The 59,577-nt window shown below is 44.9% G+C and overlaps 1 protein-coding gene across 1 annotated transcript; it reads left to right on the forward strand.

Moving 5' to 3' along the window:
- Positions 1 to 2,009: 2,009 nt before the first annotated feature.
- IL2RA (interleukin 2 receptor subunit alpha) lies at positions 2,010 to 45,591 on the forward strand. The gene is made up of 8 exons (XM_030836893.2): positions 2,010 to 2,299; positions 31,932 to 32,114; positions 33,712 to 33,825; positions 36,212 to 36,433; positions 37,572 to 37,658; positions 38,001 to 38,072; positions 39,275 to 39,341; positions 44,588 to 45,591. Exons 1-8 carry the CDS (start codon positions 2,236 to 2,238, stop codon positions 44,610 to 44,612), a joined length of 834 nt encoding a protein of 277 aa, XP_030692753.2. The 5' UTR covers positions 2,010 to 2,235; the 3' UTR covers positions 44,613 to 45,591.
- Positions 45,592 to 59,577: the final 13,986 nt, after the last annotated feature.

A 59,577-nucleotide genomic window follows, 5' to 3' on the forward strand; every position in this document is an offset into this window, starting at 1 on the left:
ATGTGTCAAAAGGACACAGAAGCCACCTTGAATGGACTCGCGGTGGACAAACAGGAGACAGTTTGAGCACTGAAATAAATGACAGCGATAGATTATAACCCAGTGAAAAAGATAGAAAATCCTGAGTCTGTACATACAAATAAATGAATAAATTGAAAGTCTGATGTGTAACACGATATTTACTTCTTATCACCAAGTCCTTATTTATTACAAAGAGGGTTAGGGTTAGGGTTATAGTGACTGTAAAGTGGGGGCCCCTGGGAGACACCACCTGGATCAAGGGATCAAAGTGAACATCGTCAATTCTGTATTTGGAACATCACAGTGGCAGCTACTCTTCCATGGTTTGTGGGGGGGAGTTATTTATATTATACTTCCAATTTTTCTGTAAGTTTATTTCAAAACTATACGATGATCACTGTAGCCAGGCAAAGTCTCCAGCTTAATAACAGGGACAGCCCGGCAGATAACAGGAATTGCCGCACTCATCACATGGTTGAAATGTTTCCAGCAATGAGCGTAAGCCTGCTCTGGAATCGTAAAAGATAATCCTGTCACATTTCGATAAAGTATTTCACTCGTGGAAAGAGATCAGTTCATGCTTTTCTCTGCAAACTCTGGTACTTAATCTGGAAACCACTCTTGGTCCATGTGCAGCCTTTCAAAGCCCTTTTCAGAGATCATAATTACCTTTCTTAGAGAATATCAGAATGTTCTTAGAGAATTATCAACAACACATATCGGAACCATGAATTGCTTTGGCTTGCCTGGATGGTTCTTCCTTTTGTCAATATTTTCACTTGCTTTCTAATATCTTTTAAATTGTATTTTACTATAACTACATGATTACATGAATCTCCACTTAGCAAAACATAGTCAACCATTTCGTGAAAATCAGAAGATAGCTCTGATCTCTAACAGGGAAGGGACTTCCCTGGCAGTCCAGTGGCTAAGACTCTGTGCTCCCAATGCAGGGGGCCCAGGTTCGATCCCTAGTCGGGGAATTACATCCCACGGGCCGCAACTAAGAGTTTGAATGCTGCAACTAAAGATCCCACACATGGCAGCAAAAGTCCTGAGTACCCCCAACATCGAAAACCAAAGTCCACATTTTATAATGATCCTTGTTTTGGGGTTTTTTTTCCACAAATTTATTTATTTTTGGCTGCCTTGGGTCTTCATTGATGCGCACGGGCTTTCTCTAGTCGTGGCGAGCAGGGGCTACTCTTCATTGCGGTGCGCGGGCCTCTCATTGTGGTGGCTTCTCTTGTTGCGGAGCACGGGTTGTAGGCACGTGGGCTTCAGTAGTTGTGGCGCATGGACTTACTTGCTCCGCGGCATGTGGGATCTTCCCGGACCAGGGCTCGAACACGTTGTCCCCTGCATTGGCAGGCGGATTCTTAACCACTGCACCACCAGGGAAGTCCCCAGTAATGATCTTTTAAGAGAAAGACACATCTGGTGGCAAAACATCTTATAAAATGACAACTCCCATGCAGGAACCCAGAGCATCGTGGTGAAATAATTATGGCTAGTACTGATTATAAATCTTGGGAGAGTATTCATGAGTTCTGAGTATGGAGACCCCACCCGGATGCCCACTAGACTTTTTAAAGGGATCCGTGGTCAGACAGCCTTAGGAAATTCCCGTCCAGGACCGAGACTGCTCCCCCACACTCCTGGCATGACCTTGCCCCCCATCTTGTGTGGCACCTGCCCACTCCTCCGGGAGCTGCAAGTCTGGGGAAGGACCTCAGTTTCACAGTGACACCAGTTTATGAAACTCTAGCTGAGACCACTGCCAAGAAGTGCTTGCTCACCCTCCTTCAACGGCAGCGGGAATCTCCCTCCCCTTTTCAGGGGGACGCTGAAGAAAGGATTCATACACGAACCCCAATCTTCTCACCAACCCCGGCCCACACCTCCCAGCAACTGAACTTGAAAAAAAAAAAAAAAAAAAAGCTGGTTAAAACCACTTCCTATATTTGAGACTAGAGAAGAGAGTGGTAGGCACGATTTCCTGACTGAACAAACCAGGCTAATACTTATATAGAGCAAGTGCTGACTGTCCTAGAGACGGATGGACCAGAGAGGATGACAACCTGGGCGGATTGATCCTTCCCCAGCCTCCCAGCGCGACGCCAGCAAGAGGCTGAAAGGAAACCCAGCGTTCTGCAGAGAAGTACCTTTTCTTCCCGGCCCTCACATCGGCAGCGGATCCCAGGGGCCCGGACGATGGAGCCAGGCTTGTTGATGTGGGGATTCTTCGTATTCATCGTCGTACCTGGCTGCGTGACAGGTAAGGGGTCACTGGTGTCCTCGGAGTCCTGGGAAGGCTAAGGATGTCGACTCTCCCCAGCCACAGAATCCGAGAGGCACCTAAGTAGAAAGTACGGGGAAGGGGGTTGAATCCTGGGTTCTATCCCTATGTCCACAGCCCACCGGGGGCCCGTTTTATGCCTCAATCATCACCGACCTATAAAGAGAACTTGGAACGGTGGGCTCTCTGTCGCTCAAAGTCTTTGACGGCTGATTCTGGGAAGAATAGGGTGATGTGATATTTGAATGTTAGCATACTAATGAGCAGAGTCCTCAAGAACTTGGATTTTCCACTGAATTCAGTTTTCCACTGCACCCACAAAGCTGTAAGATAATACTAAGAATCTACTAGGAGTCTAAGACCAGGTGAATGTCTGGCAGACATTACTAACTCATATGTGAAACATTGGGATCATTTAAGATCTCGGAAGAGTTAAGCCTCAAGGATGTATACTTTGTTTTTTACTGTCTCGGGAAATAATACCTAGGAAGTTTCTTATATGTGTAACTTTATAGAAGTTTTAAAAAAATAAGCATATCACTTTCAGAACATTAATTCTTATGTTCTTATGTGTATATATGCATGTATGTATGTGTGTGTATATATACATATATATATATATATATATGAAAGTTTTGAATTCCTTTCATCCTTTCAAAAGGGTTTGTCAGTTTTTTTTTTAAGCAATAAGAAACCACCAACTTCTACCTCAAACCTCCTTCTTAATTGAGTGTGAACTTTCTAATAACATCTTCCCTTGCTTATGCAGGAAAACAGGTAAGATATCAGAGTCTATGATTTTATATCCTTCGTTTCTAGATATATAATGATGCTAAGTGGTCACAGAAAGATACGTTAAGAAGTGAAACAGGGTGATGCATAAGGAGTCTTTTTTGCTTGTTTAGGGGAAATGACCAAGTCACTGGGCTGTGAACTGACCCAGGTGTAGGATCTTCTTTACTTTAAAGTGAAAAGTGGGCGTGATTTTAGGAAGGCTCATAATGAGATTTCTACCTCCACAGGGTCTTTGCAAAGTGGGAGGTCAAGCCAAGCCAGAACAGAAAAGTCTTTACAGTTAATCATGCCTCATCTCTGGGAAACACATTTCAAGTAAACGCGTGTTATTGCCAGCCGATGATGACTTATCTGAAGATTTGAATGGTCTTGTAGCAGTGAGGCCTCCTTCATACACTCGCCTCTTCAAAAATCTATCCAATACGTCTTGTTCCCCTTTTCAACACTGTAGGAAATACTAAAATGAACAAGACATAGCCTCACTCCTTAAGAGACATATAACCTAGTAAGGGGAAGAAAGGCATAGATATAATAACAGCAGTATGGGTGGAATGGGATAAGATCTAGGGGAGCAGGGGTATATCAGGGAAAGCTTCCTGAAAGCAGCAGCAAAAAGTGCCCTGAGGGGGCAGTGAATTTCCCTGAGCGGAGATTCCAGATAGAGAGGCCCACAGGGGCAAAGACACAGCAGAGCATCAGGGAACAGCCCCCAGCCTTGGACGGGGATGTGGGGTTGCTGGGAATTGAGACTGGAAAGGTAGGATGGCGTCAAATGAATGACCCAAGGCCTTCGTAACAAGTTTAAAAATGTAAACTTCATTTGGGAGTCAATAAAAGACTACTAGAAAGTAAAAATGACCATTTATAGAGTACCTTCTATGTGCCAGACGTGTAAGTCTTCTTTTCCTCTTCATAGCCCCTTTGCAAGGTGGATGTCACCAACCCATGAGATGAAGAAGACCTCAAAACTCAGAGGTCACACAGGCAGTGACAGAGCCAGGACTCAAGCCCAGTTTTCTCAGCCATGTGCTCTTTCTGGTCCCTGCAGACAGGGTCCAAGCTCTACAGAGATGATTCCGTAGACAGAGTAAGTGCACAGACAGGGCATGAAATGGTCCCATCCAGAGGCAAGTGAGGACTTGGTAGCTAAAGAGAATGATACGGGCTGAGTTTCTGGGATCCACATATGGCTTAGGAACCACTCCAGGGTGAGAAATAATCTCATCTCAGGCTTTTTCCTCCCAGGGGAACCCAGTCTTCAAATAAACAAATCTTTTTATTCCTCAGAAGGGAGAGTTGCTAACGAAATCAATCAGACTGTCAACAGATGCAATTTCTAGCTGATTCATAAGGCAGATTTTCAGTCTGAAAATTTCCAAAGCCACCATTTAAAATTGTGATGGGTGACAGGGGATGTATTAGTCAACGTGAGTGTTTTGAGTCTCTGTATTACTGGGTCCTGGGATGTGGTTGAAAAGAGAATTCTCCTGATGTTGCCAACAGGCACGTTATTGAAGGTGCCTTTCTCAGCATTGTGGAAATTCTGAGAGTTTATCTATGCCTTGATCATCTTTCTTTCATTCTAGGAATTCTGTGATCAAATCTTCATGCCCTAGACTCAAAAAAAAAAAAAACAATGCAGAAAACCATTAAGATGATATTTTTGTCTAATTATCCTTTCTTGTAAAGATGACTGCCCACACTGGAATTTCCATCTTCACATGTATCATTAAAACACAAAATGTTTAACTCTTCATATTTAATCATTCAGTTTCTCTAGATCCCAAGGTGTTATTACCACTGTTTCCTTGCTCATCTTTAAGATGTACTTTGGAGAAGATGTATATATATATATATATGGGGCTTCGGTAAACTTAGGAAGTACCTCATGGAACAGTTGCTACTTTCTTTAAAAACAGCATGTCTTAAATAGGCAGTTCTGTTTATCACCCGTACATCTGCTCCTTTTGAGATCTGAGAGAATTAAGACACCAAAAAGAGTTGACTTCACTGACGGACAGTCAGCTAGAGATGCTATAGAGGACAGCTGATGAGCTCTACAGCTCCTATCCTCAACTTCACTCATCCGAAGAGAAGACTTCTTAGCTTCTTTGGCAAAAGCCCTGAGTAGTCTGGAGGCTTCTGTGTTGTTTCTTGTTGAAGTCATTCCTATCATAGCGACAGTCACCCTTAAGTCAGGCTAGCCCTCAATGTGGTGGTCATTCAAGTTCACTTCCCACTCCCTTCATTTCCAATGATCAGTAGAAACTGTAAAAACAAACAGAGTTCCTTTGGGAAGGGGGGCCATGTTACCTGAGGTCAGTGGATAGAAGAGTCAGGGATACTGAACTTCGCAGGGAACAGAAAGTGGTCCAAGGCACCTCCGAACGACCATCGTTGGAGGAGGTGAAGGGCGTGATTTTTGGCAAATTTCTATACCTCCCTGGGCCTCAGTTTCTCTGCAAAATGAAAAGGTTGATGGAGCTGATCCTGAGACTGACTTCTAGCTCTATCGCTCTATGTCAAGAAATCTGAACAGGAAATAAAATAAGCTCTGTCGAAAGCCCTTTTCAAGCCGGCGTACTTTTGGATGAAAAAGTTTCCAAACCGAAGACATACACAGCAGGGTCTGGGTTAAGAGACCTTTGCGGGCCCAAGTGCCGAGGCTGACGTATCATTGTAGGTTATTTCCAACTCCTGGAAGGTACCGCGCAGCACTCAGGCGAGGTTGTAATCGTCAAGGCAAAAACACTTCTCACTGCTGGGTGAGGCTCCTGCTGTTCGCTTTTCGGGCATTTTTGCCCTCAAATGATTTCCTTGCTTCTCACAGGGGAGGTCTTTCATGAGTGGGAACCTCCTTCTCTTTATCCGAGGCCATTCCCTATGACAAAAGGAAAGAGGACCTTAATTCAATCGATTGTTTCAAAAAGCTATAAGCCCTGCATCCCTGAAAGTGGTCAAGGCTTTCCAGCCACGTCAGGGGAGCCACAGAGGGGCGCGTATGCTGGCTGGGAAGATGGATGGGGCGGAATTCCAGTTGTTCTCTGCTGCCCTCCAATCTCTATGTTTTAACTTCCCCTCCTAGAAAGTGAAATTAGGGATATGTGTCTTTCATACTTTTCAAATGAAAGAGCACCCAGATGGCAAACCAGTAGATTCTTGGCTTTAGGAGAGGATCTTGGCTTTGGTTCATCATCTGCTCCCCTGCCCCAGACTTTAGGCGGCAGTGAGAATCAGAAAAGGAAGGAGACTTGAGTGGAAAGGTGACAGAGGCTGGGTGGGGGATGCCGCTGAAAAGGTAAAACTTTGGGAACTTCCCTGGTGGTGCAGTGGTTAAGACTCTGCACTTCCAATGCAGGGGTCACAGGTTCGATCCCTGGTCAGGGAACTAAGATCCCACATGCTGCGTGGCAAGGCCAAAAAAAAAAGGTAAAACTTTGAACTGTGGGTTTATTCGAGTCTGGTGAATGTCCAACAGCCAAACAGAGTAAAGAGTTCCTCTATCCTTTTCCTCTCCATTAACCCCTGGGCTCCCTTTCTATGCAAGTGTTTAAGCAGAGCCTAAATGAAAATTTGTCAAAAGTGGTGTAGAGATTTCCCAAGCCAGGCAGGAATGGCCTCTGATCCCTTTGGACTTAGAAGCTAGGATTCCTTCTCTCCAGGCTAACAATGTGTGTCACCTTGGTACCAGTCATGGCCCGCCCAGGGGCCCTCTGAAGCCACTGGGGGTATCTAAACTTCCAGACACTCTCCTCTCTTGTTCTTCATCCAGGCAGGTATCAGGGGAAGAGAGATTGGAGACCCTTAACGAGCTCCCTCATCCCCTCTTTGGCCACCCTTTCTAGTAATTTCTTCAGGAAGTTCTGCTTCGGTGGAGTCAGCCGTTGCCCCAAGTATTATCAAGGGGGCAAAAAAAATGGTCCATAGAACCTCACCACATAAAGACAGACCTCATTTGTCACTCCTATACATACATCCTGAATCTCCCAACAGGAAGAACAAAGTGATAGCAAGACTCCATCTGGCTTAATCTTTCTTGAGTGGTGAGTCCTTGAGCAAATTTGATGAGTGCTGTTAACTGTCTCCTTAGAAAACTGCACATATGCACAAAATTTTGAGGATAATATTTAGGGTTGTAGCCTCCCTATCAACCAGGGTCTCCAGGAAGGACCTCCAATGAGGTTCTTTAATATCTGAACAGCTATAGTTGTGAGCACAGAGGATGAGACACAGGAAGTTATGCTCCCTGGTAAGGGAGCTATAGTTGGCTTGGCAAAAGCAGCCTAAAAGGCCTGGGTGCCTAGACAAGATGGTAAGAAAAAGGTACCAAGGACACAAGGCAAGCAGGAAAAGTGAAGAGCCAGGACCAGAATCCAGGCTTCCCAAATTCCAGTCCAATATTCCCCTTAGGTCTTCACGTCGACTCTCAGTGACATCCATCCATCCATCTTTCCATCCATTTCATTGATCCACCCATCTTTCCATCCATCCATCCATCCATCCATCCATCCATCCATCCATCCACGCGTTAGGATTACCAAGATGGAAAAGGTCTTTGCTCTCAAACTGCTTCTGGCCTAAGACTGGAGATAAAACATCTGCTGAGCAACTCCCACCTTGAAGACTTGCCAATGGAGGCAGCAGTGTTTGCCAGCGAGTCAACAGCCATTACTGAATCCCTCCCCCTCTCAGGCTTTCAAATAAGTCACCCATTTAGGGGAAAACAATAATAGAATCATCTCTAGGTATTTTCCACTCTAAGATTACTCAGGAAGTTTTTGGCTGTTTGACTTGTTTGGAGGTTACTCTGGGATTTGCCTCCATCGGGGAGAAAACACAAGTCCAACTGGGAAATGTATTTAGAGCAGTGGTTCCTAGCATGAACTGCACATTAAGTGTGCGTCTGGGAAACTTTAACAAATGACGCCCAAGCCTCACCCAAGACCAATTAAGACCAATTAGGTCAGACTCTCTGGGGATGAGAATCGGACATAAGGATAACATTATTTTTAAGCTCCTCAGATGATTCAAGATGCGGTTAGGATTGAAATCCACAGAATAATGATTCCATGGTTGGTCCAATTCCATTGTTTTATTTCTATTCACTAGGAATAGGTGCCCTAGCACAGTATTTCCCAAAGTTTAATCTATTATAGATCACCTAGGGGCTTGTTGTGAGGCAGATTCTAACTCAGGATGTCAGGGATGGGGGCTGAGCTTCTGGTTCAGGCTCCCTGTGAGGCCCATGTTGCTAATGCCCTAACCCCATTTTGAGTAGCAAGGCTGTCACAGGAGACAAGAAACGTGTGCTGTGTCCACCCCACACAGAACTTGCAAGTAAAATGGGAAAACCAGTCTGGGAAAGACACAAGATCAAATATTACAAAGTGGTATGCAGCCAAGTTGACACATGCCACAGCGACCAAAGCAGGGGAAGGTGCTTCGCAGAGCGTTCAGAAAGGCTTCTTGGAGAAGGTGGCTCTAAGCTTGTGCTTGTGAATGTCAGAAGAGGCTGGAGGGTGGTGTTTCCTAATGATGTTGCTACAGTTGTATACGTGGGTCATGCTCCTTGAGTAACAACTGAAAATTGAGGTGTTAATGAGAGCAACAAAACAAATGACGCATATTTCAAATATTGGGTTGGCCAAAATGTTTGTTTGGGGTTTTCCGTAAGATGGTACGGAAAAACCCGAACGAACTCTTTCATATTTTGTGTTGGCTGCATGCAAGATGAGGCTCAAATGGCTAATGATGATCTGATAAAAACTAGTACCTTTGCTCCGACAAGAAGCACCTGTGTTCTCCTCCTCTCATGTTGATCCTCTAGTGTCTACACACCTTGTTGGGGTCTCGTAGACTTCATTCCCACAATGGGTCACTGAATCAGCATCACCAGGACCACATGACACCTCTGGGTAACAGTCAAGAAGTCCGGGGTCTTATTCCCCTACATCCAAATTGTGCCCCGACCTAGCCCTGGCCAACGGCACACCACAAGGCCAGAGCTCTGGGACCTCCATCCTGACCGTCCACGTGACACTTTGCCCCCACCCACCCTGGCCACGCGGCTTTCCATCAGCCACGGTGCCTGCACTCTGAACCCAGCGTCAGGTACCCAGGAGGATTTCAGGCAGCAGAAACACTAAGGCACCTAAGTGTGGATGCCAAGGGTGGGGGGTGACCAGAAGCTCACAAGGGACCAAGTAAGGTGAATAGCCTGGGTCAGACTAGTCAGACCTGCTTCCTGGGTTGCTTTCCCCCCTTTTCCAATCATTCTGGATGCAGTGAAAGGCCAGGCTGGCATCAGGAGGCTAGGAACAGTTAAATAATTTTTCCCAAAAGGAGAAGAAAGAGAAGTAGGTTTCTAAAGAATAAAAAGTAAGTGCTAAGAAGGCGATTGGTTCCTTTAAAAGAAAGAGCGTGGAAAGCCCGCTGGTCTTCAGGAGGCCCTCTTGAGAGAGAAAGCTGAGTGGTGGGCGAAGCTGTGAACTGGAGAACAGACGGCTATCTGGGGCAGGCCTGGCACAAACCCTGATCCCAGTACCCACTTTTTCCTTTGAGGCTTATTTGCCTTCAGCCTTGTTGCAGGAAACTTTTTTTTTTTTTTTGGCTATGCCGCGTGGCTTGTGGAACCTTCGTTCCCCGACCCGGGACTGAGCCCGGGGCCACGGCAGCGAAGGCTCCGAGTCCTAACCACTGGACCACCAGGGAACTCCCCAAGAAACATTTTAAACACGAATGATAATAACAAGAGCTAATATTCACAGCCTACATGCTCTCTTACAGGCATTATGTGAAAACGTAGTGTTCCTTCCAATAATCCTGAAAATCAGGTCGGCCTTGCTCTCACCCCCATTTTGCACCTGGTAAACTGAGGCTCACAGAAGTGAGTAAGTTAGCCCATGGAACACAACCGGGCTGGGGAGCAAGGATGTGAACCAGGCTGCAGTGGTGCAGAGGCCTCGTTCTTGATGATTCTCCTGAACCCATGTTAGTAAACAAGTTTAATTTCACTTTTTTAAAAGTGGAGTCCGCTCTGAAGAGGTCCGCTGCTCCTTTGGTTGTGCGTAAGTGAACGAGTCTGTTCCTACAGACTCCGACCCCAGATGCCCAGCAGCGATCCCTCCATCTCCTCTAGGAGGTGACCTCTTCAGGCACACAGAGCCCCTGCAGACTTAAGTTCTCTGAATCCCGCTCTCCCCCTCCTTCTACGCCCCAAACAGCAGCTAGGGGTGTCTTTCCTGCATTTGACTGTGCTTGAAAGAAAGCACTCGAGTCGAGCCACGTCTGCCCCAGACGCCCACGAAACAGAGGAAATTCTGAGCACCTCCGGGCATGAGTCAACCCCACCACGTTCAGGAATCTCTGCCCACAGAATCACCCACTCTTTTCTGTTTGGGCCCAAAATAGATACCTCCTTCAGAAGTCTTGCTGCTTTTTGTATCCTCAGCAATAAGAAAACAAAGGTGAGGACAGGTGTGCCTCTGAGGCATGATGGTGGGAATCTTCTCTGCTGTGAAGTTTTTCAGAGTGAAAACACTGCTGCCAAGGTAGACAGACAGGATGGGTGTGACAGGTGGAGGAGGGACACAGGAGGGTGGAGGGGGACAGTCTCGCCTGTGGCATCACATTCAGGCACTGCTTCATTCCTTTGTTGATTCATTCATTCGGCAAATATTTATTGAGCAACTACTATGTGTCAGATACAGGGTTAGGAGATGAATGTAACCCAGTCCTTGGCCTCCAGGAACACACCATCCAGCAGGAGAGAAATATATCACACAGATAATGCCAACACAAGCTGAGATCTAAAATGCAAATACAAAGAAAGAGTGGATGGAACACACAGACAAATGTTTGTTCTTATACGAGTCCCCGTACCTCTTTATTTATTTATTTATTTATTTATTTATTTATTTATTTATTTATTTTCGGCTGTGTTGGGTCTTCGTTTCTGTGCGAGGGCTTTCTCTAGTTGCGACGAGCGGGGGCCACTCTTCATCGCGGTGCGCGGGCCTCTCACTATCGTGGCCTCTCTTGCTGCAGAGCACAGGCTCCAGACGCGCAGGCTCAGTAGCTGTGGCGCACGGGCTTAGTTGCTCCGCGGCACGTGGGATCTTCCCAGACCAGGGCTCGAACCCGTGTCCCCTGCATTGGCAGGCAGATTCTCAACCACTGCGCCACCAGGGAAGCCCTCCCCGTACCTACTGAATCAAGAACTGCCTCACCTTTACACTAACATCTGGGACAGAAAGGAGGGCTGAGAGCATTACTTGGTCATTATCAACTACTGAAGTTATTAAAATCAAACACCACAGATTTTGAATTTATAACAACATAGAGGATGTGCAGAAGCTTTCTTTTGCTTGAGAAAGTCCCTGACCAAGAAAGTGGGAACATTTCAGGTGGGAGTAGTTACATTCCTTGAAGAAGAAACTAATGGCTCCCACAGCCCCCAGGTATTGCAGAAGTACCATTTATACACAGTGCTGACCGATGGCATGTCCTCAGCGGAGTGTGAACCACTCCCCAATTCTAAACGCCCAGGAAGGACCTTCCTCTCCAAGGAAGAGATGAAGGGAACCTAGTCAGTCCAGTTACCTTATATACTTAAAAGCAAAGCAACAGTGTTTCTTTAAAACATATATATATATAGTATGTGTATATATGTATACATGTTTGTGTATGTATACACATACATATATATACTATGTGTATATATGTACATGTGTGTATATATATACACACACGTGTATATAATATGTGTATATATGTGTGTGTATAACTACATATACATAGTTTCATGAAATGAGGTCCTTGGAGCAAATTGGCTCATCTCCTCAGAGAAAGATCATGATACCAAATAAAGGGCAGAGGAATCATTTCTAAGAGTTTTGCTTGAAATCCCCGAAGGCTAAGTTGACGTCAGCTTCTTCCTGCCTCGGGGCTCTGTGAGTTTCCCGGGAGTTTCGGGGGAGGCTGCGCATCTGGCATCTTTCCTGGCTGCGGCCGGGGCTGTCACGGCGTCCCCGGCTGATGAAACCCGCCAGAGCCTGCACACCCAGCTGAATGTGGTATCCGTTTCCGGTCCCTGTGGTAGTGACACCTCTGTTCAGAGCCTGATTTAGAATAAAAGGATCTTTGTGAAGAGAAAACTCCTTATTTTAAGTGGAAAGCAAAACAAACAACTACAAAAAAAATTACAAACCCCAAAACCTTTTAAAAATAAAAGGGCAGGGTACCGCAAAGGGTGAGCATTTCGGCTCTGATGTGCAAACGGGTCGTTGTTTATCTCACTTTTGGCTTTCAACGCCTTTCACTGGCCATCAAGTTTCACTTTCCCTCTTCCCAGGGCTTCGTTAACCTCACTCCTCCAGCCTGAGTTTGCAGTGGGCTTGTGCAGAGGGTCTGCGAGCAGAGCTGTCAGGACACCTCAGCCTCCCTCCCTCCTCCTCCTGGGAGAGTAAGTGTGTGCACTGCACCTGTTACCTCACAGAAGCCTCACAATGACCCTGTGAGTCAGGTACCACCATGATCATTCCCATTTTACAGATGAGGAGACTGAAGTTGTGAAGCAGTCATTCCCGCGCCCAAGAAAGTGATGGAGGCGAGCTACCGGCTCCATCCCTGTACAAAGGAAGCACACAGTCGACAGGTCTCATTAACTCCCCTGGGCTTCTTAGGTAAGCCTTCCAGGTCTCATTTTAAGTCACTCTTTGATCCATCCCCAAATTAATCCTCCTGAAAACAACTTTCGTGATGCCTTTCCCCAGATCAAAGAGCTCAAATCATTCCCCGCTGCCTGTGGGGCACACTTCCTCTGCCTGGCATCCCATATTCTTTCTGACCTGGACCATCTGCATGTCTTCTGCACATCAGGCCCCCCAGCTCCAGGCACCCCAGCCCGCAGGTCTCCTATTCTGCAACCGTAGCTTCCTCGCCTATGATTTCAAAGCCTAGGGGCATCCTCGCCTCTTATAATCTTCCGCGTCTCGTCGGCCTATTTGGAATTCTTCCCAACTGGAAAGCACCTTGGGAGAGCAGAAAGGGCTCATGAATTTGGGATTCTGCAGGCTTGGATTCAGATCCTGGTTTGGACTTGTGTGACTCTCCTTTCCTTTAAAACAATCGCTGGGTACCATTCTCTGCAGGCTCCAGCAGGGTGGAGGCATCTGATGGACACGGTGTGGCAAGCACTGTGTAAAGAAATGGCGGGTAGCTTGGAGTGCAGCGGAATGCCCAAAACCAAAGAGACAGGTCCAGGAGGCTTCCCAGAGAAATGTGACAGCAAGGGAGGCCTGCAGGACAAGCAGAAGTAGAGAAGGTGGAAGCGAAGTCATGAGCAAGGTTAACGACAAAAGACAGAGCATAGTCCACCAGGCTGGAGAGCTCAGGTGGGGGGGCAGAGGTGGAGGCTGTTGAGGCTGCGCTGTGAGCTATGTCATGGAGCCTTGCCAAGTACAGGGGCTTCGACTGTATCCTGGGAGGAATGGGTACCACAGAGCGGCGTGGGCAAGGGAAGGACGCAGTCTGGGCTTTAGAGCGTTGGCTCTGGCATCCGTGCGTATGACGGCAGGTGGGACAGGGGGAGGGGGTGCAGCCCCGGAGGGCGCTGAGTGACCTAGTGGGGAGCTGGTCATGGGCAGGTTCTTCTAACCTCCATGGGCTTCAGTTGCTGTGGGTATAAAGTGGGACGCGACGGCCTGCCTACAGTAACCAGGATATAGTGGGTGCTCAGTAAACATGGCTTGCTGGGCTTCCAATCTGCACAGCCAAGGCCCAGAGCACCTCTCCACAGGGCTGTCTCACAGACTTCTCAAACTCAGTACAGCCAGAGCTGTGGCCCCAGGCCTGGTCTTCCTCCTCTATTTCCCATTTTAGTGAAAGACACTACTATCCACCCAGCTGCCCAGGAACCCTGGGCAAAATCCTTATTCCTTTCCCTTGGCTGGCACTCCCTATGAAGCCCCAGTCCCTGTAGAGTCCAGCCCGAATGATCTCTGCACGTTAGCACCCAGCATCTGCTCTTCAAGCTCCAGCACCCACCCCACCCCAAGATGCCCACAATGGCCTTCCCACCATGCGGGACACATGTGGGACGGGGCGGGGGACGGTCAGAGCATACAGTGGCCACATGAACAGGATGCAGCTGAGACACAGGGAGGAAACTGTGGGTGAACGGGGTCACGAGCACCTCCATCTGTGAGGCTGCGGATCCAAACGCTGGCCTCACACCGACCAGCTGTGCGACTCCGCGAAGGTCACTGACCCTGTCGGGGCCTCACTGCCATCGCGTATGACACAGAGCCAGTAAGAATGACTATGTAATAATTAATCATATTTAAATGTTTCTTATTTATAACTATATTAATCATACTGTAGTACTTTGTATATCAATTTATTATACATTTAATATTTTAATTATAATAATGTACTATATAATAATCATTGTATTAATTGTCATGAATATTCCTAACAGCCTACTTCATGGGGGCTGTGAGGACCAGAGAGGTCCATATATGTACCCCGATCAGTGCCCGGTGTGCAATGTCTCACACACCTTGGACAGAGTGGGCACTGTCTAAGCATGCGAGCAGATGGATAGGGAGGGTCTCTAAGCCCCTTTCTGTCCCCACATTCTACGGCTTAATAAACACCCTATAGCGGAGTGAAAAGTCATCCCTTCAGCCCTGTGCTGACCGAGCCATTCAGCCCCCCAGCGGCCGGCAAGCTCCCCTACCTGCATCCGGTCCATTTGTAAGCAGGACTGAAGGTATCAGTTCACACTACGGAAGGAAGTCTATCTAGTTCACGCTACAATTACCACATCCTTGGCGAGTCCCATCTGTCCTTTTCAGCGCAAAGCAATTCCCAGTGAATCATGGTAACAGGTCTTAAGTTCCCATGCCCTGGGAAAGCGCTGCCACCTGGGGTTTAAATTCTATAAGAAGCCCGACACAAATGCCCCTTGCAGGACCATCACCTGTGGTCGTCAAGCCTGAGGTGTCTGTTGAAAGGAACAGCACCCACCTACGGCACTGAGCAGAGGGCCGGGTTTCGGTGCTACCTAAGAATTTAGGGAAGGCAGGAATGGTGCAGAGCTGGCCCTTTAAAGGGCGCTCTGGGGAACACGGAGCCTGTTTCCTTCAGTGCCGGCTGAGGGAGGACAGCCCAGGCTGAGTCCACAGGCTGAATTCATCAAAAGCCTTTCAGCTGGGGCTGCTTCTCTGAGGCCAGTCCCTGGAGTACCGGGAGGGCTTTGGGTCTCATTTAATCGACGATCCTAACATAACCTCCTCCCGACCCTGTGTCACCCACCCCATCATGCGCCCACTCTGACACATCCTCATCCTTCTTCTGTTTATGGGGCAGTGCCTGCCGACATGCAGATTTGGGAAATACGTTCAGGCTGCTGTTTGTCTACCCTGAACCCGACTTAAGCGAGTCACAGTGGACAAGCAGATCAGGGCTGCTCCCAAAGCACCGAGAACCCCAGAACCTAAATCAGCACCTTCCCCTCCGGGCAGTCTGTGGCCTCCATTTCCATGTCTGGATTGACATTCTCCACGCAAGGGTCTGATCCCCATCCAAAACGCACGGTGATGTCTGTGCAGGCTGCTCTAACAGAATACCAAAGCCTGGGGGGCTCAGAACAACAGAACTTCATTCCTCACTTATTCCTGGAGGCTGGGATCTGAGATCAGGGGGCCTGCGTGGTGGGGTTTGGGGGAGGGCCGTTGTGTCCCCACATGGCTGGAAGCAGAGAGGATGCCGGCTCTCTCATGACTCCTACAGGGGCACAAACTCACCCCTGAGGCTCCACCCTCATGGCCTCATCTCACCTCAAGGCCCCACCTTCTAACACCATCACGCTGGACAGTAAGGATTCGGCATACGAATTTGGGGGGGCCGGGGGGCCTCAAACATTGAATCCAAACGGCACACACGTGTGTCTTGTTTAAAACTGAGTGTGATTCTTGAGGCGTGAAGAAGAGTGTCCCGGAGTTAGGGGGATGGCAGCCATCCCCGGGAGGTGGAGTGGAGGCGGCAGGTGTGGGTTCCTGCTGGCAACACCTGACCCGGGTCCCCCCAGGCTCTGTACACGTGGATTTGGGGTGCCTGCCACACTTAGGGTCCGTGTCAGCGTGGCCAGCTGCTGTTAGAGACCCGAATGGGTGGGACAGTGGGTGGGATTCACCAACGTAGCACATTTCTACTAAAAACATTATTTCGTCCCAAGAAATGGGTTTCAAAGATTTGAAGGAAAACTGCTTTTCGATTTCAGAGAAAAAACACAGGTCTATTTCTATCCCCCTTGTTTTTCTTATCTGACAACCTTTAATTTTCATCAGGTTGACATTCTGCAGTAAACTTGTGGTTAACCCTTTCAAGTACAGAAGTTTGTTATCAGCTAAGGCTCCCAGGGGCAAAACACAACCACCCCCAAAATTTCATTCACAGAAGCATTTGAGACCCCGAAACACGAGAGCTTTGATTCAGGGACAGCTTCTGGGAGGAATATTGTCGGTTCTCAGTCTCCTTTTTTCCCTTCCAAGGGAAAGAGAAAATAACTGGATTCCCACCCATCTCCCCCACCTTCTTTTTTCTTGGTAACAAGTGTTGATTAAGGAAGAAGATGTTCTCCAGAAGGATCTTACCCCATGAGTCACTCATTCTTGGGTAGTGGAAATTCTGACTCTTTGGCCTGGGAGGCCCAGTCGGGTCTCAGAAACTGTGGGTCAGACACACACAGAACTCACAGATGAAGGATGCTAATTACTGCAGAATGAGCCCAGTTGCACTGAGATCTTCCCCTTCAGAGTACACAGCCTCCCCTCTTATTCTTACCCAGGGAATCAGACACCTTTTCTTTGATGCCATTAAATTGCCTTAACCCGTCCCCCCAGCCCTGAGCACAAACAAACTTGGCTCTGCCACGTTCCCCTCAGCATTTATGCTGAACAAAGATGGATATGTGTCTGAATTAACTGATTAACAGACCATAATATCGACGCAATTGCCAATACACTCAAGCATCCATTCAGTGCCTACGGCTGCCCACGTTGAAGAAACAGTTTAAATGAATAGTAGGTGGCATGGACAGCCAACAACAACCAGAAACGACTGGAAGTTTTCAAATTAAACCATGGGGAGCTAGTCGGCAGTGATCAGGAAGTTGACCATGTTTTATTAGATGTGAAGGCCATTGTGAATATAGGTGAGAGGAAGGAAACGAATGCAGAATTCTCATAAATAGTCCTTAGAAGATGACGTCAAAAGAAACTCCATTTCCTTGCTCTGACACAATCAAGCTTTAAGTAATTAACATTTTAGATAATTTTTTTTCCAACTCACGAAGGAACCTTACATATTTTATCATTTGGTCCTAAAAACAACACTGCTCGAGAGATAATAATAGCAACAATCAAGACTTGTGGGACATTTTACAGATATCAAGGTCCTTTCACTTACATTATTTCCACAGATACATTTCTGTCATTCACACCCTTGCCATTCACACTCCAGCAAACATTCCACTTATAGTCCCCTGAACCTGGCATTCCCCCTGCCAGGGTGACATATTCTGCCGAACCTGCCAGGTGAACCCTGTTCACCCTTCAAACGAGGTACAGCCAGGAGCAGCCTTCCTCCTTACCTGGCTCACAGGCCAGGAGGGATTCCACCCCCCCCATCAGGGGCACCACGCCAGGAGGCCCAGAAAACCAATCAGCATGGCAAAGGCAGTGACCTGGAGTATCTAAGAAGCTCCTATGGTCACAAGCTCCTTAATGGCTCTGAGGAATCTGCCATCTGCTATTTGATCGGCAGACTCAGTCCCCAAAGCAAAGCAAGGAAATGCTGTCAATCCCTCCCGACAGGAGGGAGTCCAGTGTTTGACAAACCCACTTCCCAGATTAAAGGAAAAAGAGGGAGGGGCAGTTGTGGTACCCAGCGGTGAATCACGGAGGCAGAGAATACCTCACCTGCAGGCATTTACCGTGACACTAGCGCATCAGCTCTGTGCTCTGGGACCCTAGGATGCTTGGCTTGACGATATTTTAAAAGACATATCGGAGGCGGGGAGACACGGGAGGTGGAGGGAAATGATAAGATGCTACTGCTCTGGCGGGTCTGCAGCTGGGAGGGCTGCAGGAGAGTGGTGAACGTTACAGAAGAGAGGGGGCGTGTGCGAGGCTCCCGCCGAGGTCTAAGCAAGGACTCTTGAGAAGGGTTTGGACCTGACGGCAAAGGAAAGTGGAATTTAAGGGAGATGCTGAAGTGTCACATCACAGGAATGTCAGGGTCACCAAGAGAAACAAGGACAAGAAGAGGAACAGAGGATTGTTTGTGTGTGTGTTTGTTTTTAACTTTTTTTTATGTATAAAGTTTTTATTTTGTGATTTTCTCAGGATACATTTCCAGATATAGGATGCATGGGTAAAAGATTATGTAGATTTTGATAACTATGTATTGAAGCTCTGTATTGTAATGGTTAAGATGTTGGGCTTTGGAGTTTAGAATGAGCTGGGTTCAAATTCTAGTTCTGCTTGATCTTGGACCAGCTATTGTAAATCTATGTTTTTAACTTTTTATTTTGAGATAATTATAGACTCACATGCAGTTGTAAATAATAATATCGAGAGATCCAATATAGCCTTCATTCAATTTACCTCCAAATTATAGCATGATATCACAACCAGGAAATTGACCTTGCTACAATCCATCAGTCTTACTCAGATCTCACCAATTTTATATGCTCTCATCCGTGCATGTGTGTCTTTGGTTCTACACAACTGTTCCACATGTGTAGATTCATGTGACCATCACCAGAGCCAAGATACACAGCAGTTCTCTTCACAAGGATCCTTCCCGCTGCCCTATCATGGCCACAGCCACAGGCCTCCTTCCTCCCTAATCCCTGGCAGACACTAAGCTGCTCTCCATCTCTATAATTTTGTCATTTTTAAGACTGCAAAATAAATGGAATCACACAATATGTAACCTTTGAAACTGGCTTTTTTCACTCAACCTAATTCCCTTTCTGCACCTAATTCTCTTACGACCCATCTTTCTGCACATAATTCCCTTGAGATCCACCTTTCTGCACACAATTCCCTTGTGATCCATCTTTCTGCATTCCTTAGCTGGCATTATCCTGTAAAAAAAAGTGTTTCTTCCCTACCCACCCCATGCCACACTTCTTTAGTATCACTCTTGATTGCTCTCTTTTAAAATTATTTCATTATTTTATTACTCCCACCATTGATTCTCTTGGGTTTACTAGACACACTACCGTATAATCTGCAAGCAGAGATAGCTTTATTTCTTTTCTTTCCAGTTTTTATGCCCCTACATTCTTTCATCTGATTGAATTGACTAAAACCCCAATGGCAATGTTAAGTAGAAGAAGAAATAGTATCTTCACCTAGAAGTTTTGAACAGAGTTGAAGTACCAGAGAATGGCCAGATGGAAAGGTGGAAGGCATTCCGTCTAGACTAGAGCTCAGGGCTAGAGGTAGGAATTTAGAAGAGGCAGCACAGCATCCTGTCAAGACCACGGCTCGGAAGCCTAGATGAGCCTCCAGCTCCATCCCTGTGGGTCCTCTAGCTGGGCGACCTCGCTGGGTGACCTCAGGCAATTCTCCAAACCTCATTGTGCCTTGATGTCTCATTTGTAAAATGGCAGTAATCATGATAATGTCCACTTCATAGTACAGTTGTCAGGATCAGATTAGTTCATATGTGTGAGGGCTTGTTACTGTTACTTAAAAATGAACTAATAGAAATTGAGCTATTTGTAATGAGGTGGATGGACCTAGAGTCTGTCATACAGAGTGAAGTAAGTCAGAAAGAGAAAAACAAATACCGTATGCTAACACATATATATGGAATTTAAGAAAAAAAATGTCATGAAGAACCTAGGGGTAAGACAGGAATAAAGACGCAGACCTACTAGAGAACGGACTTGAGGATATGGGGAGGGGGAAGGGTAAGCTGTGACAAAGCGAGAGAGTGGCATGGACATATATACACTACCAAACGTAAGGTAGATAGCTAGTGGGAAGCAGCCGCATAGCACAGGGAGATCAGCTCAGTGCTTTGTGACCACCTAGAGGGGTGGGATAGGGAGGGTGGGAGGGACGGAGACACAAGAGGGAAGAGATATGGGAACATATGTATATGTATAACTGATTCACTTTGTTATAAAGCAGAAACTAACACACCATTGTAAAGCAGTTATACTCCAATAAAGATGTAAAAAAAAAGAATTAATAAACATGTACTCAAACTTTCTCAGTTTTAATTTCTAATATGGCAAACAATGATGGACATAACCCACAAAAACAAAAGCTTTGCGGGGGGGTCCTCAGTAATTTTTGAGAGTATAAAGGGGTCCTGATACCAAAAGGTTTGAGAATCACTGCCTTCGTCATACTGGTTGTTAAAATTTGAGATACTTCCAAGCTTGTTGGTAAACACCTGCTGCTTTGAACCTGTCAAATGACCCTCCCTACTCATTCCCCTGGCTCCTCCCACATATCGGCACTGAAGGGTTACTGTGTGGCAGACAGGGCTCCAGGACCCTCGGCTTCATCCTCATTGGCATCCTTGGTTCCTGACCCTGCTATCCTGCTTGTTCAACATTTTGAATCTCACTCCTACAGAGAAACCAACTGCATCACCCGCTGAACTTTTACGGCGACCTGAGGTCCATGCAAACCTTTTCTCCACACTCTGATCTCTTCTTCCTTGCTTCTTCCTGAGACATTTATGTTTGCTATTTGAAAGAATTTCCTGGAAGTAAAAGTGAGATTTTTTTTTTAAAGGTAGACATAAGGGCAGCAATAGTGGGCTTTCTTGTGATTCTGATCCCATTACCTTGAGCTGTGTGACCTGGGCGATTGACTGAATCTCTCTGAAACTCAATCTCCTGCTGTACAGAGTGGGGTGACAATATGTCCCTTTGAGGGTTGTAGTGAGCATGGAAGGTGATCTCCACAAGTGAGCAGCACACAGGCAGGGCTCAGATGTGAGTTACTATTACATAAATAGCCCCAAATGGAGGACCTGAGCTCTCTGACTTCAAAGATAATGATCTGAATTAAACCACAACATCTCACAAACACTTCCCAGTAACCCAGATACTTTAGACATAGCTCTAACTCCTAGCTAGAGAGAACCTTCCATAGCAGGGTGAGAAGCATACTCGTTCCTGAAGATAATGATGAGAAAGCACTGAACTGGGAGTCAGGGCTCCGTTCTACTCCCAGGTTTGCCACAATTGGAGGAACGGCACTCAGCCTGTTTCCTTATCAACAAAAGGGGAGATTAACCTAAATCATCTTTGGGGTTTCTCCCAGCTCTCAGATCCTGAGATCCATATTGAGAGGAATAGTCAACATGTCCTATAATATTTTATTTTGAACCCAAAACACCCGCTTTCTATAAGGCTCAGACTGCTGGGTGGATTTCCCAAGGAATTTGGAGACTGTCTTTGACATTAGGTATATCTTGGGCTTCTTCTCAGATCTGACACAGAAGATGAATGTCTTTAGGTCAAGAACTACACAATTTCTTTATCCAGTGCCCCAAACTCTTGATGGACTCCTATGTCCCTTGCATAAAGCTTAGTAAATCATCATCTAGAAGTTTCTGTGCTTAGTGAGTTATTCTAATGTTCATCCCCGATCCCTATTGTATAGACGGCCAAGCAGAAGGACACAAAGATGAAGCCATGCACTCAGTGCTGGCTGGGCTGTACGGGTAAACAAAACTTGACCTTGATTCATCCACAGAGCAAAGAATCTTATCTCAGACCCTGTCCACATCCTTTTGAAGCCCCTTCCTTTTCCTTATCTTTCACGTTACACAGGCCACAAGGGCCAGATGAGTGCTCTCTCATTTTGAACAACATCAGAAAAGAATTTTTTTAAAAAATCACCTTGCCCACAGCCATTTTCACCCACCCACCTTTCCTCCAGCCAGGGGAGCTCTCACTGCACCCTTTTAGATGCTTTGCCTGGGAACGAAGTGTTCTGTAAGCAGATTCAGCCCCGCCTGAGGGCCCCGCTCTCGGTCCCCTTGGGGAGGCGGGCCCTCCGGAGGGGGCAGAAGAGGGGGGAAGACGGGGCAGCCACTGCTGGGTGCTGAGTGCGGCTACAGCCCCTGCAGCATTGGGGCGCTCGAGAGAAATAGTTTCAGCCTCCACACTCACCCCACTGTGCCCAGATGTGCATTTAACAAGCCCCCCAAGCCACGTGTACACACATTAAAGTTTGAGAAGCTCTGCTGTGAACAAGTGAAGCAGAGAGTCCTACCAGCTGTAGGAAACCAACTTCCCAGCTCAAAGGACCGACTGCCTTCCAGGTGTTGATATTTCTGGTTAACTCGAGGAACACAAAAATATATAGGCACAAAATTTACCTTAGTTCTGTTCCCTTCTAAAAACAAAACAGCAAGACACCAAGGGGTAGCTTTATTTAGGGGAGTGGAGTTGAGGTCATATGCTAAATGAGAGAAAGGGTGTCAGCATTCCAGATCCAATCAGGAAGCCCTGGTCTGCATCTCTTGTCTCTCTTAGTGAGTGACAGGCCACTTAGAGGAAGAGAAGGGAGTGCCTCGTTTCACCAAGTTTCTCATCTTTTATTGGAAACCCAAGCAGTAGAAGCTGTACGACTGTCCTTCTGGGAACAGTGGCGGAAAGGAGAGAGCAGACGCCTGGGAGACACAAAAGCTGGTCTGAATCCCTAAATCTGTTGCTGTGTAACCTACGAATGCCTAATCTTTCCCTCCCTAGCATGGGCGTGGTGAGATGGAGGAGATGAGCCTCTAGCAATTCAGTGGAGGGAAAACAAAAGGCAAAACAACACAGAAAAAAAGGCGAAGCGTGTCCCAGGGTCCGTCAACCTCAGCCACCTTCCTCCCAGACCTGTGCGGTGACACAGCCCAGAGCAAGGTGGCTCTCAATTACCGTCACTAATGTCGGCTGAAGAAGTCAAAGGCAGCCATGAATTCCTGCATTTCAGTTGAGCCGGGAATTCCTGGAGGCAACAAGCCTACAAATATCCCAAGGGAGGATGCACCTGGGACAGTGTTTCAGGGACAGGGATGGAGGCTGGGTGGGCGCAGGGGGTGGGACATATGGGGTCCTGCCTGTGTCTTTCCAGGTACCATTCTTAGCAAAAATTTGAAATAAGATGTGAAACACTTTCAACATCGGAAGAGCTCAGTTTAACTGTCAATGCAAGGCCTTCGGGAAAATCCCTTGGGATTTTTCAGGATGAATGATAATTACTGGCTCTCTTTCCCCTCTGCCTACATAAAAGGTAGGAGGCAAGACCACATCAATGTTCCTCCGAGCCCATGGTAGGACCCCTCCAGGGGCCCCAGTGTCCCAGCTCTGAGCATTCACCCCAAGTCCCAACACGAGGCTAGTAGTCTCAACTTTTTCCTCCAATCTGCAGGCAGCACACACTTTCAAAGCTCTCAGAAAAGAAAATGACATCCAATCTGGAAATGCACCAATACTTAAAAATGACAGAGAGAAAAACATTTCCCTTCCCACCTTCCAAAAAAAATTCTGCATTTGCCTCCTGGGCTGGGAGAATGGGCCAGAGCTGAGCGCAGAGAATAATTTCTGTTAGAAAGTCAGAGCCTCTGGTGGAAGCAAGAAATAGATCTGGAAAGGTGGGTGCAAGAGTAAAGGCAGAAACAGCCCCTGTTTGCTGAATTTCAAGAAATTTTAGAGCTTTTGGAGTAAAACTAGAGAATGAGGCAGCTGCCATGCTGTGTGAAAATTTGTAAGTGATAATATGGGGAAGGAGGCTGTAAAGACATTTTGCTGAGTCACATAAACAGAACTGCCCTTCAATGTTCCTCTGCAAGATTTCAGGAGAGATAAAGTGTTTTCATCCTTTTTTTTAAGATGTTGTACTGCTGTTTCTTTTACGACACCGCCCTGAGAAGGGCTTTTAAAAATCCCAGATTCATTCCTGTTAAAAGAAACACCGCCGGCACCCCAGGTCTACCTTTCCTGCACACTCCCCTGCCCCCAACACACATACTTTCTTCAGGTGGTACTTGGAACACTCTTCACGTGGTTCCAGGGAAAAGGGTTATAGTCAAGTTCTTTACTAGTTCTTAGCTATAGACCAGGGAAGTTTCAGTGCTTCTAGATTCCAGGAAAGATGCTTTTATAAAAGGCAAGTCTGTGGGAGTAAGAAGTTCTGGAAATTTCTCTTGTCCCCGCATGACCACCTCAGATGCTCAGGCTAATTTATGATGATCCTGGAAATTCCCATGGCCTAATTTGGAAAAGCACATCATCATGTAAATAGTTTTTAAGGACACAAAGTTGCCCCGAAGGCAATCTGTCTGCCTTCGTTTCAAATTTCTGTGTTTAGAAACTCTCTTGGTTTGTGGTTGAGTTGTCAGATTCCAAATGCGGCTGAGGTCAATCCTTGATTATTTGTGCTAGTGGATAATCACGAGAATTGCTCAATATACTTCTTCATGATTTTTTTGAAGTAAAATTACGTGTGGTGAAATGCACAGATCTGAAGTGTACAATTTGACGAGTCTGGGCTGTTAACCAAAATTTCAGAAACGGAGACCTGATTGAAATAAAAAGGTGTTATTGGGGTTTGTTAGGAATGCCCCAGTGACACAGATTCAAGAAGACCTTGAATTGTTTCCCCAGCTACAAAATAGGGGACACTTATACAGGCAAACCCCCACAAGGTTACAGTTAGTGACATGAGTTGTCTATCAAGAATTATAATTGGAGCTGGCAAGCAGTAAGGGTGCTTATTGAGTAAGAATTGGTTGGGGCTTATTGAGTAAGAATTGGTTGGGGTCTGAAATGGTTGCATAATTTCAAGGGGAGACCTTGAGACCATGAGGTTGCAGCTGCTGGCTGATATTGTTTTGAAAATGGCTGGTGGTGTCCTTAAGTTTGATGCAGTTCAGAGAAAATTCAAGTTCTCAGTGGTGCAGGGACATGTCTGAGACCGGGTCCTCAATGGCCCCCTGACTTGAACTGTGACAAGTCCATTATAATTTCAATTTGTCAGCAGGGCAAAGATGTACACTCATGTTTCCATCCCCCTACTGTCTCCTTCCAGTCAATCCCCACCCACCACAAGCAACCACTACTTTGACTTCTTTCTGCATACTAGTTTTGTCTTTTCGTAAACTTCATAATATAAATGGAATCAAACAGTGTGTGTATTTTGTGTCTGTCTTCTTTTGTTCAACATAATGTTTTTGAGATTATTCAAAGCTACTATAAATGTTTTGCTTAAGTCTTTTTGTAGATATGTGCTTTCACTCCTCCTAGATAAATACCAAGGAGTGGAACCGCTGGATCATAGGGCAGGTATATATTTAACTTCATTTTAAAAACTTTGAGTTTTGGCATTATTTTACACTCCCAACAGTAATGGAAGTGAGTTCCAGTAGCTCCTTGCCAACATTTGGTGTTGTCAGTCTTTTATCCATTTTACCCATTCTAATGGACTATTTCATGGTGGTTTCCAATTTGCTTTTTCTTGGTATCTAATGATGTCTTCAGCACATTGTCAAGTGCTTATTGATAATCAGATATCTTCTTTGGAGAAGTGACCGTTCAAGTCTTTGCCCATTTACTTATTGGGTTGTTTGACTTTTAGTATTGATTTGTAGTTCTTTGCATAATGTGGACACAAGTCTTTTTGTCAGATATATGTGTTGCAAAGATTTTTCTCCCAGTCTACCTGTAGCATTCATTTCTTCATGTTCTTAATGCCTTAGGAAGAGCAGAAGTTTTAAATTTACTATTATTTTATGGTTAGTGCTTTCTAAATCAGAAGCTCTGAGGATGGGGCCAATAATCTAGTTTAACAAGCCCTCCAGTGATTTTAGGAAATCTTTGCCTATCCCTAGCTTGCAAAGCTATTCGCCTTTATGTTCTTTTAGAAACGTAATAGTTTTATCTTTTATGTTTACATCTATAATGTATGGATTTGGTGTATGGATGGATATTTTATGTTTAAATATACAATAAAATTAATTTTTGTAGGTGGAGTAAAGTTCTTTTTTCCCTATACAATTATCACTTGTTCCAGAAGCATTTGTTGAGATTTTCCCTTCCCTCATTGAATTGCCATGGTGTGTTTGCAAAAAATCACCTGAATATACCTATGTCAGTCTATTTCTGGATTTTCTATTCTGTTCCATTATTCTATTTGTCTATCTTTTATCAATATGTACTGTCTTGGTCACTGAAGCTTTATAGAAAGTCTTGATATCAGATGATGTGAATCCTCCAAATTTGTACATCATTTTAAGATTGTCTTAAAATTCTAGGTCTGTGTCTTGCCAAATTTCTGCCAAACAGTGTGTTGGATTTTTTTTTATTGTAATTGCATTAAGTTTATTGATCAATTTAAGATAAGTTGACATCTTTTAAAAAAAAAAGAAACTCCCAATCCATAAATATTGTGCATTTCTCCAGTTATATAATACTTTATGTTAGCAGTGTTTCAGAACTTTCAGTTTAAAGGCCTTGTGAGTTTTCAGTAAATTTATTCCTGAGTATGTTATGTCTTTTCATACTATTGTAAATGGGATTGTTTTAAAATTTTTAATTTTCTAATTGGTTGCTCACAGTATAACCACAAGTGATTTTTGTATATTGAGATCGCTAAATTTGATAAGTTCTCATAGTTATTTTGGAGATTTCTCGGTAATTTCATGTAACCAACAAGTCATCTGTGACTAATGTTTCTTACTTTGAAATCTACTCTCTGATATAAATATAGCCACAACTGGCAACAGGCAACAGATGCCTGTTTTTGTAAATAAAATTTGGTATAACTATTCTTCTCTCAGTCTCCACAGCAGGGAGTTGGTTCTAAGTCACAGGGTCCTGCCCTGTTTATATTCAGCCCAGCTGCTGGATTAAAAACCCGAAGAGTATCCTCACACACACTTCTGCCCCCCTCCTCTCTAGAGCCCCATCCCACAAATTCCACCCATGCCAGCAGCCTAGGGCTCTGATTTTTTCCCCCTTCAGGTCAGTGAGGCCACCACTCTGCTGGCTCCACTTTGGTGCTACCTGGCAGGAAAGTGCCCCAGGAGGAAAGCCATGGCAATGATGGGCTCATTTCATGTGCTTCCTTCCTCTCAAATAATGCTGTGCTGCACTGCCCGTTGCTAAATGCCTGCAAACTCTTGTTCACATATTTTGTCTGGTTTTAAAGTTGCTTTCAGCAGGAAGATAAATTTTGTCATGGTCGGAAGCAGAAGTCCTCATGGGCTGTTTTTCTTTTCCCCTTCAATTATTTTGTCTAGCTCAGGAAATGTCCATTGTGTGCTTGTAAGTTGTTCTTTTTTAATAGGCTTTACTTTTTAGAACAGCTTTAGGTTCACAGTAAAATTGAGCAGAAGGTACAGAGATTTCCCATATACTCCTGACATCACACATGCACAGCCTCCCCCATTGTCACATTATCAACATCCCCCACCAGATTGTACGTTTGTCACCATTGATAAACCTACACTGATGCATCATCATTCCCTAAAGTCCATAGTTTACATTAGGGTTCACTCTTGGTGGTGTATATTCTGTGGGTTTGGACTAATAGGTATCCATCATTATGGTGTCCTACAGAGTAATTTCACTGCCCTAAAAATCCTCTGTGCTACACATATTCATCCCTTCCTCCTCCCTACCCCCTGGCAACCAACCAATTCTTTTTACGACCTTCATAGTTTTTCCTTTTCTAGAATGTCATATAGTTGGACTCATACAGTGTATAGCCTTTTAAGATTGTCTTCTTTCACTTAGTAATATGCATTAAAGTTTCCTCTATGTCTTTTCATGGCTTGAGAATTCATTTCTTTTTAGCATTGGGTAACATCCCATTGTCTGAATGTACCGCAGTTTATTTATCCACTCATTTACTGAGGGACATCTAAGATTGCTTCCAAATTTTGACAATTATTAATAAAGCTGCTAGAAACATCTGTGTGCAGGTTTTTTTGTGGACTCAGTTTCTCAACTCCTTTGGGTGAATACCAAGAAGCATGATGGCGGGATGGTACATTAAGAGTATGTTTCGTTTTGTCAGAAACTGCCAAAACTGTCTTCCAAAGTGTCTGTACCATTTTGCTTTCCCATCCACAACGTATGAGGGATTCTGTTGCACCACACCCTCACCAGCATTAGGTGTTCTGAATTTTGGTCATTCTAAAGATGTGCAGTGGCATCTTATTGTTGCTATAATTTGCATTTCCCTGATGACATGATGTGGAACATCTTTTCATATACTTATTTGCCATCTGTATATCTTCTTTGGTGAGGTGTCTGTTCAGGACTTTGGCCCATTTTTTTCAATCAGGGTTCTTACTGTTGAGTTCTTTGTATATTTTGGATACCAGCCCTTTATCATATAAATATTTTCTCCCAGTCTGTGGCTTGTCTTTCCATTCTCGTGACAGTGTCTCTTAAGAGCAGAATTTTTTTTTTCCGTTAAATCAGAATTTATTTTTTTTAAAGCATATGGTAACAAGAAAATAACACAAAAACAAACACCCTACTCCTTTTTTTTGTTTGTTTTCTTTTACTTTTTTTTTTTTTTTTTTTTTACTGAAGTATAGTTTATTTACAATGTTGTGCCAATCTCTGGAAATTTTTTTATTTTAATGAGGTCCAGATTCTCAATTCTTTTCTTCATGGACCATGCCTTTGGTGTTGCATCTAAAAAGTTGTCACCAAACCCAAGGTCATCTAGATTTTCTCCTATATTATCTTCAAGGAGTTTTATAGTTTTATGTTTTACTTTTAGGTCTGTGATACATTTTGAGTTAATTTTTGTGAGGGACATAAGATGTGTGTTTAGATTTTTTTTTTGCATGTGGAATGTCCAGTTGTTCTAGCACCATTTGTTGAAAAGACTATCTTTGCTCCATTGTATTGCCTTTGCCCCTTTGTCAAAGATCAGTTGGTCTATTTCTGGACCCTCTATTCTGTTCCACTTATCTATCTGTCTATCCTTTCACCAATACCACACTGTCTTGATTAATGTAACTTTATAGTAAGTCTTGAAGTCAGGTAGTATGTCCTCCAACTTTGCTCCTTTCAGTCAATATTGTGTTAGCTATTCTGAGTCTTTTGTCTCTTCATATAAACTTAGATTCAGTTTGTTGTCATCCACCAATTAAGTTGCTGGGCGTTTTATTGGGATTGCCTTCAATCTATAGATCAAGTTGGGAAGAACTAACATACTGACAATATTGAATCTTCCTATCCATGAACATGGAATATCTCTCCATTTATTTAGCTCTTCATTGATTTATTTCATCAGACTTTTATAGTTTTTCCTCATGTAGATCTTGTACATATATATATATATTTTTTTACTTATACCCAAGTACTTCCTTTTTTGGGTGCTAATGTAAATGGTATTGTGCTTCTAATTTCAATTTCCTCTTGGTCATTGCTGGTATTTAGCAAAGTGGTTGACTTTTGTATATTAGCTTTGTATCTTGTAACCCTGCTGTAATCACTTATTAGTATGAGGTTTTATTTTTGGTCTATTCTTTCAGATTTTCTACATAGATAATATGTCTTCTACAAACAAAGACAGTTTTGTTTCTTCCATCCCAATCTGGATACCTTTTGTTTCCTTTTCTTTTCTAACTGTATTAGCTAGGACTTCCAATATGATGCTGAAAAGCAGTGGTAACAGGGAACATCCTTGCCTCGTTCCTTCATTTGGCTTTTCTGATTATTACACACATCTTGTTTTAGCAACAGATTTACCTTCCGATACTTAAATTGTTGGTTGGTATTGACGTATGATAAGTGCCAGTGAATGGTACTGATGACATGGGCTGTAGGGAGAGATGAACTTTTGCAGGAGTTAAGGGTTAAGGTAAAACTCAGCCGAGTCTCTATCTGGACATTTTCTTTTTCTGGACAGGAAAAAAAGGGAGCGGAACTAGTACCTATTCTTTTTTTTTTTCTTTTTAAATTAATTTTATTGAAGTACAGTTGATTGACAGTGTTGTGATCATTGCTGCTGTATAGCAAAGTGATTCAGCTATACATACATATATACATTCTTTTTCATGTTCTTTTCCATTATGGTTTATCACAGGATATTGAATATAGTTCCCTGTGTCATACAGTAGGATCTTGTTGTTTATCCATTCTATATATGATAGTTTGCAACTGACTAGCATCTATTCTATGCCTATTATGTGCCAGGTGCTCTGCAAGTTACCTTAATATGTTATTTCATGTAATATTTAAAAGAAATCAGTAAAATAATTATTATACCCATTTTACAAAAAAGGAAGCCAAGTCTTAGATACGTAAAAACAATAAAGCTGCATAGCTAGTAAGCTGGTAGAACTACAATTTAGAAACCTATCCTTCTCCTCTTTCCACCATGCTGTGTTTCTTGCCTTATGATTATTATAATTCCTGGAATTTACATTATTTTACATGTTCCTCTACAACTGCTGGCCCAGTGAGCTATTCAAACTGCTTTTGTGTAGTCCCTTCTTGGTTAGAGGTGGGACAAGCTGTCCAGGTTCACCTCACCTTCTTTTTTTTTTTTTTTTTGGCGATACACGGGCCTCTCACTGTTGTGGCCTCTCCCATTGCAGAGCACAGGCTCTGGACACGCAGGCTCAGCAGCCATGGCTCACGGGCCCAGCCGCTACGCGGCATGTGGGATCTTCCCGGACAGGGGTACAAACCTGTGACCCCTACATCAGCAGGCGGACTCTCAACAACTGCGCCACTAGGGAAGCCCCTCACCTCACCTTCTTAAGGGTGTCAGGAGGGTCCCACATCTTGGTTGGGGGTGGTCTCCAGGATGACAAGATGCTGGGTGGACTGTGAGGGCTCAGAGAAGCTCCACTCCACCCTGAGTGATTAACAGACGATCGGCAGATGGTCCTCTGCCAGGAGCAAGCGCAGCAACCTGCCTGGACCCTGTGCCCGTTTGCTGGGTGGCAAGGCCAGATGTGGGAGCCCTGGCTGCCTCCCTTTTTTCTGTTTCCTGTGGTCCTTCCTCTCCGCTTCCTTTATCCAGCCTGTGACCTTTTTCCTGAAAAATCTCATCTCTTGAAGCAGGAGAATTTGTCGCGAGATATACAATGGAATCATTGCTCTGATGAGACCAGCACCTTTTCCTCCCATAAGAGTTGGGTGTTCAACTATTCAAGTGTCTTTAGTGGGAAGCCAGTGACTATTGTGGGGGGCGAGGGAGGGTCAGGTCTTCGTGGTGTGAGAAGGAATTTGGTAAACTTAGAGGTGGGTAGGTGGGTGAGAAACATACACTTCCTACTCACCAGACATTGAGTGAAGCACTTTACAAATATTTCTTCAAAAATAAACAACCTTACAGAATCATTAATTACAGAAAGTCGGACAATCTTTATTTCCTTCAAAGTATTTCTCACAGACACATCTCATCCCTCAATGAAATCAATGTGGTCCGTCCCTCCCTTTGCTCATGTCCCTTGTGCCCCCTCATTCTATACTTGCTCAGCAGGAGGCATATTCAGAATAAAACCTCATTCGTTTCTATTCATTTCGTTTGAAAGACACTGTAGTTTGGAGATGAACTTGGCTGAAGTTAAATTTTGAACCATCTCTGATATGAAGGTTTCTAAAGAAACGTCAACAGCCTTAGTTTCTCTCCAGGAAACAGCGGGGTACATACAAAACCCCTTAAATTGAGCGAAGGAACGTGTGATTCAATCATATGCCCATGTTTGGAAGCTCCTGGACTCCTAAGGCGCCTTTTTGTCTTGGCAGATGCTTGTCTTGAAGACCCACCGAGTCTCAGAAACGCCATGTTCAAGGTCCTCAGGTATGAGGTGGGCACCATGATAAACTGCGACTGCAAGAAAGGCTTCCGCAGAAGGTCGCCCTTCATGCGCTGCACAGGAAACTCCAGCCACTCTGCCTGGGAAAACAGATGCCACTGCGACAGCACCTGTAAGTGTTTACATTTGTAACCCCGGAGGGAAGGAGAAAAACTGGAGCAAAGAGGGAGACAGGGCTTCAACTATTATTCGCACGGCCCTACAGACAAAAACTGGCCGCCCCATCTACGTGGAAACTAATGTTGGTGGTTCCCAGAATAGTCATTCACTGAACAGATATTGAATGAGTGTCTCCTAGTTCCAAGGCCTGTTCCAGATACTTGGGGATATGACAGACCCAGCCCTCAAGGAACCTATACTTCGGGGGGAGGGAGGGAGGACAGACATTACACTAATAATTACTAAACAACTAAAAATAATTCTAGTTCACAATGACGTGAATGTAGCTCATGCCACTGAACTGTACACTTAAAAATGGTTACTATGGTACATTTTATGTTATGCACATTTTATCACAATTTTTAAATTGAAGTATAGTTGATTTACAATGTTGTGTTAGTTTCAGGTGTACAGTAAAGTGATTCCGTTTTGTGTATACGCACACACTTTTTCAGATGTTTTTCCATTATAGATTATTACAAGGTATTGAATATAGTTCCCTGTGCTTTACAGTAAAGTCTTGTTATTCACCTATTTTATATACAGTAGTGTGTATCTGTTAATCCCATACTCCTAATATATCCCTCCCACACTTTTTCCCTTTGGTAACCATAAGTTTGTTTTCTATGTCTGTGAGTCTGTTTCTGTCTTGTAAATAAGTTTATTAGCACTGTTGATTAGATTCCACACATAAAAGATATCATATGATATTTGTCTTTCTCTGACTGACTTATTTCACTTAGTATGATAATCTGTAGATCCATCCATGTTGCTGCAAATGGCATTATTTCATTCTTTTTTATGAATGAGTAGTATTCCACTATACACACACACACACACACACACACACACACACACTACATCTTCTTTATCCATTCATCTGTTGGTGACATGTTGCTTCCATGTCTTGGCTATTGTAAATAGTGCTGCTATGAACATTGGGGTGTATGTATCTTTTTGAATTAGAGTTTTCGTCTTTTCTGGATATATACCCAGGAGTGGGATTGCTGCATCATATGGTAGCTCTATTTTTAGTTCTTTAAGGACATCCGTACTGTTCTCCATAGTGGCTGCACCATTGTCATTGCTTTAGGAGGGCCTCTCTCTAACTTTTAAATGAACTGCCTTGGGAAACAGAGGAGTGGGCGGGCTGTTGAATTAATAGCTCCTCTCGCTACCACACTCATCCCCACGTACAGTGTTGATGGGGTTGATGGCCAGAATGGCGTCCCTTTTGGAGAGACACACAGACACAAACAATTCCACCAGAAAAATCTCAGCTCCTTCAGAAACACGTTGTAGGCCACTGACATCATGTACAGGAAACCTGCCTGACAGGCCAGTGCTGCACTGGCCAGGAACAGGCCCCCTGAGAGCCCCCCAAGGGCAGGGTGTGTGGGGATCATCTTTATAATCCCAGTATCCCCTGATATTGCCTGGCACATCACAGACCCTAGAAAGACTCTTTTTGAGCAAATGAATACATGAAGAGTGTGTTCTCTTTTAAACTTTTGTGAAGCTATCTTCTTCATTCCATCCATACTCTCTAGCCTCCCCTAAGACTCCAGGAAAACAAGTTACTCCTGGACTCAAAGAACAGAATGAAGAAACGACCACAGAAATGCAGAGCCAAATGCAGCCCACAGGCCAAGCTAACCTTCCAGGTAAGAGGGGACCCATTCTCTTGCAGGTACAGGATGTGTGCCCCAGAGAAGGAGGATCTGTCCTGCTGTCCTCTTTCCTAAGGATGTCATGTGGACGAGAACTATTGTGTAGTGTTTGCAGGCTGTTTGCTCAGCATTTCAAGCCACTCTTACAGCAGCCAACCTGGGCTCTGGGTTGCCTCCGGGTTTGGGAACTGGCCAAATAGAACTCAATTCAATTCACTTCATTTTAATTCAATTCAAAAAGCATGTTTGGGGACAAACTGTGCCAGGCACTGCGGCCAGACAATACAAACCTGAGCAGACGGTCACCCCTGCCCTCAAAGAGATGCTGTGTTTTCCCCTTAAGTACAAGGCAGTGAACTCCAAGCAAAGCAATTTACTTCCAGACATTCCTTACAGGACAGGGTTGTGAAGTGGGCGGTGCCACACTGGTGCCTCTGGAAGCTGCGGACAAACACCTCCTAGCTAATAGGCTGTGGCCTAGTGAGTTGCTGCCCCAACTTCCCAAAATTAATAATGTTGGGGCTTCCCTGGTGGCACAGCGGTTGAGAGTCCACCTGCCGATGCAGGGGACGCGGGTTCGTGCCCCGGTCCGGGAAGATCCCACATGCTGCGAAGCGGCTGGGCCCGTGAGCCATGGCCACTAAGCCTGCGTGTCCAGAGCCTGTGCTCTGCAACGGGAGAGGCCACAACAGTGAGAGGCCCCGCGTACCGCAAAAAAAAAAAAAAAAAAAAAAAAAATGTTGAAGTCAAGCCATAACATCAGGAAGAAAGAGAGTCCATTAGGAAAACCTGAGCCTTCTGGGGGACCAGCTGACCTTACAAGACCCCATGGTCCAATGCTAATTTTATAACCTTACGAAGAACTTTACAACATTGTATATAATCTCATTTGAACCTCAGAAGCCAGTGAGTCAGGGAGCAGGAAATATTACTTCAATTCACTGAATAAATTGAGACACAGAGACATTTAAAGACTTGGCTAAACTCACATAATAGGACTGAAATAAGGCCTTGGGTCTCCTGAATTAGAACAGGGATCTTGCTACTGATTATTTAAACTAGTCTGAATTTATTTTCAGCTTCTATTAATTAAAAAAACTAAAACCCAATGACTAATCCAAGGACTACTCTGCAACATGCTGTTTCCAGCCCTTTTCACTCTGACTTTGTGCTGGAACAAGGCTTCCGAACACATTTAATTATTTGTTTCTCTCTGTTTCTCCCGCATCACCTTCCACAATTACTGAAAGTTTTCTCAAGAGGTCAAAGTTTACTGTCCTTACTCAAGAGATAACCAGCTGGCTCTGGCTAAGGGATACTTCACAGATTGTCTTAACGTGGAGGTTTTCACTTGAAAGAAGCAAACCCAATTCAAATGGGTTCAGATGGTTATGAATTTTACTGACTGTAAAGGCAATTTGATTCTGAGACGGAAACACACGTTCAGTCATGATTTGCAAGGTGCTGCACTGAGCAGACCACCCTGGACGGGACCACTCGGCCTCCTGCTGCAGAGGGTTACAGAGGGCACAGGGGAAGGTTATATGGGTCCTTGGGGTTGTGGAAGGTCAGAGCATATATGCAGTTTCACACTTCTGGGCTTAGAGGGACCTGTGGTCCATATGTCCAGATTTGGCGGGGGCAGGGGTTGGATTCTGGGATTAAATCAGAGCAGGACATGATCTCTGAGGTTAAAGGTCAGCCAGGCTTGGGTTTTAGTTGGGTAAGTGGAAAGTTACTGGGCATGGGAGTTTTCAGAGCCCTTAAAAGGGCCCACCTGGGTCAAGCTTCAGGCATGGCTTGATCAGGGATCAGGCTCCATTTCTCTAAGACCATCTTAGTGTTCCCCTCCTCCTGGCTTTGGATTTGTCCCCAGTCCTTCCGCCGTGGCCCCAAGATGACCACCAGCTGCAACGCACTTAGCAGTAGGGATCCAGACAGTCTCCACACTTCATTGGCCCAGATTGGCTTGAGCCTGCCTTTAGCCCTAAACTGAGACCACCATTCGCACGCCTGTCTACTTATCAAATCTCTCACCATCAGCAGAAGTAATTGCTCATCTCTCTGCATTCCGAGAGCAAGCGTCTGTCTCTTGGCTGTCATCCTCACCACGTTCTGCCTGTATGTGCTTTCTTACCAGATCCACTGTCTGCTCCTTGCAGGGGGACTGGGTCTTTATGCCTTTTCACAACATGTCTAGCAAAGGTCCTAACACATAGATGTTATCAATACTTACTGGAAGGAAGGGAGGAAGGGAGGGAGGGAGGGAGGAAGGGGACAAAGAAAAGAGTAAGAACCATGGTCCAGTCTCTAGGAAGAGGCAACCTGGACTCACAATGTCTCCCCAGCTTGCCTTTGGAATTTCCTTTCCCTCTTCCAGGTCACTGCAAGGAGCCTCCACCATGGGAATATGAACGTGAACCTTTGAAGAGAATTTACCATTTCACGGCGGGGCAGACAGTTTACTACCAGTGCATTCAGGGATTCAGGCCCCTACGGGGAGGCCCTACCAAGAGCACCTGCAAGATGATCTATGGGAACATGAGGTGGACCCAGCCCAAGCTTGAGTGCATAAGTGAAGGGGAGAACAGTCAGTTTCCAGGTATGGAGATGCCTCCCGCCAGGTCCACCACCTTGCTGCTTCTGTCGGGCGGACCAGCCTGGAATCCCTGACCCACCCGCTACGTGACCTTGGGCAAGTCTCTTCCTCTCTTGGGGCCTCTGTTTTTTCTCATTCTAGAAAACAGACTAGATAAACTCCAAGGTCTTCATCACCTGAGGTCCCCTGTACCCTGATGGGGATAAACAGCAGGAGATGGAAGAGGAAGAAAGGTCTTCCGAAGCCCCCTGGGTGCTACCTCACTGGTGATCCTGCTGCCCCCTTTTCTAGCTGATCCTGAAATTTTCCTTCTGACTCTAAGCTACCAAAACTTCCTCATTCAAAAAGGAAAGTCCACATGCCATGCACACATTTCCAACTTGCTGATACATAATGTAAATCCATTATTTGTGCCATGCCACACCATTAGCATGCCCCCTCCTCTTGTGTGAGTCCCACCTGAGCTTTGCCAAAGTGCAGATGTGCAGGGAAGGGACTTTTCAAGCACAAACACACATGCACACAGATGCACGCTCATTCACACATGCAGACAAGCCACCTATGTTGAGGTCTTCTGCTATTTTCATTCTGAAATAGCCTTACTATTTCTACAGTCAAAAGTCACTTCCATTTGACCCTGTTAGTGGTTTCTTTGCTCACCCCCACTTCCCAGACCCCACATCTCTCTCTTGGATCTTCTAGGGAGGCTTCTGTGTTTCTTTCCCACAGCCTGACCCCCATGAGCCACACTGCACGCCAGGCATCTCCACGAGCAACGGGGAACCTGTCACAGAGAAAAGCTCTCCTTTTGTGCATTTCTACTTCGTTTAATGGTTTGATGGTATTTGTATTATGATGACCCGTTTCCAAGCCACAGAAGGAAACCAGAGCTGAGTAGGCAGCGTGGGGAGAAAGTTGCTGAGTTCTGTAGAAAGCCAGGGTCAGGGTCACAAAATTCCCTCCCTCCTGCTCTGCTGTGGCCACTGAGCCACTTCGCTGTGACCCTAATGGGGAACCGAGAACTGAGACTCACACCTCAGCTAGTGCATCTGGAGTCAGCTGAGGAGGACAGGGAGGGGGTGGACATGAGACCTCCACGCCCCACCTTCTGTTCCACAAGCATCCTTACTCTCTCCTCCAGGTAATGAAGAGCCTCAGGAGAGCACGGATGCTCCCCCTGGCAGTGAAACTGATTTTCCCTTAACAACGAGGATGGCAGGTACCACAGGTACAGCTGCAGTTTCTTGGAAGATAAAAGGTTGGCTATTAAACCATGATGCAGGATAAGGGGAGGAGTTGGCCTGGAGCTGCCCGTAGGTACTAGAGATGATCACACACCTGCGGGCAACCTCCCAGTCCTCAAACACCGCCAGTGTCACAGGAGAAACAAGATGAGGGCGGCGCCTCGAGGCAGAAGAACGAAATGTTCAGATGTTGGCCCCAGGCTCCCCTGGTCTCTCCTAGCTCTCCAGTGGCTTCCGAGCCCCCAGCCCCGAGAAGCCTGGACTCTCCCAGCCCGTGCAGCCCCACGACCAGCAGTGACTAGCACCCTTCTCTCTCTTTTCCACAGATTTCCAAACACCCACAGAAGTGGCCGCGACCATGGATACATTCATATTTACAACCGAGTATCAGATCGCAGGTGGGTAGTGACAAACGTGCCCCAGACAGAGACCAGGGGACGTTTGCTTGGTGGGTTGGTGAGTTGCTTGGTTAGTTACTATAAACTAGCTCTTTACACTATATAATGTTTATAAAAGTCAAAGACGAATCCAGATAGTAACATGACTCGGAATCACAGGCACCGGTTGTAGTGAGTTAGGAGTGAGGTCTCAAACCAGCCTCAACCAGTGCCTCCCGACCCGATCCTAGAGGACAAAATACCCGGCACCTGCATGTGAGGGGAGGCCAGGGTGCGGGGATGTGGTGGAGCCAGCGGAAGAGAGAAGCATGCCACCAACACTCCAGGTGTTTCCTGGTGGGCGGCAAAAACGGGCTTTGAGAAAAAAACAAAACAGAGACCAAAACCGAGCTCTTAGAAACAGAGCAGAATGCTGGTGACCAGGGGCTGGGGGTAGGGTCAATGGGGAGGCGGGCGTCAGAGGGCACAGACTTCCAGTGAGAAGTGGAGCAAGTATGGAGATTGAACGTAGAGCGTGGTGATCACAGCTAACAATGCCGTATTGTAGACTTGAAAGTTGCTAAGAGTAAATCTGAAATGTTCTTGGCCCAAAAAAGAAATGGTAATTACAATACATTTTGCAATGTATAAGTGTATCAAAGCAACACATTGCACACCTTAAACTTAGACAATGTTACATGTCAATTATATCTCATAAGGGGAGGGGGTGAGTGGAGCAAAACAGGCTTTGAGGCACGTCTAAGACACATAGACAGATGGACGTATGGATAACTTGACAGCTTCAGGACCACAGGAAAGAAGCATCTGGGAAACAACACTTCCAGGAGATGCTAAGTGTTTATCATGCATCTTTATATTTCAACATTTCTTTTACCCATCGCGGGCCTCACTCACGGCCTCTTTAACTGAGGCCGGGGACTCTGAACCTTTCTGAAGGGGGTGCCTGTCAGCTGCTCCCCACAGAAAGAGTGGAGCCCCCTGAGGAAAGGTTTGTGCCCTTCCAGTCCACACCCCCAGGCCCTGGTCCTGGAGCCTCCAGGGAAACTCTGCCGGGAGGGAGCCGCGTTCTGAAAAGGGGTGGCAAAAACCGCAGCGCTCGCCTCTCAGCGAGCCCTTTGCTGGGGGTGGGGACGGATACAAGGGGACGGGCTCGCTCTCTCAGCCCCGGGGCCCCCTCCCCTGACCTTCCTCTCCGTCCACAGTGGCCGGCTGCATCCTGCTGCTCATCAGCATCTTCCTCCTGACTGGCCTCACCTGGCAGCAGAAATGGTGAGTCCCGGGTGGGCAAGGAAGCCCCGCCCACGCTGGGGGGAGGGAGAGCGCCGCGCAGGAAAGCACTGGGGCAGGGACCCCTTCCCCGCAAGCCCACCCCCTTCCTCCCTGACCACCAGGGGTTTGGGGAGCAGCAGAGAGAGAACTGGCCAGTGCACGCCTTCCCAGAGTCGACAGAATTACAGCCGCGGGGAAATGGGAAAGCCAAGGAAGCGAACATCCACTAGCGCCTACTGTATGCCAGGGTCCATGCTTATCTTGCGAACATTATGGCAACCTGAAACCTTTGCTACAAGCTCTGGCAGGTTAAGCAACATGGACAAGGTTGCACAGCAGAGGCCCAAACTGCAACCTCTGTCTAGTGCCCAGGACCTCTTTGCCCCAGTCACCTGGCAGCGGAGAACCAAGGGCAGCGTCAGCCCTGGTCCTCTCCTGCGCTCCTCACCCCCCCAATGCAGCCGCTCACACCAGAGCCCCCTAGGCCGGGAACCTGACCCACGCGACCCCACGTGTGGACTTATTTGCATTAACTCTCCCGGCTGCAGAGGAGAACAACCCGGTGAGATTTAAAAAATACCAATGCTTGGGTGGGCCCCAGACATCAGTACTTTAATTTTTAATTGAGATAAAATTCTTCATTTTAACCATTTTAAAGTGTGTAATTCAGTGGTTTTCAGCACTGTTGCGTATACACCACCAGTATCTAATTCCAGAACATTCCATCACCCCAAAAAGAAACACCATATTTCCCAATTCTCCATCCCCCCACCCCATTCCCTGGCCACCACTGATCTACGTTCCATCTCTATGGGTTTGCCTGTTTTGGACATTTCATGTGAATGGGACCACAATGTACGTACTGTGTGCCCTGTTGTTACTGGGATGTTAGTACTTTTTAAAAGCTCCTCAGTCGCATCTAATACATACACATCCAGTTTAGACAACCCCAAGCTGGACCCGTGGTTCTGAAACGAGTGCATCAGAATCTCCCAGGGGGGCTTGTTTTTTTTAATTGAAGTACAGTTGATTTACAGTGTTTCAGGTTTACAGCAAAGTGACTCAGATATATATAAATACACATATATATACTTTTTCAGATTCTTTTCCATTATAGGTTATCACAAGATACTGAATATAATTCTCTGTGCTATACAGTAGGTTTTCATTGTTTATCTATTCTCTATATAGTATCTGTTAATCCCAAATTCCTAATTCCCTGTGGGCTTCTTAAAGCAGAGCCTGCCAAGCCTACCCCCAAAGTCCCTGATTCAGCAGGTCTGGGGTAGGGCCTGAAAATTTACGTCTAACAAATGCCCAGGTGATGCCAATGTTGCTGGTCCAGGGACCAAACTTTGAGACCCACTGCACTAACAGTGTTAAGAATCAAGAGAGTGAAATCATTTCTCTCTCTCTCTCTCTCTCTCTCTCTCTCTCTCTCACACACACACACACACACACACACACACACACACACACACACACACACACACAGAGTCAGTCTCTCCCTCCCTTTAGACAGAGGACTATGGAGACCTAGCTTGTCACTCTCCCCACTCCCAGGGCATCCCCTACCCCCTCCTCACCGGGTGCACTCTGCCAACCCTGATATAAACCCTCCAGAAGACCCTGAGAAGACAGAGAGTCACCCTCCCACCCCCCGCCAAGAACCAAAGCCCTCCGACCACCCAGCCTGCCTAGCCAGATAGAAATCATCAGATTCCTTCCATTCTTATCTTGATCGTCAGGCCCACGATAAACTCCTGGTTTTCCTTCTGTCAGTTAAAAAGCACAAATGATTGCAACGCAAAGGAGAAGCCCTCTAGGGTTGCCGTGTTAGGAATTATTCGCATACCCGGCAACCTACCAATCCCTCTACGTGTTAGCCAATTCCTGAGGCGTTTTTATAGGATTCTGTGAGATGATGCGGGTAAATTGCCCAAGACGCTATTTTTACTGCACAGACAGATCCTCTCCTTCCCTCACTGACAGGATCTAATACCTATCAAGGATCTTTGTATTTGGTAGCTTAAAGACCCAAACCTTCGGACACAAAGGGATGAAGCTATTTGGGAGTGGGAAAGGTTTGGACTTGATGTTGTGAAACCAAGAACTGCCTGAAACTATATGAGTTTCCAAGATCTCCCAGAATTGCAATCTTCCAGGAGACCTAAACAGACACCTCAAACTGACCCAGAGAGCTGGTCCAAAAGCCTTCCTAGAATTGAATTTCATCTGATGGTGCCCTCTTGTGGCCAAACAGAAATACTACATTTGATTTTTTTAATTTTTTAAAGCAATTACCGGGAGCTGACTTACCCCAGCTCCTGAGAGCCAAAAGCTAGATGTTCTGGAATTTTGAGAACTGCTTTTAAGCATAGCCATTATTAAAAATTAAATTATATAAACTTACAGTTAAATAAATTATATTAAAAACAAAGTCAGGGACTTCCCTGGTGGCACAGTGGCTAAGAATCCACCTGCCAATGCAGGGGACACGGGTTTGATCCCTGGTCCGAGAAAATCCCACATGCCGCGGGGCAACTAAGCCTGTGCGCCACAACTACTGAGCCTGCGCTCTACAGCCCGCGAGCCACACCTACTGAAGCCCACATGCCACAACTACTGAAGCCCACGAGCCACAGCTACTGAACCCGCGAGCCTAGAGCCTGTACTCCACAGCAAGAGAAGCCACCGCAATGAGAAGCCCGCGCAGAGCAACGAGGACCCAATGCAGCCAAAAATGAATAAATAAATAAATTTATTAAAAGAGAAAGTTAATAAGTACTCAAAATTAATCACTTTCTAATTGTTTTACTGCATTTTACTACTTTATTCTCAGGGTTATTTGCATCTGTATCGAGGAAATACTATCTATATGATGGTTTTATACTGCACGTCTCTCCCCAACTCTGTATTCAAGGTAGCTTGAAACTGGGAGTGGTGGGAGTTTTTACACCATGGAAACAGGCAGCCTTTTTCAGACAGCTGGTTGTTAAACATTTGCCAACACACCAGTTCTTGGAGCCTTGCCCCATGGGAGCTCTGAGCAAATTAGGAAGTAACCAGATGTTCCCATGGGCTGAGGAAGGGCTGGGGAAGTCTAGGATTGTACTGTCTGATAGGGTCGCCACTAGCCACGTGTGGATATTTAAGTTTAAACTTAAATAAATTAAATGCAATTAAAAATTCGGTCTACGCGTTGCACCAGCCACATTTCAGGTGTTTGATAGCCACGCGTGGCCACATTATTGGACAACATAGATACAAAACATTCCCGTCACCACAGAAAGTTCTTATGGTACAGCGCAAGCTAGAAAACCAGTTTTCAATTCATGAAAACCCCTTAGCACAGCTAGTTGGTTTTATTATTCCTTTTAGGCAGCTGTTGTCTTCTGTATACTTCCAAAAAATTTTGATAGGGTATCTCCTACGTAGATGCTGGTCAAAGGGTACAAACTTGCAGTTAGAAGATGAATAAGTTCTGGGGAATCTAATGCACAGCAGAGGTGATTATAATCAACAACATTGTATTATATACTTAAAAGTTGCTAAGAGACTAGATCTTAAATGTTCTCACCACCAAGAAGAAATGACAGTTATGTGATATGATGGAAGTGTTAGCTTTAACACCACGGTGTTCATTACATCTCAATATATAAATGTATCAAATCAACACATGGTACACCTTAAACTTCCACGACGTTCTATGTCAATTATATCTCAATTTTAAAATGACTATGAGAATATCTCCTATGTACCAGGCACTTGCCAGGGGCCTAAGGATGAATACGAATGGCCCCTGCTCTCAGGAGCTTACAGATCAGTGGAGGAGAAGGGGAAAAGAATTGAGACTTTAAATGTAATTTGTTAAAGCCTAAGGTTGAGGTGTTACAGGAACGAAGAGAAAGGAACCTAATCCTATATGGGGACACCCAGAAGTCTTTCAGAGCTGATACCAGCGGCCAGATAAAGAACGGCAGGAGAAGCTGCAAGTCAGAGGGGCAGGAGGAGACGTAAGGCAGCCTGAAGGGCACGAGGACGTCTGGGAGGATCTAACAGTTCTGAACACTGGGGTGTAAAGTGCACAGGGCAGTGGTGACAGTGGTGCTGTGGGAATGGCCAGGGACCAAGGCCTGGAAGATCAGGCCAGACTGAGGAGCTCGGGCCCGATCCTGAGGACGACAGCGAGCCACAGAAGCTCGATTATGCGATAAATGGTAGCACTGGCCCTCTGAAGAGTCTGGCCACAATAAGGCTGGAGTTACGGTGGGTAATGGTGGTGGCAGTTTGATTATGTTACGATGGAATAAATCCACACAGGGGACGAGGAGAGCATGAACTAGGTCAGTGGACGTAAGTTAAAAAGGAGGAAAAGGACTTCCCTGGTGGCGCAATGGTTAAGAATCCTGCCAATGCAGGGGACATGGGTTCAAGCCCTGGTCTGAGAAGATCCCACATGCTGCAGAGCAACTAAGCCCGTGCGCCACAACTACTGAGCCTGCACTCTACAGCCTGCGAGCCACAACTACTGAAGCCCACGCGCCTAGAGCCCGCGCTCCACAGCAAGAGAAGCCACTGCAATGAGAAGCCCGTGCACCACAATGAAGAGTAGCCCCCGCTCACCGCAACTAGAGAAAGCCCACGTTCGCTGCAACTAGAGAAAGCCCACGCACAGCAACGAAGACCCAACACAGCCAAAAATAAATAAATTAAAAATAAATTTTTTGAAAAAAGGAGAAAAAAATCGAGAAATACGTGAGTCAAGTTCACGTGGCTGATCAGAAGTGAGGGTTAAGGAAGAGGGTTGACTTGGGGATGACACCAGATGTTAGAGTGTTACGGGGGACTGTTGTCACTACACACGAGGATGACGTGTAACGTGAGGGTCATGTACCCCGTGGGGAGTAGCCCTGGAGCAGACCCCCTCCTGTAGCCCCTTCCCTAAGACCCACCCAGCCTCCACACCTGTAATGGTCTGGGTCTCAGGCTCTTTCTCAGCCCCACTCACCGCACAATGATTGGACCATCACGCTGTGAGGACCTCAGGGCTGCCAGTCTCTAGACTGATCTCTAGAGGGGTGGTCAGCATGTGGGAAGGTCACAATATCCCGGGGTGGGATTTAAAGTTAGCGGGTCAATGGGGGCTTCTGTTGAATGCTCCACCCACATCCGTTTAGGGCGCAGACCACATTCTTCTTGGTGTGGCATTACACCCATGACTATGACTTGTTATATCACTACAGGAAGAAGAATAGAAGGACAATCTAGAAAACCAAGGGCAAGAAGAACCCGCAGATGTCATGGACCACCATCAAAATCAAGGCAGCTGAACACTCATCCAAGAGGCATCTCCTGATCCCATGGGTTCTGGAAAGCTCTGAAGTCACATCACAGGACACCAGGCACCTGCAACCCCATCGTGAAGCCAGCTCTGTAGTATCAACGAGCGAGCTTGACCTGCACGTAGGCAGCAAGTCCAAGGTCACTGGAGGAACAGGGAGGAAAAACCAGAACTCTTGGTCCCATTTTCATGTGTATGTGTTCATTAAAGCATGACCGGCATGGAACTCTCTCCATGCCATGTATAATACAAAGAAGAGTAGCTTCATGCTAAGTTCATCCCAACTTCCCAGTTTAGAAATCCCAAGGAAAACCCTAGCACTAATGTAAATAGACACACACGCTCTCTACCCTATGTAACTGGACCTTGTTCCTCGGTCCACGTAGGTCTTTTCCCAGCCTCTGGTTGACTAGCCCATTCTCCTGATCACATCCTTTAATGAATGCCCCCTAAGAACTCTGGACTGGTAACTAGGAATGCTTTGGACCTTAGCTCAGTGCTCTAAACTAGCCCCCCTCCACTGAACCTTCAATTCTGAGTTTCTAAAGAACAGAGTCCATGGGGGAATAGTCTTTGGGTAATACCAAAAGAGGACAACCAAGCCCTTGGAACTGTGGAGCTTCAATATTTGAAAAGATTTCACTGGAGTTAATGTCAGGAGAAGGGAGATAAGCTAGATCCTAGGTAATGGATTATTCCGGTCAAAAAGCTTCAGCTGTACATGACTAATGGGCCACTTCAAGAGTTAGTTTCTCTTGGATTGCTATAAATGATACTCTGTGTTTGGCCAGCACGAATTTGATGTTTACAGACAGACACACAATGTGCAAATGTGTACATTTTCAAAGAAGTGTCATAAAAACACTGATACGGGAGCAATACGTTCAATGTTTATGGAAGGAAAGAAAGAAGGAAGTCGGGGTGGAGTGGGGTGGGAGAGCATGTGATTATGGACAAGGTCACACCAGTGATCCTCAAACTGTTTGCACAACGTTGAGCAAATCAAAATCACCTGGAGGCCTTGTTAAAACATAGAAGGGGGGACTTCTCTGTGTGCCAGTGGTTAAGAATCCGCCTGCCAATGTAGGAGACATGGGTTTGATTCCTGGTCCGGGATGATCCCACATGCTGTGGAGCAACTAAGCCCGTGCACCACAACTACCAAGCCTGCGCTCTAGAGCCCGCAAGTCACAACTACGGAGGCAGCGTGCCACAACTACTGAAGCCCACGCACCTAGAGCCTGTGCTCCACAACAAGAGAAGCCACCACAATGAGAAGCCCACGCACCACAAGGAAGAGTAGCCCCGCTCTCTGAAACTAGAGAAAGCCCACGTGCAGCAACGAAGACCCAACGCAGCCAAAAATAAAAAACAAAACAAAAAACACAGAAGGCTGGGCCCACCTCCAGAGTGTCTGAGTTAGCAGGTCCGGGGTGGGGCCTGAGACTTTACATTTCTAACAGGTTACAACTGATGCTGATGATGCTGGTCCAGGGCCACACTTTGAGAACCATGGGGTTTATGCCTCCCACCCTCAACTCTCACTGGAAAAATCAGCCTCAGGGGCTGAGATTTCAGTGCAGATTCAGACTTTTGCCAAAAATCTCAATTCTCAATCAGTTGACTTAGATGTCCAGGTTAAACAGAATCACATAATGAAGATTAATGAAAAATTTAAATCAGCAGCCAGTTTTCATTTCTGAAAGGGCAGGAAAATGTTATGAAAAAAATGGGCAGGAGTCAGCAGGTCCATATCTAGATTAAAGAACCATTTTCTGTCCTTTCTGTGACCAACCAAGTACCATCAGATTCCATCATCAACATCCCCCAAGTATATGTTTTCTGGGGAAACTAATGTTAAGACGAATATAAGACCAGAAAAAAAATTTTTTTTAATCTTATTTATCTTACTTGAATAAAACTGGATTATCATTACTCATTTTGGGGGAGGGAGGTCCATGAGATCAAAATTTTTTTCATAATACAGTTGACCCTTGAACAACACAGGTTTGAACTGCATGAGTCCACTTACATGTGGATTTTTTTTTTTTTTTTTTGCGGTACGTGGGCCTCTCACTGTTGTGGCCTCTCCCGTTGCGGAGCACAGGCTCCGGACGTGCAGGCTCAGCGGCCATGGCTCACGGGCCCAGCCGCTCCGTGGCATGTGGGATATTCCCAGACCAGGGCACGAACCCGTGTCCCCTGCATTGGCAGGTGGACTCTCAACCACTGTGCCACCAGGGAAGCCCTATGTGGATTTTTTTTAAAGTAAATTCTACAGTGCTACACAATCCCTGGTTGGTTGAATCCGCAGATGCAGAATCGGGGATATAGAGGAACCACAGATACATAAGAACCATGGATACGGAAGGCCGACTATAACTCACACGTGGATTTTTTACTGCACAGAGGGTCATTGCTCCCAACTCCAGTGTTGTTCAAGGGTCAGCTGTGATTAAGATGTTATTTACCTTTTTCACTCTCATTCTCTTACAAATGTATGGTGGAGTTTTCCAGAAGCTACATGATATGTGATGATGTCATCGCTCTGGTGGTAACACATAATGAGTTTACTACTGCTGTTTATAGAAGAATTAATAACTAATATTTTTTAAATTTCCTGGTTTTAGTGTCTAAGTATGATAAGTATCACTAGATGTAACTACATAACAAAAAGTTTTGAGGAGCCTCAATACTTTTTAATAATATGAAGAGGTCCTGACAGATGGCTAACAAGCACATCATCATTGGTCATTTCAGAAATGCAAATCAGATATATATGTATATATATATATATATGTGTATATATATATATATATATATGTATGTATAATGGAATATTACCCAGCCATAGAAAAGAATAAAATAATGCCCTTTGCAGCAACATGGATGAACCTAGAGATTATAATACTGAGTGAAGTAAGCCAGACAGAGAAAGACAAATATCATATGATATCTCTTATATGTGGAATCTAAAAAAAAAAATATGATACAAATGAATTTATTTACAAAACAGAAACAGACTCACAGACATAGAAAACAAACTGATGGTTACCAAAATGGGGTGGGGGGAGGAATAAATTAGGAGCTTGGGATTAAAATATACACACTACTATATATAAAATAGATAACCAACAAGGACCTACTGTATAGAACAGGAAACTATAGTCAATATCTTGTAATAACCTATAATGGAAGAGAATGTAAAAAAAGAATATATATATATATATATATATAAAAAACTGAATCACTTTGCTGTACACCTGAAATTCACACAACACTGTATATCAACTACATTTCAATAAAAATTTTTAAAAAAAGAAATGCAAATCAAAACCATGGTGAGACACCACTTCATAACTGTTAAGATGACTTTAAGGGAAAAAAAAAGAGGAGATAACAAATGTTGACAAGGATGTGGAGAAATAGGAACCCTCATACATTGCTGGAGGGAATGTAAAATGGTGCAGCCATTGTGGTGGTTGTTCCTCAAAAAGTTAAAGAATTACCAGATGGCCCTGCACTTCCACTCCTGGGCATGTTCTATAGGAAGGAAGAAAACCCTTGTCCGCACAGAAGCTTGTATAGAACTGCTTATAACAGCATCACAGCCAAACAGTCAAGAGATGGAAACAACCCAAAAGGCCTACCAACGGAGGAATGGATAAGCAAACCATGGTCTCTCCACACACTGCAATGTGACTCTGCCATAGAAAGGAATCAAGTCCTGATAAAGGCTACAGCATAGATGAGCCTAAAGAACATTGTACCAAGTGAAAGAAGCCAGACACAAAAGGTCACATGTTGTATGATTCCTTTTATGTGAAATGTCCAGAATAGGCAGCTCCAAAGAGACAGAAAGCAAATGAGCAGTTTCCAGGCCTGGGGTAAGAAGAAAAGCCTGAACAAACTGAACACCAGTGACTCGTCTCAGATCGTCAGTCACAGGGCAAAGCTCTGCCCCCAAAGTGAAGGGACAGACAGGTGGATGCAAAGAATCAACGGCCTCCTGGAGCAGACACTGGGGCAGGGAAACCTAAACCCATGACTGCTGGAGGCTCGGTGTGCACAAGTCTGGGAGGTATAAACTCCAGGGGTCCAGTCATAGGAGGCCCTACGTCTCCATGAGTTTTACCTCCCGGGGGTGAACCAGGTCCTCATGGTGACGGTCAGAGAAACCCCCCTCATGCTTGCAGCAGGGGGAGGGGGCAAAGGAACCAATTTTGAAATATACCAGACACTCTGCTCTCCTTAAGGAGGGCTGTCCCTGGGAGAAACTACTTCCCTAACTATCTGGGGTTTTATCTAAGCCTAACACACCAGAGGGAAGGGAAATGCCCAATTCTGACCTGCTCTACCTTGCACACGGGAAAAGGGAAATATCAACTCCAGACTCCTGGATTCCTATCCAGGCTTTCTATCCCACCTGAGGGGTTGGGGGAGAAGCACAGCCCCAGGCTCACTAAGGAGACTTAACCCCTAATTGTAAGACAATTGTAAGATAATTGTAAAACAATCCCTCCCCCACACCTCACCATCACATCAGTATGGCTCCTGTATGATAACGGGGAAACACAGCCCAAAGACCCACACATCTTAGACATTATTTAAGAAAAAGTCTCTAGGGAAATGCAGAGAAAACCCAGGGAAAGCCAGGGAGATAAAAACAATGACACCATAGGCAATTTCAGCCTCCACAGGTATAGTAAACGCTAAACACAGCCTAATTCCTAGGCAGACAGACACAAAGCCTCACACCATAAGGCCTACTTACCTCAGTTCCCTTTACCTAGTACATCACGTCCAGCTTTCAATAAAAAATTACAAGGCATGCTAGGGAGTTCCCTGGTGGTCCAGTGGTTAGGACTCGGCGATTTCATTGCCAAGGGCCTGGGCTCAATCCCTGGTCAGGGAACTAAGATACTGCAAGCCGCGCAGCCCAGCCAAAAAAAAAAGAAAGAAAGAAATTACAAGGTATGCTAAAAGGCATAAAATGCAGCCTGAAGAGACAGAGCCAGCATCAGAACCAAATTCAGTTATGGCAGAGATGTCAGACTGGGAATTTAAAACAACTATGGAAAATAAATATTCTGACAGAGATTGCTATGACCCCTAAATCCAGTCTTTCCTTGGTAATGAAAGCCCAGGTTTTAGTGGAACACAGCCCTCCCCCAGCTGAGGATTACGTTTGCCAGCCTCCCCATCAGCTAAATGGGCCACGTGACTAAGTTCTGACTCGTGAGACATGAGTGCGGTAAAGTGAGCAGTTTCTAAGGTGCCCTTGAAGAGAACAGGTGTGCCTTGCCCTTCCTCCCCTCTTCCACTGGCTGGCAGGTGGTCTTGGTAGTGGGAGCTAGAACAAGCAGTGGAATTAAAAACTACACATTAAGTTTAACAGGGAAATAAAACCAAAGGAGCCTGGATGTCTGACATGGAGGGGCCCCGCCACAGCTGTTTACTCTTGCACTGGACATGAGTCAGAAATACCCTCCCCTAGGGGTAGATTGGGAGTTTGGGATTGACATGTACACACACTACTATATTAAAATAGATAACCAATAAGGACCTGCTGTACAGCACAGGGAACTCTGCTCAATATTCTGTAACAACCCAAATGGGAAAAGAATTTGAAAAAAAATAGATATATGTGTATGTATAACTGAATCACTTTGCTGTACGCCTGAAACTAACACGACACTGTTAATCAACTATACTCCAATATAAAATAAAAAGTTTTTTAAAAAAATAAAATGCAGATGTGATATTTATAACAGTTGTAACTACCAAAAAAAAAAAAGAAAGAAATACCCTTCCCTTTAGGCCACTGTGACCTTTGCCCTCATTAGAGCAGCTGTATCAACATCCCATAACAATCATCCACCCTACATGCACTTCCCCCAAATTTGGCTTATACAGTCATAATGGTATCAAAATATTTTCAGTGGAAAATGGGACAAGAATTAGCATAGGACATTTTTTTTTAATATTCCCCTTTTATTTTTTAACATCTTTATTGGAGTATAATTGCTTTACAATGGTGTGTTGGTTTCTGCTGTTATCACAAAGTGAATCAGCTATACATATACATAAGCATATGACATTTAAGCAGACTTTCAAGTAAGTACATGTTTTCTGTTCCACAAATGTTATCTAAAAAAATTCTCCCTCCAGGAGGTGAACAAGTATATCAGAGAAAATGGCATCAATTTTCTGCACTAATTTGACTACTCTCTTACTCATCTTCAGAGAATGACTGTAGTTAATTTAAGGTGTCCCTGAAGGCTTTCCAAAAATATGGGCTCACATGGGGATGTTCCTAGCAGACGGTGCTTTCCAGCTAGTCAGGAATCAGAAAGAGACAGCTGCTGAGATTTTCAAAGCCAATCCCTTTGTAATTCCATTCCTCCTCTGAAGGAGTGCCATGCAAAACCCATGACCTCTTCTTCTACAATAAGTTATCCTAGTTATATGATGTTATCCTACTGATACGAGGGTAGGTTAAGAGAATATTCCATCTGGAAAAAAAAAAAAAAGGCTAATAACTACCTTCAAGCAGTCACGCAAGGTGGGTGGCTATGTGTTTTCCATTAGCAGACTCGGAAGAGAAAATCTGGCTTAAGTTCTTCAGATTACCTTGATAGAATAGACCCTAATAAGAGAAGGTATAAAGTGTTTGAAATCTTCAGTGGAGTAAATGCTTTAGAGCGAAGTGATTAATTGTGCAGGTAAATACCATTAATCAGCAAAGAAGTAAAAGATGCAGCAGCAGATATGTGATAACTTCCTGTCCTTCCACACCCTGTTCTCGACTGTCAGGGGCTGGGTCTTTGCAAATTACACTTCCCAGATGCTCTTGCCCCAGCCATGGGCTAGGTGGCCAGTGGGAAGTCCTAAGAAGAGTTTGGAAGGCAGATGAAAAAAGAAAAGCCATAAACCTTCCTTTCTGCTTTTAGCAGCATCTGCATCAGCGAGAGATGGCTGTAGGCTCCAGCAGCCTTTGGCAGCCTTGGTAAAGAGAACAGTGGTTGACTGCCACTATAGGCTCCAAAATTTTTTGCAGTTACAACAGCATTGATTTCTATGGCAGCAACAGTTTCCTCCAGAATCAGCCATAAGTATATTCCCAGATATTCAACATCCCTTATCTTAGGGAAATGCAAATTAACACTACAGTGGGATGCCACCTCACACCCATCAGGATGGCTATTATCAAAAAAAACAGAAAAATGGGACTTCCCTGGTGATGCAGTGGTTACGAATCCACCTGCCACTGCAAGGGACATGGGTTCATGGGTTCCCTGGTCTGGGGAGATCCCACATGCCGCGGAGCAACGAAGCCCGTGCGCCACAACTATGGAGCCTGCGCTCTAGAGCCTGTGAGCCACAACTACTGAGCATGCACGCCACAACTACTGAAGTCCGTGTGCGCCCTAGAGCCCATGCTCCACAACAAGAGAAGCCATGGCAATGAGAGGCTCACGCACCGCAACGAAGAGTAGTCCCAGCTTGACGCAACTAGAGAAAGCCCGTGTGCAGCGACAAAGACCCAACGCAGGCAAAAAATTTTTTAAATTAAAAAAAAAAAAAGAACAAGTGGTGGCAAAAATGTGGAGAAATTGTGCACTGTTGGTGGAATGTGAAACGGTGCGGCCACTACAGAAAACAGTATGGAGTTTCAAAAAACTAAAAAATAGAACTACATATGATCCAGTAATCCCACTTCTGGGTATAAACCCAAAGAACTGAAAGCAGGGTCTCAAGAAGATATTTGTACACCCGTGTTCATGGCAGCGTTATTCATAATAGCTAAATCATGGAAGCAACCTAAGTGTCCATCAACAGATGAATGGATAAATAAGGTGTGGTCTATATACACGATGGAATATTATGCAGCCTTAAAAAACGAAGAAAATTTTGCAATATGCAACAACATGGATGAATCTTGAGGGCATTGTGCTAATGAAATAAGCCAATCACAAAACACAAATACTGTCTGATTCCACTAATATGAGGTACTTAGAGTAGTCAGAATCAGAGACATGAAGTAGAATGGGGGTTGTCAGGGCTGCAGGGAGTAGGGAACGGTGAGTTACTGTTCAACGGGTACAAAATTTCAATTTTGCAAGATGAAAAGAGTTCTGAAGATGGATGGTGGTGATGGTCGCAGAACATTCTGAATGTCCTTAATGCTACAAACCGTACACTTAAAAATGGGTAAAAGGGTGCATTTTGTGTTATATGTTTTTAACCCCAATTTTTAAAGAGTATTTATTGCTTGATTCCATTTGTTTTATATAAATTTCTGTAAAATGCAAACTAATATACAGTGACAGAAAGCAGGTTGTCAGGGGAGGGGCGGGGGGGGCAGAGTGAGGATTACAAAGGGGCATTTGTGTGATTGTGGTTTTACAGGTGCAGACATGTCAAAACATATCAAATCGTACGCTTCATATATGTGCAGTTTCAATTAACCCCCCAATAAAGTGCTTTCTAAAGAATTCACCTCTGTCTGAAATTCCTGGCAGGGTTCTGGGTTTTTGGGGTGTTGGGGTAGGGGACTGGTCTCTGACTGAAATGTCTTCTGGGCTCACGAGCCAGTAGGTTCAGACCAAGCCAGGCTGTTGGTGATAACCCAGAGTTCCTTGCTCTTGCTCTACCTGCTAGTGTAGGACTTTAGCCCTGCACACACCCATGGGCACACACGTAACACTCACAGTCTCATACACACACACGCACACACACACCCCGTCTCACTCAGACACCTTTGGGATCTGGTTGTCAGGACTGTATTTGCTCTAAAACAAGTTCCATGTGCCCTGGAGTCTCACCAAGTCCTCCGTGAATCCTGTACCCTCAGCTCATGCCTATAGCTTTTCCTGCCATCAGGTTCTCACTCACGGCCAAGGGGCCAGACCAACGGGACAGTCTCAGACAGACACAAGGATGTCCTCCCTTCCTTCCTCGCTATGCTTGTCCCCTGGGCTCACTTCTCCAAAACTGCAAATAGATGCCTGCATCCTGTCCCTATAGGTTCACCAGACACACCCAGAGACATGTGAATTTCAGTGAGCGGGACATCCAGTCCACGTAGATCAAGACGACAGTGTTGAAACCTCTGTTAGGGCCCTTGGACTTTGAGTTTTCCATATATTTGTTTTACAAATACGTAGCACCACTCTCTAGGGAAAACCTGCAGACAGACGGCTCCATAGACATTGTGATAGGGTGATATGTAAAGTATGATGTTTGGGCAGAGCTAGAGACTAAGGCACCAAACTCTCCTCTGTGCCCCTGCAACCACCTACACTCGTACTCATGAAAACAAAGTCACCAGACGTTAATCTGCTGTTCAAAGAACACTCCATCAGGTGTGGGACAAAACAGGTGCGGGATTGCGGGACAACCGGGAGAACTGGTTTCCTTCCCTACGCACACTCTCCCCGGTCCTCCTCGAGGTGAAGGAAGAGAAGGGGTGCGGTCTAGCTCAGCGCCTCTACCTTCCCTTGCTCCGCGCTCTGCGGAGGGGGGTAGGTTCTGATACAGGCACCCCATTAAATTGGGACACCCACGAACCTAGGGGCAACCGTAGAGTGACAAGAGACGTTTATTAGCGTGATCCTGGTGATATTTTCTTAATGTATACTTGTATCAAACATCAAGTTGTACATCCTAAGTGTATATAATTTCTATATGTCAAAGATATCTCAATAAAGCTGTTTAAAAAAAAAAAAAGAGCCTAGGGAAGGCTGGCTGTTTTGAGAGTAGGCAGGAACACAAATACTGCACCGTTAGAAGTGGGAAAAGCCAGAGAGAGCTTCCAGAGGTGGTCTAAGCTCTGAGCTCCCCTCGGGGCGAACGTGGCTGAACAGAATCCAAATGTCTCCAGGTGCCCATATGGGGACCAGAGGGGACTGCGGGCAAGGACCGCACACTCACCAGGCCTCAGCGAGGAAGGAGCCTGGGTGCAGGGAGGGAGTTGAGGCCAAGAATGTCAGCGGATCTCCTGCCAGGACCTGATGGCACCCAAGGACCTGCAGGATGTCAGCCTCAGGGCCTGGAACAGGACACCTTCACTTACCACTTGGAGACATCGGGGTAGAAATGGAAGAGAGAACGTCCCCCCTCTGTAGAAGCGGGTAATGGAATCCTGGGGTAGAATTTAAAACAAAACTATGAGTTAATAATTGACCTGAGAGCTTACGGAAGTGGACAGAGGGAAAGCATGGAGTGGGCGAGACAGGATGGAATGTACCTGGCAGGTCAGAGGTTTAGAATCAGAAATTATTGTCTCTACTCTAAAATGCTGCTGCCACCCGGGTCCTGTGAGGGCAGCTGTCTGCTCACTCTACCTGGAGGAATCAGATGGCATCTTTGCTCCCCAAAAGTACATCTGTGGGGTTTGTGGGCTTTTCCTTTCCTCTTCTCCTGTAGTTCCCTCCCTAGAGATGTCTCAGTCATTTTAAATGGACAAACCATGTGCTGGGACCCTTAGAGAAAAAAATATTAGAAAATAAATAAACTGCAAGTACAGTGGGTCACACTGTGCCCCTAATGGGTACAAGTGCTCACAAATATTCAGCGCTCCACCATGCAGGAGGTTCCCTCGACCACCCTCTTAAACTCAGGCACGGCTCTGTGACTTGCTTTGGCCAATAAATAAGAGAGGAGTTGTGGACTGAAGTTTTAAGAGACAGCTGTGTTATCTGAAGACTATTCAAAAATATGTAATTTGTTGTGTTTTATTTTCTCGTTATTTCATTTTTATACCTGAAGAAAGAGATAAAGGCTATGGCCCAATCTGCTCTCAATGACCCTTAAAACCAAATCTCCCCATGAAGTCATGTAGGATCTGATGCAAGTACAAACCCAAGCATGCTTTCTTTCATAAACTCAGGAGTCCCATAGTAACTAGCATGAAACTACCTTAAAATATGGCTCTGACCTTCCAGATTAGGTCCAGGCTCAAGAAATCAGAGGTTAACGGCATGTTGCTGTGGATTAAAATGAAGGAAATAAGCATGAACCCTAACTGGGCACAGAAAATGTCCTATTTATAAGCTTTGCCCATGAAAACCCAAGTCAGCTAGACATCATTAAAATGCCGAATAATAATTACTACTATTATTACTAAGAGTAATAATGAGACTAATAGTAATAATAATGAGCTGCTGAAAGAGGTCAGACCCTAGGCTAGGACCCTACCTGGAATCTCACTGTACCCCAAACAACCCCACTCTGTTCCCACCTTGCAGATGAGAAAAGGGAGGCAGAGGGAGGTTCGTGTGCAGGAAAACTCAAACTCCAGCAGCCTGACTTCAAGCCCTATAGGCTCCGCAGAGCACCATAGCACTAGGGCATCTCAATACGACACCCAGCACTTCCCCTGGAGCAGAGCCCTAGCAGAACCATCATGGAGTCCACTTCAATAATAGGAGTGTTTCCTCAGGGCACTAATGATTATTTCAGTTCCTATTCTTGCTATTTGGATTAAGTTTTCTGCAATTAATCTGGATCCTATGTGAATGAAAAGAGAAATATATTCTTGTTAGTTCTTCCAGGTGGTCTTGGAAACAATCTTTCTGATTTCACAGACTGATTTGAGGAATTGCAACCGAACATGCATCAGGAAAGAACACGCCTGGTTGAGAGTATATTTCTTTGCCCACTGCCAGAATCTGAGCCTTGTTCCCTCTACTTTCTCAGGTGGAAAGGAAGGTTAAATCTTGTTCTCCATGGCTCATAAGGAATCCAGGATTGCTCTTGCTTGCATGCATCCCTGGACCTCTCATCAAAGATGAAGGTGAAGTTTTTCAAAACTGCAAGAAAGTTCTATATTTCATGGACACCTATCAGTCATCATATTTTCTTTATCATTTCACCCCCAGTATAAATGTGTGTATATATTTATTTATTGACAAATGCACACACTTTGGCTTTTTCTTGTTTGGGATGACTTGAAATAAAGTCGGTGTTCATCTGAGTCACCCAGTATATTTCACCAGAGATGTTGTCCTTCTTGATCCCGTGGAGACACACCTTTCTTGGAAGAGTTTATTTATGGAGAGTTAAACTTGGGAATGATGAAGGAGGTAGCATGGCAGAGGGACTATTGAATAAACAAAGCTAGAAAAAGTGTGTTTTCCATATAAAAAAGAAATGAAATTAGATCTCTATTTCATAGCACGCAAATAAGTTAACTCCAGATGGATTAAGTAAGGACTTAGTGGTCAAAAGCTGAACTTTAAACTTTTTATAAGAAAATAAAGATTAATATCTTTCTGACTTTGAGGAAGGAATTTCTTATTTTTTTTATTTTTATTTTTTGGCCACACTGCAAAGCATGCGGAATCTTAGTTCCCTGACCAAGGATTGAACCCACGCCCCCTGCACTGGAAGCATGGAGTCTTAACCATTGGACCACCAGGTAAGTCCCCAAAGAATTTCTTTAAAAGAAATACAAAACAAAAAACAAAAAAAACCAAAAAAACCCCAAAAAGCCCTCGTAACCATAAAGAAAAATAAATTTAATTGATAAATTTTATCATATTGAAATTCAAATCTTCATCTTTTCATCTCTTGTTCATCTGTTTTGATCTTCTGCAAACAGTGACAGTTTTACTTTTTCCTTTCCAATTTGGATTCCTTTTCTTTCTTTATTTTGTCTGATTGCTGTGGCTAGGGCTTCCAATAGTATGTTTAATAGAAGTGGTGAGAGTGGGCATCCTTGTCTTGTTCCTGATCTTAGAGGAATGCTTTCAGCTTTTCACAGTTGAGTATGATGTTAGCTGTGTGTTTGTCGTATATGGCCTTTATTATGTTGAGGTATGTTCCCTCTACACTCATTTTGTTGAAAGTTTTTTGCAATGTCTTCTTTTTTTAATATAAATTTATTTATTTATTTTTGGCTGTGTTGGGTCTTTGTTGCTGCACGTGGGCTTTCTCTAGTTGCGGTGAGCGGGGGCTACTCTTCGTTGTGGTGCACGGGCTTCTCATTGCGGTGGCTTCTCTTGTTGTGGTGCACGGGCTTTAGGCGCGCGGGCTTCAGTAGTTGTGGCTCACGGGCTCTAGAGCGCAGGCTCAGTAGTTGTGGCACACGGGCTTAGCTGCTCTGTGGCATGTGTGATCTTCCCGGACCAGGACTCAAACCCGTGTCCCCTGCATTGGCAGGCAGATTCTTAACCACTGCGCCACCAGAGAAACCCCGCAATGTCTTCTTGATTAATTTATCCTGTTAGTATATGATGTCCCTCTTTATCCTAGGATTATTCTTTATTTAATATTCTTTATCCCTGGTAATGTTCTTTGTCCAAAGTGTACTTTGAATTAATATAGCCCCAGTTTTCTTTTGATTAGTATTAACATGGCATATCTTTTTCCATTGTTTTACCCTATTTCTTTTTATATTTAAACTGGGTTTCTTTTTTTTTTTCTTTTTTTTTTTTTGCGGTATGCGGGCCTCTCACTGTGGTGGCCTCTCCCGTTGCGGAGCACAGGCTCCAAACGCGCAGGCTCAGCAGCCATGGCTCACGGGCCCAGCCGCTCCGCGGCATGTGGGATCTTCCCGGACCGGGGCCCGAACCCATGTCCCCTGCATCGGCAGGCGGACTCTCAACCACTGCACCACCAGGGAAGCCCTAAACTGGGTTTCTTATGGTATATAGTTGGTTTTGCTTTTTAAATCCAATCTGACAATCTCTCTAATTTATTGGGTTACTTAAACCATTTATATTTAATTGTTGATATGGTTGAGTTTAAATCTATCATCTTGCTATGTGTTTTCTATTTGTCCCGTTTATTCCTTGTTACTTTTTTTTCTCATTTCCTGGGTTTTTTTTGATTATTTTTTTAATGATTCCATTCCATTCCACTATTGTTTATTATCTATACCTTTTGTGTGTGTGTGGTTGCTCTAAGGAATATACATTTTCTACTTGTCATAGTCTATCTTTAAATAATAATTTAGCACTTCACTTTAAGTGTAATAATCTTTCAGCAGTACATTTCCAATTCCTCTCTCCCATCCTTTTTGCTATTGTTGAAATGCATTTTACTTCTACATATGTTATAATTCCCATAGTACATTGTTACTGTTTTTGCTTTAGAGAGTCAATTATCCATTTAAGAGATTAAAAATAAGAAAAAACTTTTCAATATTTGCCCACATTTTTACCATTTCCAGTACTCTTCATTCCTTTGTGTAGATACAGACTTCTTTCTAGTCTCATATTCTTTCTGCCTGAATAATTTACTTTAACATTTCCTGTAGTGAAAGTCTATGGGTGATACATTCTCTTGGCATCTACTTGCCGAAAAACCACTATTTTTCTTTCATTTGTGTGAGAGATTTTCACTGAGTTCTAGGTTGACTTTTTCTTCTGTTTTTTTTGACCATGACACGTGTCTTGTGGGATCTTAGTTCCCCCACCAGGGATTGAACCCATGCCCCCTGCAATGGAAGCGCGGTGTCCTAACAACTGGACTGCCAGGGAATCCCTTCTTTCAGTTTCTTAATGATGTCACCCTATCATCTTCTGGTTTGCACAGTGCCTGATGTGAAGTCTACAGAATGTAATATCTTCCTTACGGATTATTTCATTATTTCATTCTGGCTGTCTTTAAGATTTTCCACCTTATCACTGATTTTCAGCAGTCTGATAATGATGTGCTAATTGTGTTTTTATTTGTATTTATCTTTACCAGGGTGCTTTGAAATTCCTGGATCTGGAATTTGTTGTTTTTCATGCACTTTGGGAAAATCTAGCTTTTATCTCTTCTATCTTCCTGTCTCTCATCCTTCTAGGACTCAGTAACACATATGTTAGACCATTTCATATCATCCCAAAGTTCCTGGATGCTGGTATTTTTTGTCCTCCCTTTTCACTCATGTTTCAG

Source organism: Globicephala melas, chromosome 2 (assembly GCF_963455315.2).
Source record: "Globicephala melas chromosome 2, mGloMel1.2, whole genome shotgun sequence".
NCBI lineage: Eukaryota > Metazoa > Chordata > Mammalia > Artiodactyla > Delphinidae > Globicephala > Globicephala melas.

Excerpts from the sequence above, each read along its gene's own strand:
- IL2RA (XM_030836893.2), top strand. The coding sequence starts at position 2,236 with ATGGAGCCAGGCTTGTTGATGTGGGGATTCTTCGTATTCATCGTCGTA. Across the intron at positions 36,434-37,571 it reads GGAGAACAGTCAGTTTCCAG|GTAATGAAGAGCCTCAGGAG; the intron begins GTATGGAGATGC and ends TCTCTCCTCCAG. Across the intron at positions 39,342-44,587 it reads CTCACCTGGCAGCAGAAATG|GAAGAAGAATAGAAGGACAA; the intron begins GTGAGTCCCGGG and ends ATATCACTACAG.